We start from the raw sequence: 72,089 nt of genomic DNA, 5'->3' as shown, positions 1-72,089 counted from the left end.
CCTACCTTCATCTGTGTCCCTAATGAAAAAATCTCCTGATCTTCTGGGTTTGTTTTTATTATTATTGTTAGATTTTTTCATAAACATCCACATCCTCAGGTAATGAGGCTATATTACAATTAATTAAACACTTACATAATGTCCAGCATCATTATTCTGAACTCTGATATCCCATTGCTGTGTAAATAAATTACTTAAACAAAATGCTTTCAGTAGAGTTTTTATATTGAATGTTGAGTCATTGTGGCAGCGAGCCACTGGTCTTATAATCACAGTTTCCATATTCGAAAGCAGAAGCTTAGATTATTGAAAATAAGTAGATGAAACATACTAAAAGATCAGTGAACTATAGAAGTATATTATTTTAAAATCGTTCCGAAAGGCCCTTTTTTTTATATTTTAAAATGTACTTGTCAGCAAAGTAAGATATCTGTAGTTTAACGCATGGACACATTCATTGTGACTTTGTCAGCCAGGGTATCAATTTGTATGTAAATGTAATTCTTAGAACCTCACGCCAGTGTGGAACTTGATTGAAAAACTGACTATCACATTTATCAAGTGCAATGTGTGCAGCTGACATTTGAGAGGCTTCAATTAACATTTAGGAAGTTCAGAAACTCTACCCCACACTGCGAGTCATGCGTTTTATATCAGTGGCAGATTCTTTATAGAGATTAATTCAGAGTACTTCACAACGTCTTATAAAAACCAGTGCAATGCATAGTGCAAAACCATGCACAGATGATTATGCATTTTATCAACATCAATTCTGGAAGATGTTTAAAGGAATTCAAAGGAAGTTGTGTAATTGTTGTTCTTTTTATATTATAAATAACCCTATAGCCATTGTGAGTCCAAATGCCAAAATGTTGCAAATCCTTAGTGTATATCATGTTCTGATTCGGCTGTACATAACATTCTCTATTTATGTAATGCTGAAGGAGATGATATATACTGTACAGCACAATAGAAAGGTGTTTTTTTTATAATTTCCCGCAATTCTTAATGAATATCTATGCAGTCTAGTTTATCTGCTACAAAACTAATATTTCTATCCCATTGTATTGTAGATGCTCAATGTTAATTGTGTCTGTTTTGTGAAAATAAACACTAAGGAACCTACATATGCAAAATGCTGCAACACGTACATAGGAATGTGTAACGGTACTATGCATGATGAACAGTGGTCTAAAACTTAGAACTTTCTTAGAAGGGCAACTTACAGTTTTCACAAGAAACATTTACAAAGTACAACATGCAGTAAACATAATCAGAGAACCATTTAGCTAAATTATTGGAAATGTTACTTTTAAACCACCAAAATGTTTTGGTTCAAGATCATTACAGTTTTGATTGCAGCAGCCAGCTTCAACATAACTAGAGTCGTCCCTTAAATGTAGTCTAAACATTCAATCCAGTTGTGCTTTGATTGTCCTTTTTGGGAGCACCACACCTAATCTAAATGTTTCTGAAGTTGTGGGTACATGCTGTTGCTTGAGATATGGATTGATATGGTATCGGTACTGCCGTAAAACCAAAACACAGTGGAACAAATATAAAAGCTAAAATGCAGTGCAGAACTATGCAAATTGTATATTAAGAAGGTTTGATACAGGTTGTCATACATTAACATTATTTAAAAAGAAAAGCTAAATACGAGGACCATATGAAATGTTGTGCCATAAAAATATGCTATTTGTATTCTGTTGAACCACGACTGAATCTTATATGGATAATGGAGAGTAGAGAGATAGGTTATCACTTTTAGTTTGTTGATGCAAACACAGTGATGGATATGGCAAGCCAAATTATCATTTAGAGATATCTCTAAATGCATTTAAAGATATCTTTAAATCATTTATAGATATCTGCAAATCATTTAGAGATATCTTAATAAGGTGCTTTTTAAAGATATCTCTAAATGATTTGCAGATATCTCTAAATGTTAATTTGGCATCCAAATCTGCCAAACTGTCATTAACATTAACATATATTTGACTTAAAATTACACGTAAATCATTTAGAGATATCTGCAAATAATTTAGAGATATATTCAAATGATTTAAATATATCTCTAAATGTACTTTTAAATTAGATATCTTGAAATGATTTAAAGATATCTCTAAATTATTTGCAGATATCTTTAAATGATTTAGAGATATCTCTAAATATTTGAAGATATCTTTAAATTAATTACAGATATCTCTAAATGATAATTTGGCTTGCCATAGATCGAGTGCAGTGAGTCACTCCATGGGATCAATATTAAAAATGCGATCCAATTGCCCACATATGTGGCTTGAAGATTATATTGAAAAAAGGAGAAAATATTTCTTGTCATATCTATGTCTCAGAGTGGTTTATATTGTATACCAAACTATTAATATTAAATTAACATCACCCAGAAGCTACAGAGAAATCGATTTTTGCAGGTATTATGATCATTGTCATTGAAATGACTACAACAAATATTCTATTTCCATCAAATGCACGTGTAAGTATGTAGTGCTTTTAAACTTTTTACACAGCTAAAAAACTGTATTGAGATGGATTTTGTTTTAAGAATATCATGTAAATCATTCTTTAGTTTAAAGATTTACAAGTTTCAAAAATGTTTGACAGACAGACGTCAAAATTGAAAAATAATTATCAAGAAGACTTAAAAAACGTTTCTGGAAACTTACGTCCTGCTTGATCCATAACAGACAAAGATTTACAAGCAAGAGAATAAACAGATAGATACAAAAAATAGATACAAAATAAACATTGAAACTATTCTTTGCTTTATGCCTATGACATGTATCTTTCTATTTGACTTATGTATTGGTAATTATAGCCCTTAATTAATAACTGTGGCATATGAGGTTAATGTAATATAAAATGCTACACTATTGACAAATGATGATGTCCCAGGCAGATACGTAATGTATCAACGTAATGCATATCTGTCATTAACTAATAGAATGTTGGCTCTATCTAATTATCCGATCAGGGAACACATAAGCCTAGTCTGATCTTGACTTAGTGCTCTATTCACAAAGGTAAGAATGCAAAGTCCCTTCCCACAATGTTCATAATATATGGAAAGTGATATAATAGGAAATATAGCTGTCCAAACAAAACCCTTGGCCAAATATGTAAGGGCCAAAAGGGTTATGCACAGTCTGGTACACAGTCTCTTGAATGAGTCAAGGATAAGAAAATTGATCTAATTCAAACAAAATGTTTTGTTTTTTCAAATGTGCCAGCCATTATATAAGTATGCCTTTCAGGTTTTGGAATTCAATTTCAGATTTCAGAAAGCTGTGCAAATGGATTAGGTTACAATTTTTCAGGAGAGCAACAGAGAGTTTTTCATTATTATAGAGATAAACAATAGACGAGTTCCTTAAAACTGGGAAATGCAGCACAATGTTCTTTTAACTCTCTACAATTAAATAATTTTTACCCAGCAAAGAAACTCCCCAATCGAATTAAAAAGGGAATGCCCAATTTGGCACAGAAGAGCAATTTATTACACTTGTCTGACAGCATTATTTAAATTACTACAAATAACCCATTTCAGCTTCACAGTATGCTAACTTAATGAAATATACCTAACTGTCCGAGTCATGTGTCCTTGTACTAGAATATCAATTTGGGTCAAAGAATTAAGAGAGAGAAAGGGAGAGAATATATACTGACACACAAACATAAATTAAAAAGGTAGAAATCAGTGAGGATATGAATTAATAGGAATATATGCAACAAAGTGAATATAGCTCAAACATAAATAATTTTGGGAAAAGCTTTAAATACATTAAAAATGTTATGTAAATAGTATAGTATAAAATGTGCATTGCTTAATTGATATAATAATTCATTTATGTTGGTGTGGAAACATCAGTGATAAGATGGAAACTGCAATCAAACCACACAGATACACAGAAAGCTATCTGTTCCACTATATAAATAGTTACATTTGTATTCATGTGAGGGTGTTTATGAAAGCCAGCTAGACTTCAGTCTACCCCTGTGAAGCATTATTTGTCACATTCAGATCATATATAATCTCTCTGGCTTTATGAAACTATTCGTTGGTGTGATATCCCAGTTTTGCATAAATATTGCATTTCTGAGTAGAGTTCATTGTTTAATGCTACTAATGCATTAAGGTAGTCTCACAGAAGGAGGAATGTGGATTTCCCCATTGCTATGGTTAGTACAGAGTCAGTACATTTCAATAAAATAGCATAAATTCAACTGAAATTGAAAAATCGCAAACACAATCTCAAAACCTTATATGGAGTCCAGCTGCCCCTGTGTCCAAGCAACAGAATGGATCCCCGTCCAATAGAAGTTCAGAACTGCTGCTTATGTCACAGATGGAATGTACTGATATACCAGAGAGTCAGGGAGTATAAAATATATTTTCATAGATATAAATACAAGAAAAGGTTGTCCATGAGCTGTTTTCTTTATTTTTAAAACACAAAAGAAAAGTAAATGTTTAAAAAAACAACAGACTAACATGAAAAGTAACTGTGATAAATTGTCTTAACTGCATGATAAATGGGGTTAGTAAACTAAAGATACTAAATCACAACATTAACAGCTTATGGCAATGCTAAGAAGTTTTTCTTGAAATTTACCTGCTTCCTATGAGATTTAATATATGTGTGGTTTCACTGTAACCCCGAGTTGTAATAAATCACTGCTGTGACTGTGCTTGTGTTTGTTTTTAAATAGTAATATATACAACATATAAATTGGATCATGGAAGAAATTAAAAACACAAAAAAAGCCAGAGAAAAAACATGGCTATTGACCTAGGTTCCTTTAAAGTGGTACATAACAAATATGACTTCATGTATCAACATAACTAAATAAAATGAAGAGCACTCGAAATAAATGAAGAATGTTGAAGTGATTTTTCCAGTGGTATTACTAATTTCCCATCATTACACAAATAAATAAGTTTAAAAGACAAGTGGTCTTGTAACTAGAACGCTTCCACCACACAAGGCACTCTGAGGTGCTCTCCAATGGTTTTGCAAACAAATTCAGACATGGAGCAGGAATCACAAGTATGTGTTATGCAACAAGATGCAAACAGACTCAGTATCAGGTCTTGCCTACAGCATAGTCCACTGTCAAAACATTTAAAAGCTTATATACATTTAAAATACATTCCCAAACAAATTACAAAAAGAAAAAGGAAGTTAAAGATGCCTCTCAGCAATGTAATGTAATATAGATGTGTTAGATTTCATTTAATTCTTACATCCTTGAATTCCCCTTTGCTTCGTAAACACACTTCAATCTTTAAATAACTGCAACACAATGACTGGGGATGGATTTCAAAACGATTTTAAAATCTAAACAGCTATTCGTTGCTAGTCTCTGATTATAGGTATGTGTTCCTTCTGCTTTTCATTACATGTGCTCTAAAATGAGTACTTTGTGATATTTACCCGGTCCAGGAAAGAAAAACAAAAAGAAAAACTGTCTCTCAACTCGAAGGAAATGTGGCAAGAGTTCAAATCAAGGCTGCATCTCAAGTCTATCAATGCGGTTTGTGAAATATTGTGCTACATCAGCTTCCGCATTGACATCCTTGTCCACTTCAAAAGTGCTTTCTGCGGTTCACAAAGGTTAATAACAGGAGAAGGGAAAGAAGAGAAAGAAAGCATTATGGGAACGATCCCTTTGCAAGACATAAGTCCTTCTTGCATGGCAGTGCCTACATCTCACAGAAGCCAAAGAAATGTGATTAATGCATCCAACTTGCCAATGACATTTTTAGTCCTAATAAAAGAATAGTTGCTTTCAAAAAGACATCCCACTGCATGTATTTTTATAAAGATATATGGCCAGTATCAGCTGAGTAGACCATATTAAAGTCAGTTTTTATTTTTTAAGAAATAGAAAATATCTATGAGCAAGTAGATCTAGTCAGTATCGTTTTAAATGATATAAAGAACGGGGCCTTAAGGGCATCTTTTAAGTTATCAAGGAATAAAACCTCATATAATGAGGTATAATACAGTGTCAGGGAGGTCTGTGACTTTGACTAGGCCATCACAAGAAATGGAGTGTGTTTGGTGTTATGGCAGCACTTATTGAAAATGATTCTAGTTATATAACCTCACTTTTATTGTCAATGCTGATTCCATCTTTATGTAACAGCTGTGATTTTGTCTTTGAAAGCAGTGAACTGGTTTCAGGCTGTGTTTATTCCATGTCTCTTTCAAGGCAGCCAAAATTAAAATCCTTATCAATAGATCAACAACAAATATCTCTTACTGCCTTTGCATTTATTTTTTTAGCAAACTGTAAGTGTTTCAATGTAGCATGTATGTGACTGACTTGGGGACAATTACTTCTCCGGTTTAAGAAAATTAAGTCCTAGAGAAGGTAAATAAATTTTAACAGGTGTCAAAGATCTAATATAGATAAATGTAATGAACTGCATTCATGTTTTTGTCCCAGCTGATGAAGCAAATATTCTTGCACCATGCATATGTATAATTTATTTGTTCAATAGTCATGTGCATTAATCATAGTTAATTAAATTACAATCATACATATTTAATTGATTTGCTTTCCAAATTAATCAAAATTATATTAATCATATTACTAATTAGGATGATGATTGGTAGAGAGAAGTTTAGCCTTCAACATTGCTTTGCGCATCATATAAGATTGAAAATCTAGTGAAAAAAACTATTTAAATGTTCTCTGTGTAATCAGGTGCTTATATTTCATTTGGAAATGTCTCCTTACCAGTCTCTAGTTGATGTGAAAAACTGTATACAACAATAACTAACTAACTGATCTCTATCTCTGCAGAACAAACGCTTACAATCTATATTGACTTGCTGAACATGAACAGCATTGTCCGTGTTATTAGCAGGTACATTGAAACAGAATTGTCTTCTGTTGGCTGAAAAATAAATAAATAAATACACTGAACAAGAAAACAACAACAACAAAAAATGTAGTATGTTATTGGCCCCATTTCTCCTCTGCTAAGAAAATCCATTCACCTGACAGATGTGATTAAACAGCATGATCATTACACAGGTGCACCTTGTGCTGAGGGAGCATGCGATTGGCTGCTGACTGCAGGAATGTCCACCAGAGCTGTTGCCAGAGAATTGAATGTTAATTTCTCTACCATAAGCCGATTCAATGTTGTTTTAGAGAATTTGGCAGTACGTCCCACCGGTCTCATAACTGTGGACCACGTGCACCACACCAACCCAGGATCTCCACACCCGGCTTCTTCACCTGCGGGATCACCTCAGACGGACCACTCGGACAGCTGATGAAACTGAAGAGTTTCCATCGCCCTCACCAGGGTCTTGACCAGACCACAGCCCTGGTGGACATCCCTACAGTCAGCAGCTTCCTCAAAACTTGAAGCTGGAAATGCATAGATCAAGGCCTAGTGAATGTATTTAAATTAACGGAATTCCTTATGAACTGTAACTCAGTAAAATCTTTCAAAGTATTGAATGTTGTGTTTATATTTTTGTTCAGTATATACATATTGCCTGAAATTAATGGTTTTCATTATATTGTGTATAAATACACTGTATATTGCTTTAAACATTTGACTTATAGGTCTGGTGAGCGATCATGTAGGGATTCAGGGGTGTATGCTGACTTTTTCTGACAACCTTCGTAATAGAAAAAATAATAACTTTTAAGAAGAGCTCCAGAAACTCGGCCACAGTGCAGATTGAAACTCCGATCCACAGCCCTACAAGCCCCCCAACACTGGACAGAAGATCAATCACCTACAGAAGGTTGGAGAGGAGAATAAGAGGTTCACAGCAAAGACAAAATCTACAGAATTTTCGACCAAAACTGCAAAATAAATCACAAGCATCACTTCAGGCATATTTATATTTGTATATATATTTTTTTTCTAGTCTGTTGATACTGGACTAAATAACCCTATTATTATTATTATTTATTTATTAGCAGACACCCTTATCCATGGCGACTTACAAAATATAAGAGCATTACAAAAGTGCAATAATACAGTATCAAATTACAGATCAAAACATAACACAATTACCCTCGAAATCTATTACAGAAAAGATGGAAAGAAGAACAGACAGCCTCTTTGAATTGAATATGTCCATCTGTTTTTGACACATTATCATGAAAATGTCAGAGAAAGTAATACTTATTATTAAGCAGACACCCCTACCCAGGGCAACCAAGTTTCCCTCCCCAAAAAAGCATTTGCGAAGTCACATTCTTCTACAGTTTCATTCTTGCACTAGTACTATTTTAATATATTCTATTTATACATTTTTTTAAATGGGCTGAAACTATTTAAAGACAATATTTGTCCAGAACTGAAGTTGATATAAATGTTATTCTGGAACAAATAAAATATATGTTTAGTTTTATATATAGTTGGCTTAATTCAAACAAAAAACTTTCCCTCTTCCACTTAGTGCTGTCACTGTACAATTTACATTTCAAATCTTGTAAAATATTTTGTCTCATTTAGCTTTTTTTTTTTTTATCTCAAAAGGACTGCTATTATCTGTCAAGGGTTTCAAGCTTTGATCTGTCCCTGTATTATTGCTTTTACTGAAAATACACTTCAGCTTGGAACGTTCTCTATTAATTAGAAAAGAGAAAGCCTTCTTTCAATACAGATTAACAGCTGTAATTAAAAAATGTGCCGTACTGTCTGCACGTCGACGCATTCTTTTTGAATCATAAAAAACAACTGACATGAAATGATAAAATCTGTGGGGGGAAAAACTTTGTAATTTCATTTTAAAGTATTATTCTTGATGTTAGTTAGGTTTCCTCATGTCTATGACAGCTATGGATTAAATTCTGCTCGCACTACGGAATGACTGCCTCTGATTTTTCATACTGGCCAGGTTTCATGACAGCTTGAGATAAGGCAGAGTCAGTCCTTAATATGGACTGTAAAAAGCATTGCTGGTTCAGATGGCCTATTTTGGATCATTTATATGCTTATAAGGTCAAGCAAAGCAGATGTTAAAAAGGCAAATCAATACAATAAATCTGACTTATTAATCCTTTAGAAGGGGTGCATGCAGACATGTCATATTTTTCAGAAAGTTACATTCTCTGGGATGTGTACCTGAAAAGATGGAATCTCTTCAATAAGCTCATAGTTGAGTTGCTGGTAGTTAATAACAACTTTAATAAGATTATCTCTGTGGGGGAAGACAAAAACACACAATTAAAATAGTGAAGTAATTTATTACAGAGGGGGCATTTTATTTCTCCCCTTACAAGAATCTGACTTCAATTACTAGAAAGCAGGCAAAGTTTTACTTTGTGGTTTGACTTACCGTATTTTGTCAGCTACTTTAGCCAGCTTTCCACCTGATCTCCTCAGCTTTCTGGCAAATTCATCCTGCAGCAGGAAAGGCAGACCTTCATTTAGAAAATCCCTGGCCTTGGGCTTGTTTACAATGATCCTACACAGTCATATGATTGTCAAAACTTGCCATTCCAAGTTCATTCGCAGCTAGGCTTTGAAGTTAAAAGTACATGTTGGTACAAAATATTACCTAGGAAGGTATATGGTATTTTACTTAGGAAAATGGGTAGATGTGGTGTCCCAAATATTAAAAAGTGGAAGTGATCTTTGGAAATATTGTGAGTAGCACCATGTCCGAGGGTGTATAGAAAAGCACCACTACGGCCATAACATGTTTTTTTTTTTTTTTTCATTATTATTTTAAAGGCTTTGTAAATAGGAAAATGATTTATCCTATTCAATTTCATGAATATTTAATACATTTCTTCTAAGATATCATCCTATTCATATTGCATATTTTAAACCTTAAAAAAAAATATTAATTATGTATATATGATAAAACTAATTAAAGTGGGGTTTCTCCAAAGATGTTATCATACTTACAATACACACAGCACTGGGCCACTGGGAGGAAGATAAAGTCAGATCAAAGATCTCTTCCCTGTCAAAATAATAAATCAAATATATAAAAAAATAAAGGAAGAAAGCAGCTTTTGATTTATACTGTCAAAATGACGGTGAAGAAATGTCAACGGAGCTTATGCTATAGCCCGTGAAAGAAAGAAAAAATCATATTTTCCATAGAAATGTAACATGTCAGTTGTACCTGACAAATAAAAATGAGAAAACCTCTCTCTTTAATGGTTTTCAGATTCCTTTCAAATCAATTGAGAACATACACATTGTAATGCATTTTATATAGGGCTTGGTGAGAGAGTACTGTATATGACATGTATGGTTTGAACACGCTCCGTTTGAAAATGTATGTACTTACAGTCGCTCGTGGAAATGAAAAATATTTTACTCACTCGCATTGTAAAGGGCAGTTACATTCCAACTCATCATGAGCAAACTTGTCTTCATAAAGTTGCACACATCTGTCTAAGGTTTGGCAAAAGTTAAAAATAAATGATGTTTAGCTCATTTGAAAGACAAGGTATACTTATTTTATGTGGACAAAATTACAGCTTTACCCACACCTACTTCAAATCACATGTCCAATACCGAATGGAAGTTTTTTTGTTTGACAAAGGTTCCTCTTTCAACCTAATGCAAGTCAGTCAGTCAGCACTGTGTAAAGCCCAAATCCAGTATGAAACCCTCTCCCTAACCCTAACCTTGTTATACATGGTATTAACAGCAGAACACAGATTAATTGCATAAGATATACATGGGTTATTCCTGTGGTACATACATCACTTCATTAAGTGTAAAGTGTGACAACATTTTTTAAAAGCATAACAGCATTTGTAATTACGGTTGTAACTTAACATACAGCAACAATGCTTCTTTAGAGTTTATTGTCATAGTAACAAATACATTGTGCTGAACAGCATTGAACAAAGAAAGGTCACAATAATGCTCAATATGGCTCATTTTGATTTTCACTAATATTTTTTCCCTATAACCCTTTCAGAACAATGAATCACCGATTACATAAATAGGCCAATGCCATCTATTCAATATTGCAGTAGCCTACTTGTTTTCCTTCAGCAGCCATTTACAGTGGTAGAAATAATGCAAGCAGCCAACAGAGGTCATCCCCCCAGAATGCATTGCGAGCCATTATAATTGCAAGCCATTATAACTTTTAATGTGGTCCGACTTGTGAAATTAAAATATTGCTGCTGTCAAGGCAATGTCAAAATGAATTCAATCTGAGCCTCAAGTTGATGTTTTATCTTTTAAAAATGTAATTTTAAAAACATAAATCCAGATAGAAGCAGAAAACAAGAGTAATCCACTAGGATGTGATAGACCGTAAAAAAAAATACATTTACTTAGAAAATAAATAGGTTCAGCCCTTAGTAGAATAGTCTTTCTGACTATTAAGACAACTTAGTAACAGACTAAAGATCTGTAGATTTCCATAAATTTACTAAATGGTAAATTATATTTTAATATTATATTTTATTGCCATTATACTGTGCCATTCTGGCAGGTGAATAGCTTGGTTTTATACTTACTTATGTATTTGTTAGTAATGTTGCAGAAAGGGACATTGATGCCCTTTGGAACAGGGAATTCCCACATCCCACAGCCACAGTTCTTAATGATATACATCTGTCCACATGTCTTCTTGCAGGCCTGTGTGAAAAGAAATACCGTGCGATCGCAGTTTACTGATCACCTAAGGGACACAGGCACCGATTCAGGGAGCATATACTAGACTTTAAACTTTAAATGACATTTAAAAGTACATATATATGCTCACATTATTAAATTGTATCCATCATTTCATTATAAAATACTTGTCTTGTTTCAGTTTCTATACATGTCTATCTGTTTAATATAATTTTTACCTTATTTTAATTGTTGAGAGCATCTGAGGAATATAGCTTGAATTAATCACATCATAAGGCCAATAGATTGTGTTCTCAGTATATCATTTACCTCTCTGGTGTATCCAACTTTAAAAACATCTCGATAATAGTTGTGAATGTTGTCTCCATCGGTACACTTGCTATGATACGGATCTTTGAGTCGATGCACGTGAACCTGTTTGAAATGGTGAGATAATTACACTTCTCAGTGTAAATGAATAAAGTTCTGCATTTTTTCTTCATGAACACATTTCTGATTAGGTTTGTTTCCAGAAATGAGAGCAAAGCTTGTAATGATCAAGATTTAGGGTGTTTGTCTCCTATCGCTAATTTAATGCAAGTTTACAGGTTTTGGAAATTGTGTGTAGAGAAGCATTCTACTCAGGTTCCAATCCAATCCAATCCAAAGCCTTAACCCTACAGAGGAATCTGAACAGAACTGTGAACATCAAAGCTAACCTTGATAATGGCAAGATCCGATTCCTGGCCTGGAGAAATGTTAACCCCATCATCTTCAGGGAACGGCATGTCCTTCTGATCGTGGATGATGAGACGGATGCCTGCTGCCTGGCTGATGTGCTCTATGTATTCATCCTGTTCAATAGACAACTCCATGGTGAGACCTGCAGAATCCACAATCACAAAGATACCCATGTTTGAAATGCACTCAGATATTGTGAAACCAACTGAGATATACTGATTTTTAAAGCAATTATTTCTGATGATGCCTGGAATAGGATTTTCTAGCTTTACAACATTAATTTAGTGTATTTTTGTTCAGCACTAAAACATTAGACCAGGGGTTCCCAACCCTGTTCCTGGAGGAAAATATGGCCAAGCCCAATATATGGCCATGCTAGAAAAAGCCCTGCTTTAAAACTGCCTGCCGAAATACACAATATATACTATATGTGTACACACTTCCATAGGTCCATGTTTATGATCTAGATCCAGGCTTCCCAACCCTGGTCCTGGAGCAGCCCCTACCCTGCTGGTTTTTGTTCCAACTGAGCTCTCAATTACTTAATTTAATCGTAATTGAAGTAACAATCTTGTGTAATAAAAGAGTTGGTTCCTAACTTCTTTATACAATTATTTACTTAACCCCTATTGTTTAAAATTGGCTCTGATTTTGGAAATTATTAGTTCAATTAAGGATTCAATTATGTAAATGAGAGCTCAGATGGAACAAAAACCATCAGGGTAGGGGGTCCTCCAAGACCGGAGTTGGGAACTACTGTGTTAGACAATACAGACTACAGGATTTCAATTGTTTGGCATGTAAGTATATATGCTAAACTTGTTTCAGTTTAATTTGTGATCATTATAGTTATCAGTTATGCATTTCTTTCCCATAATTCAGTTTACTGATTTTAGCTAGATGAAGTGCTCACAAAACTGAAAGCAATTCTAGAACTCACCATAGCTAAATCCAGCTTTTGTAGCATTCAGAACATCCCTCCTCATCAGTCTTCCACGCTTCTCCATTTTCGTTAGGCTATTGAATGTGTAACAGTTTCCAAACTTGTGGTTCAAGAAAGCATTGAAGAAGCTGGAAATCCAAAGCAGTTAATTTAGTAGGTGTTACTACAAATAATTGTATAATAAGACGGGAGTAAAAGACCATTTTTATTGATAGCAGAACTCAGAATACCACATAAAGGCCAGTCACACAGTCGCCATCAGTGACAAATGTCTAAACCTCAAACGATGGAAAACTGTGACTTATCTTCCAGCTAAACGTGCAGAGTTGGCTAATTACATAAATAAATCATAAGAGAGGTTATGAATGATAAAGCAAGATCAGCCCCATTCAAGTTCTTTGTGTTTTGTAAGTCGCCCTGGACAAGGACGTCTGCTAAGAAATAAATAATAATAATAATAATAATAATAATAATAATAATAAGCAATATATTGTAATTTGTTTAAACAATAATAGGAAAAGATTAATGATCTGATGGGTTAAGGAGATACCAGAAACTAAAATTGTTTTCATACATACCAGGGACCTATCCTATCTTGTACATCTGTTTTTCTTGAAAGTGAAAGCTCCCAGCTGTCAAGAAAATCCATGTACTTTTTGTTTATCCCTCTTAGTGTTCCCACAGACTATATACAGTGATTCTCTAACTCAGCGTGAAAGCTTTATTTCCACAACAATGTTGCCCAATAAATTTAAAGGTACCTAACATTTGTACATTCACTCTTTAACATTACATTTATGTGACATGCAGCTGCTTAATATGTGATACAATAAGGCTATTCTGTCTTTTTATAAAGGTGTGCATAACTGTTTTAATATAATCATCATATGCTCAAACATGTTCCATAATCAGTTATAATGCCTGTAATGGACAGGGCAAATGAGGGCAAATTGGTATAATGGTCCAGCAAAAAATATATATAAATCACTATGAGGCATATATTAAAGAGAGATGGTTGACTTCAGTAATCACTTATAGTAACTGTAGAAAATTACTTTTAAAATAAAGATTTTAAATCACTATCTTATATTCTGGTATAATTTAGAAAGTTCCAAGTTTTTTCAAGGGAATAAAGATACAAACCTTATCAACAGTTAATTTGTGGTATGCAGTATTAACCAAAGGAGACTTAGGAAATATTACAATTCACTTCACTTCTACATGTGTATATGAGGAAATATACACCTCTGAATCATTAGAGAAAGGATCGATGTCATGCATAAACAGGCAGACCAAATGAAATGTGCACGGTGTCTAACCTCTTGTCACATTTCTCCCCGTGGAAGTGACAGGAGATGAGCATGTCCCCCAGTTGATGCCCTGCTTCCGCTTGCTCCTCAAGGTTGAGCCTAGACAATGCGAAACCCAGACGGTTGCTGTCCTGTATGTAAGCCTCCTGGCTTTGGGTCAAGTTGGCACCATCATAGTCATCGTTGAGAAACTGCAGTTCCTCCTTCAGGAAGCGCAGTTTGGACTGCATGAAGGACTTGCGGACACGGTTGAGATTGCAGAAGGTCACAGCTGGAAACTTCAGCCGCGCGCTGTTGACCAGAGTGACTTTCTCCTGGGAAGGGTAGTGAAAGAAGGTGCTGATGAGCTCACTGCATTGCCACAACATGCAAATCACCACCACCACCACAAAGACAATCCAGCAGTTCTTCTGAGGCTTGGATGTGGAGCGCAAAATACTGGAGACACCGTGGGCTGAAGTGTGAGTCAGTGTCTCTTGGCATATAGTCCGAAGGGACACAGTCTTAGATCGCACCATCATGACTGGAGTGCACTACACTACTACCACATCTAGAGGTTACTTTGTTGTTTTAAGCAGGACCTTCCTTAGGGGCAAAGCCCTTTCACGTTTGGTTCAGTAATTATCACTAACTAGATTCCCATGGAACAAAGTCGTAATATTGATATTACATGTGTAGGGTCCTTATTTGGAGCCAGACAATATTCAAAGTAAGAATTCTTTATAATCTGCATGCCTATATAATAAACTCTCCTTTGCACATTGTTCAGTGTCTGTATGCATGGTGAGAAAGTGAAGTCATTGCATTCTATTGATTTCCTGTTTTGTTATTTTAATCTTATAGATTCAGTAAGTCTAAGCAGTAGTAATTAGATCCCATGAGACTTGCATTGCATTTCCGTTCCTCATAATATTGAAAATGAAGATTGATTAAATAACGCCTGTTAAATCACCTTAATAAGCATGTACCAAAGCATCTACGTGGCAATTCTCTGTACAATCATGGCCTCCCTTTGGCTAACATTACGGCACAGTTAATGTTTTGCAGATAAGTAAACCACATAGGTGTACAATATACAAAGGTTGCTGTTTTTGTTCTTGTTTTTCTACAACAATTCTACATACAAATACTGCACAAAATTATGAAGTGCTGCAGAATGTAGAGTTCCTGTCCTTGATAGATTTTGGATTTGGCTTCTGCAACAGCTCTCAAAAAGTATTCCAAGTACAGTAAAATATTTAGTCCAAAAGCCAATTTATCAAACCAGTACAAAGATCAACCAATACAATCTCTACAGTTTAATCTATTGAGGCAAAGTATAACTTCAAAAACTCCAAAACAATCAAAACCAGTCAAACATAATGTATCAAGTTCTTTGCCATATTTAAGTTCAAATATCAAGTTCTTTACCAATATTTGGAAGGATTGCTAAAAATTGCCACAAAATGTCATCTTACAGTTTCACTCCCACTCATTTGCCTTGTGTTTAGGTGATGAATTGTCTGGATTTTGAAAGTGCCACCTGCCACTGGCTTTCACTGTTTTACATTTTGTTTGGCATCAGATGGCCATTTTGGCTCCCAAAGTATATGTTAGAGCCAAGATGGATGCAGACTATGCAAGCCTATTAGGGTTGAAAAGGGTACACCATTCATTTTGGGTTGTTACAAATGCTTTCACATAATGTATCCATACAACTGATGAATGTGTCATAGATAACATGTCCAAACCTATTTTAATTGCAATAGTTATTTAGTGAATCGGCTTGATCTCATTAATGTGTAAATACAATTCATGCATTCCCCTTTGCCAAAGCACATAAAGCAGATTACAGCTACAAAAGTGATTATTACCATAAAATCCACAAACTTGTTCCTTTCCAGGGGTTTATCACAGTAACAACCCCCCCCCCACCACCACCACTATTTTTGCCCTTTTAATCTTCTAAGATTAAGTACAAAAAATAAAAAAGTGAAACTGCTCTAATCTTGAAATGCAAAGCCGGTGGGGAATTGATGCAACACAGGGAGTGCCAGTCAGGAGGAAGGTACAAGAAAAAGATAATCTCTGTAGTTAATTATGTATAAGAGGATTCAATTTTGGTACAGCTTATTCATACCTTTGAGAATTAGATCATTATAAAGGTACAAGTGCAGAAAACTGTCTCCCTTAATTTGACTGTAGACAAGAGTAAACATATTTATCTGTTAATTTCTTTCAGTTCATGCTTGACGCTCTAGATATACCTGTTGTATCTGAGTTGGAAAAGAATACATTCAAAAATAAAGATGCAACAATCATGGAAAAGGTGTTAACATAAAAGCAGTCTTTATTGCTGGTTACAGTTTGTAGTAGAAATTAAAGCAGTTTCAAAATATGTATTGAAATTTCTTTATAGAATGAAAGATTATATGCAATTCAAAATAAAATCATAGAAATAAAGGGTCTATTATACTGTTAAATATAGCACCATTCCTTTAAAGTCTACAATGTTAAGAGACAAAGATATATTTTTCTCCAGTTGTATTTTTCTTCAATTTCAGATGTCTTTCATAGTTATTATGCATATTAAAGCCAACATGTAACTGAAAAGACATTTAGATCAAGAAGCTTGTTATAGTTATCTGTGATAGAAAAACAATCTCAAAAGTTAAAAAATGATATGGAATTCTCCTTTCTAACTGACCGACTTAATGTGCTTTCCTATTTGGAGAAATATATGTTTTTAAATCCTTATTCTTAAAAGCAGGTCAGGCATTGTACGTTTGTTGTACTTTGAAGCTTTTGGATAATCCATAAAATACATATTAACTAAAGTTGAATTGGCTCTGACCCAACTGTTAATTACATGGCTGCTTCGGACTTGGGTTGTGCCCTGAAATTTTCCATCAAAAAGACACAGGTCATGTTTTTTGACTGAATTTTAACTGCCTCTTCGGTCACATTAAGGGTGTTATTTATCATTGTAGTTATACATCAGTTATATATTATACATGCAATCCCCTAAAGGAAGAAAGGCTTGTGAAGGCTCACAGAATAGGAGTACATAAAAAGATATCTCTCTATATATGAAAGCAAAAAGGTCTTTCAGGGCTTAGCTTCATTCAGTCAACTGACTTTTTTTTTCAGATTTAAGTCCAAAAGACCATTACAAGCCTCACCAAGACCTGTATAAAGTCATTCTTAGGTATGTGAAAAATGTCATTTTTTGTATATATATAAAGAAGATTCACATGACTAGAAAGTCTTCCAAACCTCGATTTTCCCTTTTTGGAACAAAATTTCAATTTCTTCCGTTTCTGCAGTTTTTTTTTTTTCTCAAATACTACAATGGTGTGCTGCTAGATCTTTCCAGGCCACGCAGTTTTATTACAGGTGTGCCAAATGTGGTTTCATCCACATATGAGATGGCGGGATTCTCATAGGCCATCTTCGCTTTCTTCTGAGCTGCTGTGTCTGGGAAAGGGGGCAGATCCTGAGCATCACTGGTCTGGGAGCGGCTGCAGTGGTCCGTACAGCAGAGTGTGGCATTTGTGATGAGGGCATCCATGGGCTTCAAGGAGTGCATCCAGCCTGGAAGAAAGTCCCAACTCTGGAGCTTCTTGGGCAAACGGCTGGGACTCCTGGACTGAAGAAAGTTGATGACGCAGATGAAGAGCAAGATCCCAACAAAGGGGGCTCCCACTCCCACCATCACCTGCCAGCCAGCCATGGAGAGCCCAAAGACCAGGGAGGGCAGGAGGAGGAAGCAAATGATGAGGTAGAGAACCGCGAACCAGCGGTACTTGGCCGTGCGCTCCCCCAGAGTCTTGGCCATTCGGATAGGTAGGCGCATGAAGGGGATGGGATACCACAGTATTATACCAAGGATGTTGAAGAAGAAGTGGCAGAGAGCAATCTGTAGTAAAATCAAACATTCTACAGGTAAGGCCAAGACATTTTTATACAATTTAAGAGTTCTGTACTAATTTAGAGACATTTTTTATATATATTCCAAGCTTCTGTTGATCTTTATCAGTGGGTGTTCAGATACATATAAACAATAAAAGTTATAGAAAATGAATGTACGCAGTCTTCATTTGTAACTCGTGGTTGATTTACTATTCAAACCATATGGGAAATAATTTGAGTTCTGTGTGGGGAAGTGTTGCTTTTACATTTAGGTGAGTAGGGACTTCATTGATAATGATAAGGTGCAAGTCATGAACAGATAAGACTTTTTGGTTATCATTAGAAACCATTAGTAACCAATCAATTAAAAAGCAAGCAAAAACATTTGTACCTGAAATGCAGCTGCTAGCTTGTCTCCTGGGCTGGCCAGGGCTGCAAGAATTGCAGTCGTCGTTGTGCCAATGTTGGATCCCAGCGTGAGAGGATAGGCACGTTCAATGCTGATTACTCCAATACCTTAGAGCAAAAAATTATAATCTATATGAACTGAGCTGAGAACTTTCATGATCTTAACTCACTATAAATAAATGAATGTAAATCTGCTTAAAAGTAAAGGCATTCAAGACAGAAAACAGGAGACACTTCTTCACACAGAGAGTAATCACAATCTGGAACAAACTCCCCAGCGATGTGAAGCGACAATTTGGGAACATTTTAAAATAGAGAGGATAGGATCCTTGGATCACTTAGTTATTAATGGACACCAAACGAGCACAATGGGTTGAATGGCCTCCTCTCGTTTGTAAACTTTCTTATGTTCTTATGCTCTAGGACAGAATAATCTAATTTATTATGGAGAATTGGGAGATATGAAGTTTATGAGGTACTCACTATATTTGGTTTAATTTATGTGCCTTTTTGGCATAGTTTATAATTTTGTCTACATTCTAAAGTTGTTCACTGTAACCATTTAAGTAAAAAAATGAAAAGTTAAACACGATAGCAGAATTAACTATGCCTTCTGAAGCCTAGAAAACATTATAAGAATATTGAAGTTAATGTCTTTCTATAGCATCCAATTAGAGATTCAGAACAACTGAATAAAATGGCAGGAAGTGAAAGACTGAATACAGATTATAGAGCAGAACTACAATGAGCTCTTTAGCAGTTTTCTGATTTGCATTTTGTTAACTATTCATGGACCCAGATGAGCCACAATAATGATCTAGCATTGACTCTTTCCCCATGAGCTCATGGGGGATTCCAGGAAGCGATGATTATGATGAGACTTAAGACCTTATAGTTAATTATTTGTCACTGAAGATTGCTCAAGAATTACTAATTGAGACCTTAGGGTATAGGATCACAGAGAGCAAAGATGTCTGAATCATGATAGATTAGTAAGTTATTTCACGAGTTCGCTCTCAGACAGGATGTCATTTTACATTTAAAACTTTCCACGTTTCACCTCACTTTCTCACTGCTTTTACTGACCATATGTAAATGCCGAAACATGTAGGTGTATTGGACTTGGACTTTATTGTTAACAAATAAACATGCCATGGATAATAATTAAAACCTTAAGTGTAACCTTGTGGTGACTCACCAATCAAGGGGGTAATTGCAGAGGTGAATACAGAACTGCTCTGAACCACGAAGGTCATCCCAGCCCCGACAACCATTGCCAGGTATCCCGTCAGCCACCCAAATGGATAAGGGAAATCTGTGGGGAAACAGCCATGTGTAAAGAGAAGCTGAAAATGCATCTCCGTAGGAAAAATCTGAAAAGAGTATACCAATATCTAAAAGAAAGTCAATTGTAAACAAGCTAACAGCTCGAACAAATTATACATGTAACATAAAGAATGACAGAAAGATTAATGGGAAGATGCTCACCAGTGTTAATTATCTTCTGAATAACTTTAGCTACTTGGCCCTTCAGGACAGAGTTGAGTAATTTGACAACCAGCACCAGACACGTACACAGGACCACCAGAGAGGCTGCCAGTAAGATGAGCCCAACCACCAGGTCTGGCATTGAGGAGTTGACGAAGAGGTGATTACCTGAAGAGGTTAGCAAACAATTGCTTCATTTAGCAAGTTCAACTAGTCATATTCATTTACTCTATTGATCAAAATCTGAATCACATACATAGATCAGGGAGCACTGTGTAGACACAATAACTAGGCTGACACAGGAAGAGAAATGAAGGATTTAATCTGTGCCTAATACTGATCATTTGGTTACAAGCACTTGCTTATAGACATGATATAAGAAAACTATTTTTAGGAAATGTGGTCTATGTGGGGACTTGATTCAAGTCTTCAAAATCATGAATGGCATCGACCACATCAAACCAGAGGAGCTTTTCCAGATCAGCAGGGACACACGCACCCGGGGACACAAATGGAAATTGGGCTTCAAGGCATTCAAGACAGAAAACAGGACACACTTCTTCACACAGAAAGGCGTCACAATCTGAACAAACTCCCCAGTGATGTGGTAGAAGCCGACAATTTGGGAACATTTAAAAATAGACTGGATAGGATCCTTGGATCACTTAGTTATTAATGGACCCAAAGGAGCGCAATGGGTCGAATGGCCTCCTCTCGTTTGTAAACTGTTTTATGTTCTTACGTTCTTAATGAAAAAAATGTAAACACATATAGCACTAAATTGAAATTTAGCTTGTCTGAAATCTGTTGGTGCACTTTGGTGATTTACAGAAAAACTGGCCAGGCAAAAAGAAAGAACTAATATTAAATACACCTACATTTATGTGTATGGACCTCTATCGTCTGGTTCACAGTGGTCCAGGTCATGTTTCCTTCCTGCCAGCAATTTGTGGAAGTGCAGTTGAGGAGACTGTTCACAGACTTATTCACAGAGGACTGAAGAATAAATAATGCTTTCCATCAGCATTTCAAATACAAAAACACATTCAGCATTGAAAAAACAAACAAATAAATTGTCTCAATGTTTGTTACCATGGAGAGACTTGACTTGCACCACAGCTTCACCAGACTCTTGTTTCGGAGGCTGTCATCTCCCATTGCGATGCCTGTGATCACAGATTTATCGAGCTGGAATTACATTAAAAAACAAAAAGTTCAAGTTTAAACAATGCACTTTTTCTTCTCACCATAATGTTGAAAAAGACACTAAAAGTGGAATTGGGAATATGGAGCTCTAGTGTAGATCCAAAGACCTGAAAATGCATGCACTGTACCCAGTGCTTAATTTGTAAATCAGAAGGTGCCGGAACACAAAGCGTATATGAGAGTGGAGGGGTGACGAGGCAGGTGCTGGTCCCGGAACAGAACAGTGCAGAATGTGAGAGCATGGGGGGGTGACAGTCAAAACCTGTGAGAGCGGGGGAGGTCTGGGGGGGCGGGGGCCACAGTCAAAAAAATGTGAGAGTTGAGGGGGGGCGACGGTCAAAGAACTGTGAGAGCGGGCGGGGGGGGTTGTTCAATAACAGTGAGAGCGGGCGGGGGGGTTTCACGGTCAAATACTTTGAGAGCAGGGGTAACGGAACATAGACATTCAAAACCAGAGAGGTCAAGGATCCTGCCAGAACAGGCACCTGTACCTGTATAATGAGTTTGGTGAATGGCTCAGTGATGATTTTCAGGAGCTCTGGAGCATCTTCCCCACTCTGGATTTGAAAACTATCCACGACCACCTTGCTGAGGCGGTTCAGAAGGCCACTGGCCATCTCCAGGGGCAGCAGCACCAGAACAGACAGCCAGTTAAAGCAGTCGTGAACTGTGGCACCAGCAAAGGCCCTGCAAATTAACAAGAGAGAAAGACGACATTCATTTGTTTACTTTGAGAGTTTTCTTGTATTAAGCACACACCAAAACAATCTGTCAACTGCCTAAATGTTACATCCCTGACTTGGTTTCTGTTATTTCAATTATTTCAATTTAGGTAGGTCACTAGTGCAACAAATGTATGTCTGTCTTTTTTAGACACATAGAAAGTCTATGGAACTTAGATTAGTAATTATAGTTTCCTGCACACACACACATATATATATATATATATATATATAAAGCAACTTTGAATATGTGATCATAAAGACAAATGCATTATACAATATAATATCTTAATAAAGTTTAACGGATAAACAGTAGGTTGTGTTTCGTAGAATCTTTTCGGCTTCACTTTATAAAGTAGATATATGTCTTCAAATATTGAGAATAATCAAGCAAGAATTGTTTGTCTCAACAGGGCTGCGTACCGCTTGAATTCATTCCTCTCCCCGGCCTGCATTAATGCAACAATAGTGTTAGTGACTGAAGTCCCGATATTTGACCCCATGATAATAGGAATGGTGGACCTCACTTCCAACACTGCAAGGAAAAGGGAAAATGAACTGACATAAATGATTATATCTTAAACATCACAAAAACAACTACATAAAGCAGTTTTAATGCACAGGCCACACTGCACAGAAATCCGGGCTTTTAAAATTTTTCTTGGATACTGTTGAAAACAACTCAGCGCTACTAAATTCCTTGCATATGCTTTTCATAAGAGACATGTATCGGAAACTATTATACAGATACATGTGTAAGTCGATTAACATGCCAGTCATTTACTGCTGAAAAAGCGACATTAATGGCATATTAATACGGCATGTGGTTGAAGGGAAATTCTTTAATAGAACTTTAATACACATCAGGACTCAAGGGAAGTGATTATGAAGGGGTGTGATGATTTATTCATGTCTTTTGAATTGTTAATGCACTACGTGTGGTCAGACTCCATTTGGCATCGAACTGGCATATCAAGCACACCTCAAATCACCTGCGCCCAAATAAGCAACAGCTCTGATATGCTGAAGTGGGGAAGTCTGAAAGCTCTACCAAGTCTAAAAGAGTGTCCCCGATGGGCCCTCTTATACCCCGTTTTCAAAAATGTATCTGTGATCCAACCATGACAGATTCTTAATCGTTCTAACAAAGTGTGCTTTAACTTCCTCACATATCTTGATGGGACTCGACAAAAAAACAATACTATTGAAGGTAAAACAAACTTACAACCAGACGACACCATGCTGACAATGATAGAGGTGGAAGTACTGGAGCTCTGAACAAGTACTGTCACAAGAATGCCCACCACCAACCCTGCCACTGGGTTAGACAGAATGACATTGTCCTTGAAGATCTCTCCTGCCACTTTACCTGTAAAAGAGAAAGGGAACATGTTAACCTATTGGAGTTCGTGTGGAAAGTTATTACCTCAGTATTGCAAGACTGACAGATGACCTTGAAAAAGGCCACAGATGAATATGTCTGAATTTCTTCTTCCGACACAGAAATGGAAAGCAAATTTCACAGTAATACGGCAGGTCAAGGATTGTTTGTGGTATATGAATGTACATGAGAATGTACATATCACACAACATAAATGAAGTTCATGTTAAACAATGTTTCCCTTTCAAGAAGAAAGTCAAACAAACATCTCAGTTGGATTGAACCACCAGCTGTGGCTTATTCCCCTACGGTCAAGCTGTGGGAGGACAGCAGTGTGATATTTACCCCCTGCCAGCTGGAAGGCTGAGCTCAGAACATCCAGAGAGCAGACGAACATGTAGAGAAACAGGAACAGCAGTGGGATCTTCATGACAGATATGAACTGAGACTTCACTCCACCAGTCTCCTCCTGTTTTGGCTCTGAAACAATAATAATAATCCCAGAGAGTAACACATTACTTTTGCTTAAATACATGCTGTTAAGATCATCCCCAACTGTCACCTAATTAATCAGATTGGGCTCCTGGATCTATTTGTGTCGTAGTCATTCCACAGTCCTCTCACCTTGAACCCTGGGCAGCCGCTGGGTTTCCCATGGTTTGGCAGAGTGAGGTTCCACTTCATAACAGTCAGAGTTGCTGACCAGATCCACAGTGGACCCCGTGCAGAGATAGTCTTGATCAATGTTATCAATCCCTGGGAGATGGAAGGGTTTGGTGCAATGATCTGAAAGCATAACCAGTTAGTCATTAGTTTGTCCGTTATACAAAATTAAATCCTGTCACTTACTCACTTACACTTATGGTATGATTCATTTTAAACAATATATCACCTTAAAACATAGAACAAGGAAAACTACAATGTTTCCTGCTATAATCATAAGAAGACATATTCCACTTATCATTAAATGTGAAATAACTGAACAAAACACAAATAACAAACAACAAATGTTTATATATATATATATATATATATATATATATATATATATATATATATATATATATATATATATATATATATATACTGAATTAAATATGATTTGGTTATTATAACTTTAGTAACTGGAACTGAATAAAAACAAAACAAAAAATGACATGAAAGTATGTTTACAGGAAAGATCAATGTATTTGTCACCTTTACGAAAGGCCAGGGTGTCCGGTTGTGAATGGGATGTTCCTAAAGGAGAGGAGGCCATGACCCACTGAGCTGGAGAAAGAGGAACAACATGTTATCACTCAGGGTGAGCTGTGCTTTAAGTCATTGCCTCCCAACTCGCGTGCCTTCAGGCATGAGCAGGTTGAGCTACACCCAAATAATCATCTAAATATTTCATCTGATCTGTGATACTGCACTGCAAGTGCAAAATGCAGTGACTTGCTGACTTACAACTTTTCTTTATTAAATACAGATTTGGTAAACTGTTTAACACACAAATAATATTGAGAATCTTTTTTCTGAACTGTGATACTGTATTGCAGTGTCAATAGGATGGCCCTTACCCTATACGCCAGTATTGTATTCCATCAGTAGGTTACCTGTTGCATTTTAAGCCCTAACAGCAGTCTGAACCCCAACCCTAGCCAAAACTAATATTTTAAGTACAAATCTACAAACTGATTTGATTTTAGTGCATAATTGATATAATCACTCACAATAATACATTATGATCAACCTAAATGTATCAATTAGATCACTCCTATGTTTATTTTTGTATCCCTAAATAAAACTTTGTAAAGTTCATGAATCTTCTTTTTTAATCTTAATTTTTGGCAAACATCCAAATCTTCAGTTATTATAGATATGGTAATGATGTGCCTAAAATCTAAATAATATTCAAAAACTGTATTCTGAACTGTGATACTGCAATAATATGTAGAATTATTTTTCACATTTTAATACATTTTCCAATTATTTTTTACAGACTTGTACATTTTTCAAAATGTTGAAAAACACCATTTATCAGACTAAAGAATTAGCCATCCTCTTTTGCTGACCTGATTTGTTCAGATGCTAACTTTTTAATGTTTTTTTCATCTAATATATAATAGAAACTTATTATTTAATTCTGATAAGTGTATACAACAGCCATAACATGTACGTATTAACTAAACACATCATCTTTTAAAGCTTGTGATGTTTTGTATGCCAGTAATATTATTATCTAAATGTCAAAAGCTTTTGTTAAAAGTTATTAGTGTTAATAATGAATACATAAGATAATATATTATCTATCTATAGGAAACTCCTTAAATGTATTAGATTTCAAAATAGGAGGATGTTGTCTTCTCAGAAGAGACCTCTAATGTGTGATCTGTTTGTGTAGTGCAGATCCTTAATTTACCATGTAAACCACTACTGTGTCATTGCTCACATGAAAATGCCCATTGATAATAACCATAAATCAGTTATATTAACCAACTGGGATTAAATTGGCACAAGTACATTGCCAAACTATCAAATGACACTTTGTTGATAATGTTTCTTATTATGCACTTCAAACAAGGTGCAATTTGTTTTTTTCAATTTTTTGGGAGAACGGCCATCACTGAATTTAAGAAACACAAAACAGTTTAAGAAAATACATTTGTGTTTCATTGAACAAAGTAACAGAAATTAAAACTAAAATGTAATAATACCCTCCCAAATAACAAAAAATACATAATACTGTTAAGATGATTAAATCTTACTTTTAAAGACAATTGTAAAGATCAACTGATTTCTCAAAATACCTAAGGGTATTAAATACATATAAATACCAACATAGAAGGATTACTTAATTACTTAATTTAAGTATTTAAATAATAAAAAAACAATTCACAGTTATATGTAATTAAACTCATTCTATTTTACTTTATTCAAAATCAAATTTCATAATTTAAGAAAATCTTAAACATTCATGCTATCAGCACCTAAAATATAAAAATGTTATGGAATAATAAATGCCTTAGAAGATGCATGTAAATAAAAAAAGGAAAGTGACTAAATGTAACTCTAACTAAACAAACTTACCACATTCAACTTTTATATTGTAGTTTTCACTCTTTCACCTTACACACATGTTCCCCTTTCCCTGTGCCATGCTGTGTGAATAATTTATACTCCCAGAGCCCTGGTCTAAAGTCTAAATGTGTGTGCCTCACTAATTAACTAGGTCTCTTCATCAAATTCCAGAAGTTAATTTGTAATCAATTAAAGTGTAGGAGCCATAAAAGGCCTGTTCTAAATATACAACAATTTGTCCTCTGTCACCCCAGGAAAACCAACAAAAAACATTCCCTGTCAGTGATAATTTCCATATATTGTATTATCTGAAGGTAACATTTTACAATCATGGGCACCAATTCTTAATGAATGAATGTTTGCATTCCATAGGAATAATGTATGAGTGCCTCATGTACTTCCACTGATTTCTGATGACATGAATAAGCCCAAACCTATTCTGTAAGCCTATCCCTAACCCTGACCCCAAAGGAGAACGCTGCCCAAAGGGGGAGTGGTTAAACCAGTTTCCATGGTATCTCATACTAAACATTTTACTATCAAAGCTACATACAATCAGCACTTCTTGTTTCCTGCATGGACTTCTACTTGCTCTTTTCCAGGAGTTTGAACACTGGAAGTGTTCTCTTTTCCAGATAACCTCGGCTGCATTCACAACCCATCATAATCCTTCAATTCGAGAACACTGCCCAAAGGGGGAGGGGCTACTATATAACCAAACTGTCACAGGGGAGGAGAGCAAACTGGTAAGGAAGAGCCTGCCCCGAAGCAACGCCTGCTAAGGGGGACTCAACTTCAACCAGAACCTTACAGAATACATCGGATAGGGTCCCTTAGGCCCACAGCCGGGACATCCAGGAGCAAAGACAACAGTAATAATAATTAATGACTGTGGCAGAGTACAGCTCCTGCACACTACAGTCAGCCACAACCAGAAGAAGGACACCTGTCCCTTCTGTTAGTAGGAAACTTAAAAACAATAAGAGCTGGATGGCAGGGCAACAGTCCCAGACAACATCCGCTTCCGTAAGCCTGCTCTACTGGCTCTTGGCCAGGAGCAACATTAAATTAAACATTAGGAGCAGGATCGCACCTGCTCAACTAGCCAAGACCAGGAGCGGTGCAAGCAAGCTAAGTCATAAACATACTATATACAATGTGGGGCAACAGGGCAATGACACCTGAGTGCAGGTACTTGACAACAAGAGCAGGTACCAGCCTGCTCTACTCCTCGCCAGGACCTGGAGCAGCACAACAATGTGCTCTGCTGTGTCCAATGCACATTAATGTTGTTCAAAATTTCTACATACAAAGCGGGGTGGACCGGATGACAGCTCCTGTGCTCATTTGCTTTACACAGGAGAAGACACAACCTACTCAACTAGAACTGTGTTCTCAATTAGAAGTGTAAACAAGCGATATACAGTGCTGTGCAAATGTTTTAGGCAGGTGTGGAAAAATGCTGTAAAGTGAGAATGTTTTCAAAAATAGACATGTTAATAGATTATATTTAACAATTAACTAAATGCAAAGTGAATGAACAGAAGAAAAATCTACATCAAATCCATATTTGGTGTGACCACCCTTTGCCTTCAAAACAGCATCAGTTCTTCTAGGTACACTTGCACACAGTCAGGGATTTTGTAGGCATATAGTCAGGTGTATGATTAAACAATTATACCAAACAGGTACTAATGATCATGAATTCAATATGTAGTTGAAACACAATCATTAACTGAAACAGAAACAGCTGTGTAGGAGGAATAAAACTGGGTGAGGAACAGCCAAACTCAGCTAACAAGGTGAGGTTGCTGAAGAAAAGTCATACACCATGGCAAGACTGAGCACAGCAACAAGACACAAGGTAGTTATACTGCATCAGCAAGGTCTCGCCCAGGCACAAATTTCAGGGCAGACAGGGGTTTCCAGATGTGCTGTCCAAGCTCTTTTGAAGAAGCACAAAGAAACAGGCAACGTTGAGGACCGTAGACACAGTGGTCGGCCAAGGAAACTTACTGCAACAGATGAAAGACACGTCATGCTTACTTCCCTTCGCAATCGGAAGATGTCCAGCAGTACCATCAGCTCAGAATTGGCAGAAAATAGTGGGACCCTGGTACACCCATCTACTGTCCAGAGAAGTTTGGTCAGAAGTGGCCTTCATACCTCCGACGTGGAAACAAGGCTAAGCGACTCAACTATACACAAAAACACAGGAACTGGGGTGCAGAAAAATGGCAGCAGGTGCTCTGGACTGATGAGTAAAAATCTGAATTATTTGTCTGTAGCAGAAGGCAGTTTGTTCGCCGAAAGGCTGGAGAGTGGTACACAAATGAGATTCTGCAGGCAAAGGTGAAGCAGGGTGGAGGTTCCTTGCAAGTTTGGGGCTGCATTTCTGCAAATCTTAGGGATTTGGTCAGAATGAATGGTCTCCTCAATGCTGAGAAGTACAGGCAGATACTTATCCATCATGCAATACCATCAGGGAGGCATCTGATTGGCCCCACATTTATTCTGCAGCATGACAACGACCCCAAACTTACAGCGAATGTCATTAAGAACTATCTTCAGCATAAAGAAGAAGTCCTGGAAGTGATGGTATGGCCCCCACAGAGCCCTGATCTCAACATCATCGAGTCTGTCTGGGATTACATGAAGAGAGAGAAGCAACTGAGGCTGCCTAAATCCACAGAAGAACTGTGGTTAGTTCTCCAAGATGTTTGGGCCAACCTACCTGCTGAGTTCCTTCAAAAACTGTGTGCAAGTGTACCTAGAAGAATTGATGCTGAAGGCAAAAGGTGGTTACACCAAATATTGATTTGATGCAGATTTTTCTTCTGTTCGCTCACTTTGCATTTAGTTAATTGATAAATATAATCTATTAACATGTCTATTTTTGAAAGCATTCTTACTTTACAGCATTTTTTCACACCTGCCTAACCCTTTTGCACAGTACTGTACACAGTGGGGTGACAGGGCAGCCACACCCACATACCCACAAACATATGATGTACATATAGTATGCTACACAGGGTACAGCACAGCACAGGACACAAACAAACTATGTACAGAGCAGCATAATCAAGGCTACAGTACCTGCATAGCCACATGAACAAGCCCTGGAGCCAATTCAGCTCTGCAGTATTTCCAGAACCAGGAGCAGCAGTTTGGTCAGGAAAGAAGCAGTTCATACAAGCACCATCCTAGGCTACATCTACCAGGGCCTAGGAGGGCAGACAGGTAGCATGTTACACAATGGTCAAGAGCCTGTGCCTCAGAAGGCTGCTGAGGCTCAACTGAAGCCAAAGCCTCAATAGAGGGAGCCGGTACTGTCACATCGAACATATTGAACCGAATACATGTGTACAATTAAGCCCAGCTCGCAGCCACACAGATGTCAGACAAAGGGCTCAGGATGAACCCATGCCTCTAGTCAAGTGGGCTACCTGGTGCTCAGGCACCAGCCGACTCATAGGTCATGGCAATAGTGTCCACAACCCAGTGTAAGAGGTGCTGTTTACACATTCTATAGGATACAAACAATTGGTCCGAGCACCTACTCTCCCTAGTGTGGTCCATGTAGCACAGGCCACAACAGGTGCAGCCTGAAGAAGGCTAGAGGATGGCCAGCCATCAACTCCATTAGCCTGTAAATAGGGAAGGGAAATATCACCTTCAGTGGGAAGGCAGGGTTAGGCCTGAGTGTAACCCTGTAGTCATCTCCCACAAAATGTGCACATGAAAGGTGTACGGACAGGGCATGTAGTTCGTTCACACGTTTGGTGGATGTTCACCAGGAGAAATGCGGCCTTCAGGGATACCAGCTTTTAGTTATATGGCGACTTGGAAAGCAATTCCAGCACTACATCAAGGTACCAAGCAGGCAAGGAAAAGGGGAGAGGAAGCCAAAGGCTGCACGCTCCTTTCAGAATCTACAAAGCTAGGAAATGGGACCCAGGTGACTCACCATCAATCCAGAAGTGACATGCAGAGATGGCCACCAGGTACACCTTGAGCGTGGACAGGGACTTCAGTGCATTAATTGATGGGACAAAATCAAGACCAATCAAACCACTGGAATTGTGCAGTTTCGTCTCCCATAAACCGTCTGTTTGGTGATTTTGAACGCATTTCATTGTTTCTCGGCATTCACACTGTACTTGTACTTATGGTCAATCGCTGCTTCGACAGTGTTTCCAAATTCCAGTATAACTTACTCATGGCTCTTTCTTTAAAATAATTCTAACCTGTCAAGGTACTCTGGAGTGTCACTCTGTTTAGTCCTGCCTTCAAAAGGATGTAAATGACTCAATCAGTGAAGCAAGGTTTTGGAAACCAACTCATTTAGGACAGAACTGCTCCAGGGGGCAGAACATATATGATGGGTTTGATTGGTTACTTGCCTTCATAAGGCAGGACATACATGACACAGTTTAGGCACCACCCTTCATGTCTTGCCATCCTCTGTGGTTGCACACACTTGCTCAATGGGCAAGCCAGCCCTCAGTCCAGAAGAAATGCCTTCAGGTTCTGCATCCGGTCCGTGGTCCACCAGTTAAGAACCCTTGGCATAAGGTATTCTTTGTGGGCTATTCCTGTGGTATTGATACATCATTTCATTATTGTCAAGTGTATACCTAAACCTTAAGTATTATATATATGATAGCATGGTGGTGCTTTGAATGCACTACCCAACTGTGGGCCCTTACAGAGACAGGTGTATTTCATCTGAAATCATGTGAAACACTTTTATTGCGCACTCCATTCAATGTATTGGGTGCATTCTGAAGCCAACTGGTTGCACCTGAGCTTAATTAGGAGTTTCATAGCAAAGGGGGTGAATAATTATCTATTGAAGACTTTTCAGGTTTTTATTTTTAAATGCATCAAAATGTCAGGTTGTAACAACAACATTTGAAAAGGTCCAAAGGGGACTTATAGCTATGGCCACTGTATATATATATATATATATATACACACTCACCTAAAGGATTATTAGGAACACCTGTTCAATTTCTCATTAATGCAATTATCTAACCAACCAATCACATGGCAGTTGCTTCAATGCATTTAGGGGTGTGGTCCTGGTCAAGACAATCTCCTGAACTCCAAACTGAATGTCTGAATGGGAAAGAAAGGTGATTTAAGCAATTTTGAGCGTGGCATGGTTGTTGGTGCCAGACGGGCCGGTCTGAGTATTTCACAATCTGCTCAGTTACTGGGATTTTCACGCACAACCATTTCTAGGGTTTACAAAGAATGGTGTGAAAAGGGAAAAACATCCAGTATGCGGCAGTCCTGTGGGCGAAAATGCCTTGTTGATGCTAGAGGTCAGAGGAGAATGGGCCGACTGATTCAAGCTGATAGAAGAGCAACTTTGACTGAAATAACCACTCGTTACAACCGAGGTATGCAGCAAAGCATTTGTGAAGCCACAACACGTACAACCTTGAGGCGGATGGGCTACAACAGCAGAAGACCCCACCGGGTACCACTCATCTCCACTACAAATAGGAAAAAGAGGCTACAATTTGCACAAGCTCACCAAAATTGGACAGTTGAAGACTGGAAAAATGTTGCCTGGTCTGATGAGTCTCGATTTCTGTTGACACATTCAGATGGTAGAGTCAGAATTTGGCGTAAACAGAATGAGAACATGGATCCATCATGCCTTGTTACCACTGTGCAGGCTGGTGGTGGTGATGTAATGGTATGGGGGATGATTTCTTGGCACACTTTAGGCCCCTTAGTGCCAATTGGGCATCGTTTAAATGCCACGGCCTACCTGAGCATTGTTTCTGACCATGTCCATCCCTTTATGACCACCATGTACCCATCCTCTGATGGCTACTTCCAGCAGGATAATGCACCATGTCACAAAGGTCCAATCATTTCAAATTGGTTTCTTGAACATGACAATGAGTTCACTGTACTAAACTGGCCCCCACAGTCACCAGATCTCAAGCCAATAGAGCATCTTTGGGATGTGGTGGAACGGGAGCTTCGTGCCCTGGATGTGCATCCCACAAATCTCCATCAACTGCAAGATGCTATCCTATCAATATGGGCCAACATTTCTAAAGAATGCTTTCAGCACCTTGTTGAATCAATGCCATGTAGAATTAAGGCAGTTCTGAAGGCGAAAGGGGGTCAAACACAGTATTAGTATGGTGTTCCTAATAATCCTTTAGGTGAGTGTATATATATTGGTATATATAATAATATATATAATGGACAAGGGAAGCTCTAGATGAAAGCACGTGAAAATGCATTTGGGAGACCTTCATCTAGAAGTGGATCAATATAGACTGAAGATGATGATTTTGATGATGATATAATCTGGTCATGTAATTGTATATGCACCTGAAAGCTGCATTCTGCTTCAATGGCAAGTAAAAAGCGACAAACCAGTGTTAGAATTGTACCATTTGTGTTAATCTTAGTAGGACACAAATAAATATATAAATAAATAAATATATATATATATATATATATATATATATATATATATATATATGCTATGTATATGCTATTCAATACATGGGTATTGTCTGAAACAAGGAAATGATGACACCAAGTGGTGAATCAAGTGAAATGATTTGGTGATCTTTGTTCATAGATAACATCAACTAATAATCTATTGTAATTGATCAAGCTTCGGATATATAGCAGTTAATGTGATTAAGCCGAGTCTTCTTAACAGCTTTGTGTACTTACAGGGTAATTTATACTGAAGCATATAGAGTAAAACAATTTTAAAATAGTTGTTTTTACAAGACACTGATCTCATAATACAAAAGCCTTTTCATCCGTTTTTTACGAGATAAGTATTTAATAAAAATGGAAGCCTTTACAAAAATACTGCAGTTTTGTCAGTGTCAGAGACACCTCCAACAGCACGTGTGATATCTTGTGATATAGTGGATTTGAAGTTAGAAGAAACAAATACTGCATATTATTAATTTCAAATGCAGATTTTTTTTTTTCATTTTTAAAAGCAGGTTTACGTAAAAATAACACCAAATTAATGTAGACACACTCTTCAAAGAAGAGTCTAATAATAATTGCTTTCTACTTTTTCTTGGACTCTGGTCATGGCTGACACTTGCGTTTCACAAATTGGGTGGGTTCTTAAGTACAGAAGAACGTCTGGTACATCAGTATGTCTAGTACATCTTGCCCTTTTCCTGTACCATTTTAGTGTCTGAATGTTCACAATAATCCAAACGTGCTAAACACTCCTAAACGTCCTTATGACTCAGACTAAATGATCCATGTGTGATGTTCCTCTGTTCAGCTGACCCAGTGCTCACACAATGGCAGTATTTTTGTAAAGGCTTCCATTATAATGAGCTACTTATATCGTAAAAACTGAAGCATTTAGTTTGTTTTTACGAGATACATGAAAACAAGCCTTTCTTTTTACTCTATGTGACACCAATACACTTCCGTAAAAAGAAAAAGAAAAAAGAAATGTGTTTGATAAGACAAAAGGAGGTACAGCACATCACAAATGCAAAGGATGTTCAGGTTCAGAAATCAATAATCTTTTGCTCAATTGCTTTTCTAATTATAATGTATTCATTAATATATATATTCACACACAAACACATAGGCCTATTAACCTTTCAACAGTGATAAATAAGCCAAGGTGAGTCATGTGAATCAACTTACTGCCTCATCTGAATCTAATTATTTCAGTTTGTGGACAGGTTTTAATAATAGACTTGCATTTGTTTTAGACTCCAGGGTGACATTTGTCATGCCCCCATTATTAGGCCAATGGTGAGGTTAGATTCTCTGGTTTCTCCATTTTCCTAAATTGAGTTTGAGTCTAGAGCATGCACAGGTAGGAGACTCACTCAGAAAGAGGCAATTTGATTCACAGAATGAATCATTAAAAGAACAAGGCGTTCACGAACAACCAAGTTTTCTTTCAGAGAACGAATCGTCCGTGAACATGTTGCTCGGCTCTGAGTCGTTCAGGACGAACAACTTGCTAGTTTGATTCCACTCTGATTCTGAATTCACATTAAAGGTTCTATTATGTATATTTGCAACCAAATATTTGTTAAAAAAATAATAGGATTATCTCTCTTTCATATTATTGTATTATTTATTTTGAGCAGGCTGTCATTCTACACACCTGTGGCCAATGCCTTGTCTTATAATAAAAGAGCCATTCAATGCAATCCTGAAAACAATATAAAAATTATGAAACTGGAAACATAATGCCAGTTTAATGAATAACTATATCCTGGGAGAATGGATCAAATTGTTACAAAGCATGTTGTTTCAGAACTTCGGAAGGTTATGTTAACATCTTGGCCCTAATATACATTGTGTCCTAAATGTTCATTGTAATACATAAATACAAATAAAGAGCCCAGGATTGATGATGAGAAAAGATTTTACATTGAGACCACAGAGATTAATCATAGTATCTACAGGTGAAGCTTGAAAAAGTATTTTGAGGATCATTAAATCTAGGGTTTTATATACACATTTTGGTTTTGTATTTTTAATAATTTAATATATATCAATATATTAATGTATATATAATACAATACAACTGTTAACAGGGAATACATATTTGAGTGCCTGGAATAATAGATGATTCATCACAATCTCTGTCCTTGATGGCAAGTCTGAAGCTCAGTTAGTCGAAAGTAAATATAAAAATTCTACCTCTGTCTCCTACATTTTGGCTTCATTTCAAAGCTGTTAATGTGGACTTTAAAAGGTAAACTTAAGGCAATATTCATAATTAACCCTGTGTGTTGTCTGGGTGCTGAACTTTTCATTTTTACAAGTTACTGAAATAATAATAAAAAAAGAACTGTGCCGTGAGTTCATCGTAATCAAAACAATGTGTCCTTTTGGGGATTATTTTCTTCACATTCATTTTACTATATCTCCTTATGAAGGATGCCTTACAAACATGCTTTGTACAACTTAATTCCAAGGTTGTTGTGGTCAATAAATGTACAGTATCATATGTGCATACCAAATCAGTCAATGCTTCTTCCATTAGTTTTTTCACTTTTCATATTATATAAATAAAAAGATTGCAATACAGACATACATAAAAAAATTATAATTGGAAATTGCTTTATTCATTGGGATGGAAAATTACAATACTTACCACTCAAACAGGAAGCCAGTAGAGGTGAAGGTTTTTTTGGGAAAGGTCAGTCGTCTGCAGTCACAATTGTATATAGCAAGCACACATGTCCACTATGACAAAGAGGCAAATCATACGTCATACACTGATCAGCCTTAACATTATGACCACTGACAGGTGAAGTGAATAACACTGATAATCTCGTTATCATGGCACCTGTCAGTGTGTGGGATATATTAGGCAGCAAGTGAACATTTTGTCCTCAAAGTTGATGTGTTAGAAGCAGGAGAAATGGGCAAGCGTAAGGATCTGAGCGACTTTGACAAGGGCCAAATTGTGATGGCTAGACGACTGGGTCAGAGCATCTCCAAAACTGCAGCTCTTGTGGGGTGTTCCCGGTCTGCAGTGGTCAGTACCTATCAAAAGTGGTCCAAGGAAGGAAAAGCGGTGAACCGGCGACAGGGTCATGGGCGGCCAAGGCTCATTGAAGCACGTGGGGAGCAAAGGCTGGCCCCACCTTGCAACTTACAGGACTTAAAGGATCTGCTGCTAACGTCTTGGTGCCAGATACCACAGCACACCTTCAGAGGTCTAGTGAAGTCCATGCCTCGATGGGTCAGGGCTGTTTTTGCAGCAAAAGGGGGACCTACACAATATTAGGCAGGTGGTCAAAATGTTCAGTGTATGTCAGTTTTGATTAAATGCTTATTTTTATGGATTACAGGTGTTTTTACCTTTTGTTTTTTTAAACATTTAAAACTCTGATGTACAGTGTTTTACAGGCTTCCCAATATAAGTCGATTCAAAGTAACTGCCTTTTTATGGAAGTCTCCATAGGGTTATAATGGTGTTGTATATATTAGAAGTTCACCTTCTGAAATGGACAGTTATCCATCACTGGTATTTATTAATTTCTGTCTACATAAATGGGCATTATGTGTAGAACTGTTAAAGTTGTCTTTATTCGATTTTTAGCATATCTGATGTATTTACACCATAGCATAAGAAATGTACATTACATAATGGATGGCCAATGCATATTAATGCATTTCTGAAAGTTTTATCTTCAGAAGTGAGTCAATAATTACTTAAGCACCTGCTCCCAATGTCAGCATTTTTGAAAACCATTTTTAAAATCCCTTTGCTACACTTTTGTGCCAACCTCGAAGCAGCTGTTTACATCAGGTTTAATGTTTTTCTCTAGTTATCTAGTAGATTCAGAAACTAATGACCCTTTCAGTTGATGATGAACTGTTTAGTTGGCACCATTACAGAGAATGCTGCCAACTTCAACCACAAATCAAACTTCAAAGATTGAGTGTGTGTGTGTGTGTGTGTGTGTGTGTGTGTGTGTGTGTGTGTGTGTGCGTGTGCGTAATGTATTTATTGGGAGGGGTTAACCAAGTTACAGTTCCATTGCTATAGTTAGGTGGTATGTGTAATAAACGGATCTGGGGGAGACAGGTGAGGAAGACATGCAAATGATGAGGTGTTGGGATGAGAGGGAATCATTCTGTGAGGGAATGATTGCAGGAAGGTAGCCCCCATGAACTGTAGGGATGAATAATATAACACAAAACATAAAAACTAGTGTTATCTCAAGATTTGTTTAGGATGATAACAATGGTAAATAAATACATAATTTGGATGTATACAGTTTATCTTCTAGATTCTTTGAGATGCAGTGTTGTTACCTAAGGCTTTATTGATCAGAAATGGAAAAGAAAAAAGATCTAGACAGAATGCATAGACCGAATATGGTTTCAAACTCAGAACAGAATCTGAGGCACATCCACCGACATCAACTGACATACTTTCACAGCAATAATATCAGTAAAACATTTGAAAGTTTACATCTGGCTGCTTCAATATGATGTCAGGAACTGTGATTGCATACATTTGCAAAAGATCTGTCCTGGGTTTTGCTATAACCTATACCTACCTATCTATAACTACCTTAATGTTTGCCCTCACACTCATGTAATGTAACATTTTGTAATGTACTTTAATGACAATACATTTGTTGTTCGGCACAAGCTCTTGAACTGACTAGTGATCCAGTTTTACTTAACTAAGGACATCCCTGGTGATCCTCATAAATTACACTGGAAATAGGTTCTGGATTCCTCCCAACATAAGCCATGATTACACTACTTGGCAATGCCAGCTGTGAACTGGCAGAGAAACCAAGCTGTTTGGTTGCTAATAAACCATGGATGAGTCTATAATCGGTTTGCATGTGCAATGAGCTTTGAAATGCCCACTGTATATCAATGGTAGCTTGTATTAACATAGAAACATATAGTGTAACAAGCCTGGATAAAGTCAAATGCTAAGAAATAAAACAATAATAGTTGTCAATCAATATATATATAATGCCTAAATTCACATCTTATTTTTCCGTTGTTCAACCTACCTTAATCCTTCTTTTGAACCATTAATACACAGAGCATACATTATTCTTAATATAATTCATACAACCTTTGATTACATGTCACAATGTGCTGATTATGTGGGTCATTTTCCATGCAAAATCTACCTGCAATGCTGAATAAGACCAGTGAAAAGGTTAATAGTGTGCATCCATTTCTCAGTGCTCTGCTGGTGCAATGCCTACTTTTTATGCACACAGTTAACAATGCATGTTGAGTGATGAGCTGGGGATGATCCCACAGTTGTTATGCACATTGATTGATTCTGACATTCCCAAAAGTGAATTCTAATTTATGACAGGAGGGGATTACAGCAGGCTGCTCTGAGAAACCTGTAGCAGGAAAGACTTAATAGGGAACATCAAGGGCTATGAGAGAACCAGGCTGAGCAAACTGAACATAGTGCATGAGGAAGCCTAGAAGAGGAACACTGGTCCAGCAGACTGCATCATTATAAAGCCAATCTCCATCTTCCACTTCATGGAAAAGTAAATGAACTATGAAGAATGGATTGAACTATCCCCCAAGCACCATAGAGGGATCATGAGGGGCATAACAACAAGACCTGCTGCTGCATGCACAGCACACATGGAATAGCTCCCATTTAAAGTTCTTAGAACACAGCCCATATAAACCAAGCATAATGATTAACTAGCTTAATGTTTAATACACTCTTAAGTCACCTTTTCAGAAGTTAGTTGATCCAATGAGGTCAATAAGGTGTCCCAGGGTTTTATGCTAGGAGGAGACTCAAAATAAAGCAAAACAAGCTTAATCTCCTCCTCCCCTCCCCTCCCCTCCCCTCCCCTCCCTCACTATGGCATGATATATTCAAACGTCACGTAATTCCCTCCTAAAATGTGTGCCTCGCAAAAAAAATGCCATTGAGCACAAAAAGAGAGATAATCAAACATGACACAAAGTCTTTGTATAAAAATTTGAATATAGCAATGTTCCTGTGCCTCGTCAAACTGCCTGTGCACTCCACAGTGCACTGTTATTCCCACTGTTTAAGACAGCAGTGGGGAGTTATTGGATCATTACGCCCACAAAGATTGTGCAAATATTGGTATATTCAGTAGAATTAGGGCTTTCACGCCAATTCAAATTCACCACACTTTGTACGGACCTCCAGTAATCCTACAGCCATGGACGACACACAACAAAGCAGCAGTATGAGGTACAAGTGAGCAGTGAGCAGTATGTTGCCCATGATTACATCCTGAGCAGCCATGGTGTGGAGGGTGGCATGGAATCAGGCAGTCAAGACCCTAGGTGTGAACACATACATTGTGGACATTCTCTATTACATATAATATCCTCTCATTATGTTTGATTCTGTGCATGCGTATAATCCTGCAGTGTATGCAGTACATACAGAAAGTGCTCATTTGTATACAAAGGCATGGACTAATGCATACTGATCCATATAGTCCTAACGTTACAATGACTGCTGAGGTAAGGAAATTAAGATAGCCTACATACATACAGACAGTTATGGCTATTGGGTAATATGTATTATTACCATGTCCACAATATTTTGTTTGTACTGTAAATAAGACGAATATGAGCCTTGTTGTTTGCCCTCTCTGTATCATTAGCCATGGTCTCAAGGGTTTTCTGTATGGAAGGAGCGCTACCGTGAGTATCTGTTGTGTGTGTTCAGGACAATGGCATAGAGGTGTATGCTACTTACCGAGGATGTATGCATTCGGGGTGCATCTAGACTCGAATGCACTGCATTTCGTTACCAACTTACCTGAATTAAAAACTAGAAAGTTATATACATACATGTATTCATGATAAACAAAACATTCCATATGAACTTAAAAATATACTTAAAGAACAATACAAACACAGTGGCTGCTTTATTTAGAGATTCGTCTTTCTTCCACTTAGAAATATAACCACAATCACTTTCATATCTGTAGTTAACTATTAGGGGGTTGGTAGATGTTTTTATTTACGTCTGTGTACTAGTCTCTCTAAATACAGCCAGAAGTGGCAATGCAATATTCAGAGATGTGACCCTCCAGCAACTTTTCAGGTTAGCAGCATGCAAACATGTTTTATGTAATCGGGCCCAAAGTCTGTGCATTGCAGAGTTAATTTTGGACCCAGTGTAATGATTCCACTTTTTTTTTTTTTTTTTTTTTAAGAGGTCCTAAGAAACTTGTTTCGCTTTGCTGATTACACCATTTAACTGTGTATAACATTGTTGATTTTAGTCAGTTATTTAATACATAATTGACTTACAATGGCTGACTAGAGACATGAGTGGAACACGTTTCAGTGGGATCCTATTCTTTTCCTTATTTAAAAAAAAGTCTGAGGTCACAGCTGGTTAGTTAAGACTTATCATTTGTTATTAATCATTTCACTTCTGTGTTATGAGTTGAAGAACTGTCTCACTGTGCTATGGTACTGTGCTATAGTTCAACCCTGATACCTAGAAGAACAGGTATTTGGGCTTGATAAATCGTACAACCCCAACTTTTCATGGGTCCAGAAGTAATAAAGAAAAAGTACTACATGTAATGTATATATAACACACACACACACACACACACTCACACACATCATCAGCCTATATCGGATCCATGGCTGGGTGAAGGCCTCCCCAAAATGCTTCTCTTTTCCAATATATATTGTGAAGAAGTAGAAGTAAAACACTGATGAAACATGAAAAATGTTTGGTTTTACTGTTCAGAACACATACTCAACATATTAAATGTGCACAGTTTAATTCATATTCTAAGGCATTAAAGCATGTTCAGGTGCATGGCAGATTAAGTCAATCAATGGTATTATATATTATAAAACTATTAGAGACCTTCAAAAGTTACACATTCCAGCATAAACAAAAATAATACTATATAAATGTATGATTTTAATTCCATTAAAATAAATTAATGAATCACTGGCACTATGTCTGACGTAGATCATATTTTTCTCAATAGTGAAATAACCTAAACATTCAAACCCTGGAGAATATAATATGAGAGCATTCTTCTATTCTGCCAGTTTCTTTACATTTCAATTTAACCAACATAACTGTTTGTTTGTTTGTTTATTATTATTATTATTACAAACTGAAAAACAATCAAATTTAATTACACAAATAGTATATTGTGCATCATCCTCCAGTTATGGTTTTCTGAATTATGTAAACTCCTGCACTTAATAATTTCAAGTCCTTCGTTTCTTCAAGACATCAAATAATTATCTACATAATAATGAAACAAAAAATAATAATAATGAAATAATATTGTTAAGCAAAACAACAATATTAAAAACTAATTGTCCTGTGATAAAGTACAGGTTAGGTTAGTCATTTTGATTCTTCTCTCTCTGTACATGTTTAATGAAATCTCATGGAACCAAACTGTTTAACAGGTGCCCCCAGAGCTATACCATACGGTATTAAGATTTACCCTGACTATCAAGGCAGAAGGAAGGATAAAACCAAACTTGCTCATTACGATTTATTTCAGTAGCCTCATCCAAAAACAAAACAAAAAAAACTACAATGTTGCTTTATTGTAAATGCACATTTACTTCTTATGTACAGTGGACTGACATTACATTAACTTTACACCAGTGTTGTGTTTAACAAGGTGACGACAATGGGGAGTTCAAGGCCAAACTATTCCAATTTATATGACACCCTTGTGCTGTGTGTTTCGAGTGGATTACGAGAGAAATGCTTCCAGTGATGATTCATTAGCTGCTACAAATCTCTTGAACCCAACCAGTCATTCGGTTTCCATCTCCCACTCATTTGAACTCCTCAGATGATGATGACGTCTCAGAGGATTCAGAGGTCTCCTGAAATGGGAAATAAATGATCCTAACATGAGTCAGAGAGAGCAATCATCAAACATAATTACCATTCAAGATATTGACCTTACCTTATTAGGATGCTGCTGCTGCCCATATGAAGAGAAGTCAGTAAATGCAATTATTTACCTTCAGTTTTTCCAGTTCCGTCTTCCCTGGCAGGGATTTCTGGGGCGTGTGAAAGGCCTGTGAAATAAACGAATTAGGTTAGTACAAATGATGTCACTGCCACCCACCAGGGCTAACTCAACACTGAGGTAGAGGGAAAAAAATGAACTACGAACTTGTGCTGTTGTGTATGGTTTTACCTTTTTAGCTTGCTGAATCTCCTCGGTGGATTTAGATCTGTTTTTCACAGTCTGTTTCTGAGGAGAAGAAGATTGGCACTAGGATAGGGAGACAGGGACATGTTGTTGATACATAAACACATTTCAGGGCAATCAGCTTTTGTTTGTTTAAAGTCTGGTGCTGAACATGTTGGAGAGCTCCAGATCAATGTGCCAATAATCATCATCATCATCATCGTCAGATATGAGGCCGAGACTCTTGTGAGTGCTTCTGCAGTGCCAGTATAGAGGCCTCTAGAGGGCGTCAGTGTGCAGAAAGCACCTTCCCAATTACACATTGTTGTGAAACACAGTTAAGGGGAATTAGATGCAGGCTGATAAAAATGCCTAGAAAGTGAGTGGGGGCCTAAAGGAGAGGAACATGAAGTTTGAAAGCTTACCAAATTGTGTCTCCTACTGTCTCAGAAAGGAGACTTAAGTTTGTCTTGTGTTACACCACAATTTACAGTTTGATTTTGATAGATGGTCCAAGTAACTGTTATATCCGTCATTTGGAACTGTGTGGGGATTGGAGACCACAATCGATAAATATAATCTTACAATGAAAGATAATTTACTTAATAATGTATTGAGATAATGAAAGATAATGTATACTTAATTAACTGGAATAGAAGTACATTTTATATTGAAGTAAAGTGATTTGGTATTGCTTTCTAAATCTCTTTTCACAGTTCAATTTCAAAATTATCATCAATATAATTGCCTATTCTTAGTAAAAAATGACAGAAACTAAGCATATGTGTGATAATTTGTGCTCATGGTTTTCTAAATTGTGGTCGTGAATTTTATAATAATGTATATGATAGCAAAAATAAATGGTGCACACATGTTCTTTATTTATATGTAATCCCAGAAACTTCATACGCTTAAGAGGTTAAGAGGTGCTTCCAGATCTGTACTATACTGTCTTAAGATTTACCCTGACTGTCAAGCGAGAAGGAAGGAGAAAACCAAGCTAGCACGTTCAGATTCATTTTTTCATGTTTTTGATATGCACATATACAGTGAGAAGGGTTTTGATGCTCTGCCATTACCACATCCTGCTACCACATCCTCCAATGGTAACAAAGCACCAATAAAGCATTAATGCTTCACATCCATCTTGACACAGAATAAAAGGATGTGGTAATAGCATGTGGTTGTTCATACTACAAGATCTCCACATACCTGTAATGATTAATCATTTTGTCTACCAATAAGAACATTTGGTACCTTGTGAGAAGCTGCAAAATAATAATAATAATAAAATAAAATAAGTAAAAGGGTTTAGTTTTTTCACCTTTGGGTCCATCGTTGGTTTTTTTCTGTTCGAATAACTTGATTGAAGATAGTTTTGACTATTAACCTGCTTTCTTTGCCTGTTAGCCTGGTAATTATCTGTGGAATGGAAAGAAGAAGAAAAAAAATTGCAACAAGCCAATCACTTTTCAATTTAGGAAGCTGGACATTGTGAAAGCCATACATGTGCATGTATTTAGCCTTTAAATAACATACAGAACCTTGGGCATGATGCTGGTCCCTCCCACATACTCATAAACCCATGAGATCAGTGTGGTGATATATATATATATATATATATATATATATATATATATATATATATATATATATATATATATATAATGTGTGTGTGTGTGTATCTGTGTGATTATGTTTGTTTTACAAGCGAATTAATTTTAGAATGATATAGATATCAACTTGAAAGTGTGAAGCAGTTGAAGCTGGTGCCATGTCTGATTCACACTCATTTGTGTTGTGCTTTACCAAAGTGTGATGACTTTAAAGCTGTAAGATCATTCCAATGTGCATTCACTGCATGTGCACAATCTGCGTCAATAGTGCGTAACATATAATGGACGCACAACAAGAGCATAGCAATCAGGGGGATTGAATGGGCATGGAAAATGCCACCAATGCGTAAAGCCAAAGCAGTAAGATTCCCACCCACTAGAGGGATAGTTTCACTTTAATAAAATAGGTTAATCTCAGAACATAGCTCAGTATTATTAAGCATTACACTGCAAAATCATTTTTGCAGCACCCTGCACAAGAAGTGGGGATTTTTATAAACCGAGATAATGGTGAGTGATAGATACTCTGTTAGGTGCCTGACCTAAATAAATAAATAGATTATGAAAGTCTTTTAATTTCTCAGAGGGAATTGTGCATTCGTGAATTTTAATCTTTACCAGTTTAATTTGATTTCGATTAGGTGCTTCACAAAACAACCACGTTCACAGACATGCCCCCTACCCTTATTTACCAACTCTACAAATTCTTAGACACCAAGAATTCACCCATTATGAACATATATTATTGCTTAGAAGTGAATAATATCAATGTAATAGTCTGCAGTGAACAGTGTATCATAATGCATATTTACTTCAGTGACAACTTCACCAAATCAAAATACGGAGCATCTGAATAATTATCCTCTTGTAAAATAGAAGAAATAAGTTGGAGACACATTTAAAAAGCATTCCTTTACCCTGTGCATCTCTGCTGGGTTAACAATAATGTATCATCTTTATGTCCATGTCAAAACTAAGACAGCTTCCACTTTTTACAAATTCTCCATAATGAAAATATCAACAGCAAATTCCATTGCCAACTGCAGAAGAGAAAAGAACCTGCTATAACAGAGCAATACACACATATTAAGTATTATCAAAAACATTTACTTTTCATTTCATACCCTCACATATTACCCCAACAATAAAGCAATACATGTCTGTAGAGGCTGATGACTTGCATATCATACTGGTATCCTCTTCAACAGTTAAGTTAGATGGAGCTTTGTTTCAAGATATCCCCAGTGTCTTTGAGCAACACAGATTTACAGATTTATAATTCAACCAAAACTGAGTTTCAAAATGAGATCAAATCTTCTACAGCGTCTAATACTAAGTGCATTAATGGTCACATGTACAATTTTCTTTAATAGTGACCTTCAGAATACAATTTATTCAAAAAAATGAAGAACAGTCGAACAAGAAAAATACTCTGCTGGTGAAATTGCCATTCCATACCATTTCATTCATTCATTAATTCATTCATTTATACCACAGAGCTAAACTTGATTATAGAATTATACTCACAGATCCCTTTCAGTTCTGTACAAATAGGACTTCATATTTGAGCAATTTTAACAATATTGTAAATCTTGTTAAACAAAAAGTATAATCTGTATGTAAATTGCATCTCTCAGTTGACTTTGGTTCAGTTCATGATAATAAGCCTGAGCACTAGGATTTGACAGGCATCCAAGATAAGCCTTCATGTTTCAATTTTATCCCCAGGATGGCTTACTGTGATATAAGACCACCCACTAGGATAATTCACAGAACTCTGAGCACAGCTTGACTGTGATCGCAAGATACCAAGACTGCATTTACAGGGTGATTCCCCTAGGTTTTGGGTTCAGAGCAACAGTTGTTCCATATTGTCTAAAAGTACTCAAGTCAGGGTTAAGGTCATTGCTTGCATGGTGCTAATGTAGAAAAAGTGACACTAAGAGAAAAACGGGGCCGCAAACCAAATTGACCAGTTGTGTTTCGGCTGCAGGGTTGCACATCTCATTTGTTGCCAAAGATACTGGAAAAGACAGATTTTCCGCCCTGCTGGGTAAAGAAGCCTCTCTCCTAGGAATGAAAGAGGTCGTCACAGAGGGGTACGGAAAGAACCAGCAGGAGTGACGGATGCCATGGTTGAAAGTTACCCTCCTCAACCTGTATCCTTCCTTTGCTCATGAATAATGGATGGAGAGAAATGGCAATATCGTCTCACCGACCTTCAATGGGGATGCTGCAAATGGTGGCAAAAAGTAAACGACGAGGATTAGACTGGGGTTAGCCGAATTAACTATGTACGGGCCTGGGAAGACCATAACGTATCATTCATGTAGCACATTTGGCGGATGTCCGCAGTGGGGTGGGCGTGTGGTTAACTTTGCAAAGTACAAAGATAAGACATTGGTTGTGCACCCCTTTGAAAGAGTGTGAATGGGTTTCACAGTTGCTTGTTGACAATATACATAAGCAAGAAGCCACACATACACTCGGATTCTCATTCATGCTGTAATGGCCCCAATGGTTGTTTGTGTCCTGTTTAGTGGGCAGTTGAAAATCCATTAAACGAGATGAAAGTGATGTATACTTTTAGCGGAGATTTCTCTTCTTCTTTACACGTTGCAGAAACACTTCTCACTTGCTGTCCAACATCAACAGAAAACCGTACCAATACAACTATAATTCTGGGGCAAAACATCCCAAAAAAAAACCTGTCTACATTGACAGCTCATACATTTGGTCAACTAAAATGTATCATTTAGCTCTCTGTCATGTGTAATACCTTGGAAATGTGTTGCTTATTATAACTCATACACCTTGATAACACATTATGATAAATGGCAATTTGTGGATCAAAGACAAATAAATGATGAGTCAGATTGGTAGGAAATGAATTAGTGTTGCAAAATGTCTTTGAAAGAAGCACTGCATCTAGACCTCTGTTCCCCTGATAGATATGTTATGCGTAAGCATCCAGAAAATGATGAATTGCCCTTCAGTCCCCTAAATGCCAGTATGCCACTGTAGTCTGTATACAGTCACTACTATTTGCATTACATGCTTTATCCCTTGGTAGCTCCAGAGTTTCTGCAGTGCTGTCATAGCCAATGCATGCATGACCAAGACAACAGGTGATGTGTTTTAGAGTGAAGGTCAGGGTAAGAGCCTGTTTGAACTGTCATATTAATTCTGAAATGTCATGTCTCTAGATAAATCATTGTTCTCAAATTCTATGTAACAAGGCTCCAATACTAGTATGTTTTGAGTTTGTCAGACAGATAAACTGGACATAGCAATATAAGATTTGTATTTATTATCCGAACATATTATAGAAGGACTGAAACTTGTTTTATAGCGATCTCAGATGTAACCATTACTTGCTTTTATCGATCGTTTTTCACAATACGATGTTTAGGAATTTCATGATTCTAATCTTAATTGTGCTATTGTCTTGTCTTGCATATATAATCATTAAAGTATGCTTTTATTTTTGTCTGTGAAGCACCTTGAGATGTTCATGATTAAAGAGGTTTTAGAAATGTAATTTGCATTATACTGGATACTAATTGATTATAATGGTGGGCTCATCTGTGACTCATATTTTTCAGTCCCCGTTGCTCACGCTGTGTATGCACGCAGATGCTGGCGGATTGTTTTGAGTACTGTGTTATTTAGTCTCTGTCCATCACAATTTATAAATGTATTGTTACGTGGGCACTTTCCGGCTCTTTGAGGACTGGAGTAAAAGGACAAGGGAAAATCGAACAAAAACCTGCACCAACTGATCTCTGGAAAGTGCCATGATCAAAACTACTGGATAATACATCATGCATTATCAATAACTTTACATTATAAAGATAAATGAAAGTACAGACTTGATGTTATTCAACTAAATACAAAAATAAATTGCTAAACACATATATAAACAAACTTCCTCACATACAGCACATTATTAAATCTAATTAGGAAGGTTTTTTTGCACTTTATTCGATTCAGGCCCTCTCTTTTCAGCAAATGTTGAACTTGCTGGCAAAATGCATGCTTAAAAACCATCAAATATCCCATCTGCTACTGCAGGCAGTGGCTCACATCCTTCGCTAAGACTGCAAGGAACAAGCATGAAGATGAGATCACCATAGCAACACCACAAGCCTCACTTTGCCTCAAGTGTAAAGAAATGTGACAAGCCCCCCCTCCCCCACTGTTTATGACAGTGCACCCTTAGCCAGACAATGTAAAACAGTGAGATATATTCTTTTAAAAAGGAAACTCAGTCACATGACATGTCTTACACCAAGTCACTTAATGGTTTTGACCACTTAAATCCATTCAGATACCTGTATTTTATTTTCCAGATTAGGTTTATAATAGTATAATTACTGCACTCTATTGTGAAGTTCTTAGTTATACATTTAAAACACTTGGTCATTTAATTTGATGGCACTCCAATATACAACCTAACACTAACACGAACATTTGTGGTCTGCAACTCAGTGCATTCCAGGTGAAACATATCAGAGGCCAAAGTTTAATGGGATGCTTAGCCTTAGTATAACCCCAATTTGAAGCCTATTCTGAACCTGGACTTCATTTTTTTGCAGAAATTAATTTAATATAGACCACACTAACAACCTAAAAACATAGCTCCGATCCTGTCTTTGTCTGTATCCAGTGGTATAGTCGAGGGCATATGCAAGCATGTCATTTAAAGGGAACTTTGCGTATACCCAGGAACATTTTGCGTGATTTTACATATACCCTCCTATAATTCCAATAACAAATTCTGTAATGTATACGCCATTCCCCCGTCAACAAATCACCCCCCACCCTCCCCGTTCGGCTGTAGGGTCTGGGGTAAGGTAACTCTAGATAGTTTGTATGGCTAAGAGTTCAGGTAGCTACAGGACATTTGAAGACATCCATAAACTTGATTGTTTTGGGCTTTCCACGACCAGGCTTGGACATGAAAGACGAATGCCATCCCTTAAATGGTACATCATTTGTAAAAACCTTTCAGGGTTTAAAACCTTATTAGCTATAGTATTATAGCAGTATTGGCCACCATTGAGTTAGTTAAACCTGAATGCCTCTGACTCACTCTTCTGTTCAATTTCTCCACATGAATGCATTAAGTACAGCGAAGATGACACTGGTGTCACACAGTTTCTCATATTTCATAAAAGCACTTTTGTGCTTTTCTGAAATATAGAAATTATTATCTACCAAACAATATCAGTTTAAATAATAAAATTAACAATACAAAAAATTGACTCAAACAGTTTTGATTAGCATTATGTAATTATTTATTTATTAACCTCCTTGGCCCCCTAAACATCCATTTCTATACGTTCAGTGCAGGTTTATGGCAAGCCAAAGTTATCATTTAGACAAATATAAATGTAAAAATATATTCATTTCAAGATATTTCCAATTAATTTCAAGATATCTGAAATACATTTGAAGATATCTTGAAATAACTTCCTGTCAATTTTGAGATATCTACAAATCATTTCAAGATATCTGTAAATGTCTTCCTGTATATAGCCTGAGATTATAATTTCCTGTTTACTCATTCAGTTACACAGAAAATACTGAATGATTGAACAGGAAGTGATAATCTCAGGATACATACAGCATGTCATTTGAAGATATCCTGAAATGATTTACAGGTATCTCAAAATGTATTTCAGGTATCTGTAAATGAATCCCAGATATATTCAAATTATTGCAGATATCTGAAATGAATATAGAGATATTTCTAATTCATTAAATATTTGGATACATCTTAAATACATTTACAGTATCTTTAAATATTTGAAATGCAATTGAAGACATCTCTAAATGATAACTTGGTTTGTCATATAGATAATGCATTATCAATAGATGCATTTAAACCCTATAGCTCCTGAGTGACTTAATGCCAAAGTGCAAGTTGAGGCCTAAAACCTGAAGATTGCAGAACTAATTTCACACTTGACCCATTTTCCATTTAAACGCCTTACCACAATATTAATTTACAACAGAATTGCATTAGCTTGACATGGGCTCTCCTTGGTTGATCTTTCAGGGTCAACCTTAAGGCAACCTAAAACAAAGTATACAGTATTTTGAAGTGAATAGAAAGTATATACAATTAAATCACACAGACCAAACAGATTCAGAACACAGAGATGAAAATGGATCGATCTTATTTCACCACATTAAACAGCTCATCTGTATTGTATGCATCAAATGTATTAATACAAATGAAATCATCTAATAGTTGTGAAAATGATCCAATCCTGAACTGCGCTGAGTTTCCACATACAATAAATACATATACGTGTTGCTCTTATTGCATGAGCCACCATTCTGAATATATGCGAACTTGTGCGAATCCTCAACTTTCTGGGCTACTGCCTAGCAGGTTTTAAGGGTCTTTGAATTATGACCTGCTTCGGATCTATGAAAAGGGCTGAACCTGAAGTGGGGAATTTAGCAGAATTTCCCCCAAAGAGCAGAATTAAAGCACCCTTAGTGTCTGTTTATATGTATCCCATTAACCAGCATCCACTATTCTCCAAATACAGCTTTAATTTGCATTGGATGTCCTTTTTCCTCTCACAACTGTTAGCTCTGAAAAATACTGCAAAAACATAGACACACCCTTCCACACACAGACACACTTATCTTCTGTCCTAACCAGTCTCCTATGAACATCCATCAGTGCTCTTACAAGGTAGAAGAAACATCCCCATTTCCAGATTTTATTTTATTGTATAAATGTATACATTATTTTGTTTTGTTTTTTAAACACATTACCACATATAGAATGTGAATTGTAATTCAATATGATATTTCTTTTCTTTTTCTGGTCCCTCATATTGTATGTAAATAAAGGTATAAACAGAACAAATATACAAATGACTCCAAACTACTGCATACCTTTCATAATAAAAAGAGGAACACTACGCATATTATTAAGATGATTAAAATGCTATTCATGTGTTGCCTGCAGCTGTACTCGCTGTGGGCATTTTAACGGGTGTTGTCATTAGAATTAATCATTGTCATCACCTTCAGACTGTTTCACACAGCATGTCTAAACATTCCTTATAATAGCGTGCAAAACATCTGTAAAGAAGAGATCAAATCATACCATTTAGAAATATGTATTTTTCACTTTAAATGAAATGACAGGAATGGAATCACATACAATTAAATGTACTATACTTATTTTAACCAATTGTTGTGTCTGGTAATTATTATTATTACTACTACTACTGGCACTACTACTGCTACTAAATAAAACAATCAAGCCAATCTTAATGAATATATTGATGCTCTCTACACAATGTGTTACAGCCTGCTTTAATATTTGATATTTTATCACTATGCACTCTCTAATGCAGTTTAATTCATCCTAATAGAAGGAAAATAAACTACAAGTGATCTCAATACTTCTGTGTGCTGCACATTAAGCAACCCACCTTTTTATTATTATTATTATTTTTTTGTTTAGCTAGAAAAGCAGCAACAGCTGAGGCATGAAGGAGAGAAGTCTCTTACCTTGTATTATCTTTCTCCACAACACCGGAGAATATGCAGCTCACAGGTTCCCACTCTTCATTCTGTTAGTGAATCCTTGCCTCTCCCAGAGCACTCCTTGCTGTCCATTCATAATTTCAGCAACATACCAACCAGAATCCCCCTCTAACTCCCCACCCCAGTCGGAGGATGTCAGGTGCCCACCAACCCACCAATCACAGCTGCCCAGACTCTATTTAGGCTTTCCGAGTCTATTAGCAAAAGGACCAGGCAGGCTTCTTATCCACCTACAGGCATGTCTTAAAACCCCCAGGGACCACTTCTTCTTTTGATGGTGCTTTCTGTTCACTACTCATTTATACTGTGTGGGGAGAGGAAATTGAGCTGAATTCAGTTCACAGATCAGGAAGTCATAGTGTAACTGCTGTAATCGTTACCTGTTATACCCAAAGAGCTGGTGTGTGTGTGTGTGTGTGTGTATAAGGGTAGTGGGTCTTTGCAATTGGAATTAATGCAATACACCAATATGTTTTGGGTTATGCAATTGTGCTGATAATCAATATTTTTAACCAATATCTAGATAAAGTTTTAACCAATGTTTAATCTTAAGTTATGATACATTACATTTACATGATTGCGTAAGTACTGAACATCAATTAAGGTTTTCATTTTGGTGAAAATCAATCAGTTTCCTTAATCAATAAGTAATACAATGATCTTTTTGTGCCCATGCGCCCTCAATAAATCTTCCTAGTGACACATTAAATATATATGTATATGATAGCATCATACAAACATTAAATAATTACATTTTCAAGGAAAAGGAAACATTTGTAATTGTTTCCAGAGTATTTAACCAACACAGATAGGCTGCAGTCATGTTTGTATGATGCAGAATCAGGTCAGAAGCAGTTCTGTATTCCTAAGTAACTTATTTGTCATCTTTGGCTAAAATTTCATTGGATTGTATTGTAAAACAAATTGGTAGTTCAAATCATATCCATCCATCATGCCGTTTGAGCAATTACTATGCAAAATACATCACAAAAACCACTCCACCTTTTTTGTTAAACCTACAATGCATCAATACTGCACGTTATTCTCTATCAAAAGGAGCAGCTGTAAAATGCCCAAATTTCCACCTGACATGTTATGTTTAATTCAGTGGCTTAATTAAATCCTGCCAATCACCTACCAATTACCTGAAAGGATCAGTTTTTATCAAATGTGACATGATGAAAATACCAAAAGAAGAACAGCTTCAGGCAGTAGACAAGGGTGTTTTCATCTTTTTATGGAAAAAGATAAATCTTTGATGAAAAACCTACTGCATGACAGCTGCCCCCCTGCCACACTGGCTGCTTTTCACTGGTAATAGGGTGTGCTGACCGTGCGGAATAAATCCCACTGCCCTCAGTAGTTAGAAATTTCAGTGTGCTGTCCTTTCAGAAAGATATGGTGTAGATAATGTTATGTATATACATGAACAAAATCCATAATTTCTGGTGACAACAGGAGAACAATTAATTGGCTATAACTTTAAATACCTTACTGAAAATTTACTTAAGTCCTATATATATTATGCGTGTGTAAAATAACAAAGCATTAATGCCTTTACATATCTGGCATCTGCTGCTGAGGAGGCAATAGGAGACTGCTAAATACCATTCAGGTCATTTGAAAAGATTAGGTGTTGGAGTATTTATGGTCATATAAAACAACCTGAGGAAATGTTCTGCCTACTAATTTAGGAGTCTCTGAATTTCAGATTCAGAATATTATGGATATAATTTGCAAAAGAAGGTACACATTGCCACTCTGATGAGTATCACTGGAATAAGAAGTAAGGTTTCAATGGGTTGACCTAGTTTCATCAAAATTAACTATTTGAGGGGGCATGCAGGGGCAAGCCCCCTGTGAGGTCGAGGTTTACCAATTGCTATGTGAACTGCATTGGAAACAATCTCAGATTCAGAAGTAAACCAACTGCCATCAACTTTTCTATTTATTTTGCAGCTGATTTAGTTCATTGGATGAGGTTAGTAATAAAGCACACAGCAATACTGTATTACTTCTACACAATATATTTTTTTGAAATGCATACTTTTGAAATAAAATTATAGTAGTCCCTTGGATTTTGCCAACTTTCCTCGGCCTCAAAAAAAAACTCAGTCACTTTGTTTCAAGCTTAATGTATTCCAACAGAAAACTGAAAAGGTAAAGAACATTTTAGGGAGGAACAGAGAGAGACTACTTCATACAGGTAAAATTCACACCTATTCACAAAAATCAAATGTTAATAAATAGTTCAACTAAAGCAACAACAAAATACCAAAATAAAAGAAAAAATGTGAAGAAAAAACACTAGATAAATGTATTGATGTTCAGTACTTACACTACTACTACTAACACCACCACCACCACCTTCCACTCAAATGGTTCTTTGCCCTTTCATTAACCACTTGTGTGCAATGTTAGAATAAAAAAATATATATATTTGAAATATAAACCCATGCTCGATTCTAATCACAATATAAACTGTGCAACACTGAGTTAAACATTTTCTGTCTAGCAGAAAAACCCAATGGACAAATTACGTGGCAAGAACAAGAACGATTAGTGAACAGCCAGCTTATCTACAGCATCTAACAGTTCAAGAATAAGTAATGCTATACAATACAATGACTAATGAACAGTGCAAAAGGTGCATGAACAATCATTTTGACAAAAGTGTGCAAATTTAAAAAAAAAAAAAAGATTCAAACTTAAGTTAAAATAGAGTTAAGGTACTGAAGTGTATACATTTCTTCTAAATACATAAAGTATGATACAACCCTTTTTAGACCCTCCAGTTTTGTACCTCTCTTTACATTAATTTAATGTGTATTTATAACATCCTTCCCCCCTCCCCCGACAATCTGAACATTTTTTTAAACAAAATGTCCATCGCTAAAGAATTCAAAAATAAAAACACACCATAAGCTTCTTCCAGATCACACTTCTGAATACATACTGTGTGGTTCCCAACCCTGGCCCTGGAGGAGCCCCTACCCTGCTGCTTTTTGTTCCAACAGAGCTCTCAATTACTTAATTGAACCCTTAATTGAACCAATAATTTCCTGAATCAGAGCCTTTTCATTATTTTAAACAGTAGCAGTTTTAAGTTTAGAATTGTACAAAATAACTTAAAGAACCGACTCTTATTACACAATTTAAAAAGTCAAATCTAAGCAGATTGTTACTTCAATTAAGGTTCAATTAAGTAATTCAGAGCTCAGTTGGAAAAAAAAAAAACAGCAGGGTAGGGGCTCCTCCAGGGCCAGGGTTGGGAACCACCAGTGTAGAGGACAGTGTCACTGATAATAATTAGAAAGAGCAACAGTAAGTTCTCAGTTCTGTACACACACATACTGCTGGGAGCGTCAACTCTCACAGCTTTGAAGACTCTTACTATACAAAATGGGCTCGTCACCTGGGAGGGAGAAATTCATTGGAGCTGCTAGAACCAATCATAATGTTGTTTCACGACCGGAGTGTGTTTTGGTTTGAGCAGAGGGTGCTGGCTTCTCAATTACTGGACTGATTGGGATGGATTCCATATCACTTTGGGCTGAAGCATCAGTTTGTCCTGTAAGAGGCTCCCCAGAGCCCGTTTCATCCTTAGACAGGGGAATCGAGTCCGTGGTGCTTTCAGGAGGCTTCTCAATATCCTCCCTACAGCCCTCTACTTGGGGTGTGGGAACGGTGGCTTCAGAGCCGTGCGTAGTCTCACTCGACGCACTCTCTTCCTCCATCTCCTCGATTTCCTCCTCCTGGAGAGGCAGCTGCAGGAAGTGAGGGATCTCCAGGTTCTCTTTGCTGAGGAGTCCCCGCTGGTCATTTACTCTGGAGCACTGCACTTTGGAGAGAAGATCAATCAGCCCTGATGGGAAAACAAAGACAGCTTTTAATATGTGCACGTGCGTGTCTAAAATGATTCTCACCACAACAAATTATTTGCTCAGACTGGGTTTAGGGTCTTGTTGATTGATAAATAATGACGGCAAATGAACGTGATGATTGTTCGACATGAACCGAAGTGCAGAACATTAGACAAACCATGGCTATCAAATTAAACGCATCATTGCAGAAATTCCTTTATTTTCTACATTCCAAAAAACAAAACAAAAGTCAAAGGAACCAAGGGGATTAATTAATACTGCTGCATGGAGCTCTTGATGCTGAACAAACATATGGCTTAGTGCTCCTTTTAGAGCATTTAAGAGAAATGCGACAAATGTGTGAAATGTGAAAAAAGCACATAAGAACATAAAGTTTACAAACGAGAGGAGGCCATTCGATCCATCGTGCTCGTTTGGTGTCCATTAAGTGATCCAAGAATCCTGGAAGTCCATGGAAGTCCATAACCTACATTGATCCATTGCACCACTTTAGAAACCCCACACCCCTTTTATATAATTTTAATAAGACAGAAATCCATTACCGTCCATGTCGTAGGTTCTCCTTTGCATTGGATTTCTGGGTCTGGAGGCAGGTCTGATTTGGTTTCTTTCAATGCTGGATGTATCGCACTTCTCCGGGACTCTAGAAACCTCCTGTACAGGTTTTTAAAATGTGTGATTATCCACCGTTGAAAATTACAAAACTTAAACTTGAAAATGTACAAAATGAACAAATATTTACTTAGTTGCGTTGTTAATCTTTTTCTGGTCCATTTTCCAAAATATGCTAATTAGTCATGCATGTAATAAAGCAAAGCACAAAACATATAATCACTCAAAACCACTCCCACACTTTAGGCACAATGAGTGTACTTCTGCTTGCCGTTTTAACTAGTTTCTTGGGAAAACCTCTCCACCCACATACATAAACACAAATGTATAAAGATGGGAGAAAAGAAATAGACTTACATTCATCATGACCACTGTAGTAGGGCTTGTGGACTTTGTATGGCTGCTCGGTTCTTTACCTACAAAAAGGTTTTAATAACTTCAGCTATGTGGTTGCGTCCAGAAGTATTGCATTTCTCCTCAAACCACAATATACATTTTTGAAGGCCAGTATATTATGAACACAGGCCAAAGAACCAAGGATTTGCATAGTCTTTTAATATGCTTGTAGCTTAGACTTCACTAATTACAAACATGTAAAGTGTTGGGTGATTGATTTATAACCAAGCATAAATAAAATCAATGCCTATATTGATTTGTAAAGCAATCCATTTCATTTAAAAGACATGGGCTAAAAACACCAAGTCTTGCCACATCACACATACAAGAGATACTGTATACAGTTTAATATTTGATGCAATGTGAAGGGTATTTAGTAAAATGGCTACAACGGAGTCAGACGCCTGCCTAAATAATTTCTAATTTCTTTAATTATCAGTTGGTTTTATTTTTCATGTAACTAAAAGCAAATCAGCTTTCAATGCTAAACTGTTGAGAAGGAACATCCCAATTTTTGTGTACTGCTTTCTATAATTGTAATATTGATTCCTCACTGATGTAATTCATGGTTTATAAAATATATGCATAAATATTAGCAAATCAAATCATACTCACTAAACAATGAAGTGTGCATTTGAATGGATTTGCCATTCCAAAAATAATGCCGTTACCCAAGCAGGACCAGATGTTTGTAAATATGCTTGACGTCTTTCCCACGTGCTGCACACTTATAATACATAAGGTGCTACAAACGTGAGACTTGATTTAGAAGTAAGTGATTGTTTTAAAGCAAGAATGGCATGTGCTAAATCTGTAATAATTATGTAAAAATAAGATATCAACCTTTTACTTTGTCCAGAAGCAAGGTCTTGTTGGATAAGGAAAGCACAGGCATGCTCATGTTTAGCCGCTCCTGTGTCCCACTCTGAAACACAAAACAAGAAATCTGGACCTGCATCTTGAGATGCTTGAGAAAGACACAGAGCAACACCCAATAATAAATGCTGATGCATGCTTGGTCAACAAAAAGCTTCTGCAACAAAGCTTTAAACCCCTCTTTGAATAGTATTTCCAAGGTGATTTACCTTAGTGACCACCACCTCCTCAGCCTTGAGCTCATTCCTGATCAGGACAGACGCAAGGGCTTCGGAAAGGGTTTTGCTGGATTTCGCAGCAATTACCACAGTTTTACTTCGAAACACGAGTTCCAACCTTAAAGGAATGCAAGAGATTTTAATTGAAATTGTAGTGCTTAAAGCAACAATCATGCAATATAGAAAAAATACAGAGAAGAACTAGAAAAGGTAATTTAAATGTAATATTAAATCTGAATGGGAAATTATCCATATCGTGGGACAAATACACATATTTACAATAACGGATAGGACAAAAAACGTTAAATCATCTTTAAAGCACACAGAAGCAATGTAGTCCTTGGGGAGATCAGATTATAGGTAATGTTTAAATCTTCAACAATTATGAAAGTCAAACAGCAGAAACTCACGCAAACTTAATCCATGTCTCCAGAAGGACTTGCTGGTCTGTGAGGACAGAGCTGTCCTGATCAAGAGAAAGCGGCTATTGGAAAGAGAAGAGAGGATTGTGACACTAGTCTTTATTGGGATTGCGGTCATATGCAAGCTTTTAATGCTGAAAAGTGCAATATTCCCATTTCCAATTTAACACCATTGTGTTGCATTCGTCTATAGGCTACTGTGCAGCGAGGCATGACAGGAGACAGCAGAGACACCAACCTTGTCGTCTTTTCCCTGCAGGTAAATTTTTACATCTGTCAAAAGGATGCCCCTCTTCTCACAGATCCCCGCCAGCATGTCTCGGATGGTCAGGCCCGCGCGCGCCGGGGCCAGAGAGGCCGTGCCATCAGGCAGGTACACACAGCAGTACTTCACTGGCCGGCTTTCTTTGTCCTGGTCAGCAGCACGAGGACTCAAGCTCCCGTTCTGTCAAAAACACCGGGTTTCCAACTTGATAAGAACAGACTAGGACTTGGACGTCTCATATGGCTTCATGTAATTTCTTCAGGAAGTCAGCAGTTCTTGAACATACACATGAACCTTAATCAAAATTCAGACATACCTGGGTTTATAGCTCACCTACTGACAATGAGGTTAAGAAGTATATCCAGAATAATAAAAAGGGTATATTTTGCACCTTCTGAGATTGAGTTATTGAATGTGCAGCATTTGTTTTTATGTTTATATAGATAGGCTACAGTTCCCCTAGATGAAATCAGCTAGTTACAGGGCATTCCAAGTCTGTAGCAAAATTACAAAAAGGTGGAATATATGCACCAAGATACTATTACTGCATACCTCTCGATTGCAGAAAGACCCCAGCTCCACACTTGTGGACGAACTGACTGAGCACTGGGACTCGCGACGACTCACTGCTAATGAGCGATGGTCAGACATTTCCGCTGTGGAAATGGGTGTGAAAAGAAAACCGAAAATAAGAATTGCATAGGACATCAAGGCATTTTTCAAGTCTGCGATACTTACCCCCGACAGCTGTGAAATACAGGTTTGGGGAAACAGTCTACATATCAACTCCATGACTATGTTCAGTGCAAAATTTCAGACATGTGATGCATTAATGAAACCATGGTCATACAATGTTGTGTGTTCTTAAAATGTCCAATCTATTCTAATAAGCGATACTCAGTCCCTCTGCCTCAAAATGCAACGTCATGTTTTTTGGTCCTACTACTATCCATACCTCCCCACGATCCTCTTTTGTCACGCCGTTTATCCTTCTTGTCTTTACTGAGCCGACCATCCAATGTAGCTCGCTTTCTCACCATGCTGTCCTCTAAATCAAACGGTAAGGATTTCTCAGGCTTAAGCTTTTTCTTCTGTAAAAACACAAATTCAGAAGAACGTCGGTGTCCCTGTTCAGTAATGGTTTGCATTATCTGTACAAAAGCCACGATTACAAATGTACAATATGAAATCCCCCTTTTCCTTACATCAGGTAGGTTATTAAACAAAGTGGGTCCTAATTAAGCAGATTTTATGAAGGAAACATCTGACTGGTTCTTCTTGACTTAGGTTTGAAGTTTCTTAATTGTGGCCAATGTAATTTCACAGACTATTAGGTGCTCTTGGCACACATCTTGTTAAAAACCAATCTAAGCCAGATGTCACATTTAAATTTTGGAATTCCTGCATTCTTAAAGACAATAGTTTTAGGTTATTGGAATGATTACATGTCTCAGCCCTCAACCTTCCATTTTGTTTTAGATAAAGACTTTCAATCAGGAAGCCCTCGATTCTGCAAGTACAATGTTTTACCTTCTTCGGCTCAGATAAAAAAGGACCATCATTGACCATACTCTTCCTGGAACCTGGGCTTTTCGAACCAGGGCACAGGTCAGGCAGGGGCTGTCCCTCCACATTTGCCACCATGCACTTCTGGTAGAGCTGGGACCGCACAAAGCGGGTATAGCTGTCAAACTTCATCAGCTTAAAAATCTGTAAAAAAAAAAAAAAGAGGGGAAAAGGGAATGCAGAGTTAGTGTTGCCGTCAGTTTTTATTCACACATTTTTGGAAACTCACTTACATGACTAAGACAGATATGACAAGTTCACTGAACATTATGACTCGTATCAATTTTACGATAAAAAACTGACAACCACAGAGAAGTATATGTATATAAAATGGTCTTTCTTTTGTAAATTATATGTTTTACAATGTATTTTCTCTTGGTAGCCCTCAGTGTCCTACCTGCTGTTGTGCTTTCTGGAACATGTCTGGCGTGGGGCTCTGCAGAGCACTCTCCTCCACTCTGGCCGTGTCATCGATGTTTATAGCGTGGGACGCATTGCTCGACAGGTAGGTGTCGTAGATCACCCTGGCCTCCCGTAACAACTGCATGGATAAGGGCATCCCATTCAATACTTTCAAAATATACATCATTACAACACGCTTTTGATTCAAAACTCAAGATAGAATACTATAGGACTGTCATTTACAAATAAATTAGAAAATTTTAATGGTAATGATGAATCACAAACACTATGGCATTGATACGTCTTAGAAAATATTATTGTACCTCCTCTTTCTTTTTGGGGGGAATCTGGCGGAACTTTTCACAAGCCTGATAAAATAGGATATTCTCCGCACTGACTTCTGACTTCAGAAAAGCCTGCAGAAAACAATGGCAAAGAAGAGAAACACAATTGAAACAGCATTTATATCAGCAACATTCTTCGACAGATCATGCAGTGCCATTTCCATTTCAATTTCACATGTTTGCAGGATACGTCATAGGAAGATATGCCTTGAAACTTATGGAATGTAATGTATTGATTTAGTGCAGGTTTTTTTTAATCACCATAAAGTATCTAATATTTTCAAAGAACCTAGATTAAGCTCCACTTAACCCAGGCTTACATAAGGCAATCTTTCATTAAGTATAATCAAGGTCATTTTGTTCGTTTGAATCTGCAGGCTGTAAGAGCAGCTTTCATTAGCACAAATTGATTTCGATATTATTCCATATAAATGTGTGTGACTCATGCATTTACAAGGTGTTGCTTTTCGTGATTTAGCCTCCACTCCAGTAAGTGTCGAAATGGAAAACAATACACAGAGCCACATTTTTTTTTCCAATTATGATTGGAACTAGAAATAACACGAGAAATTAAGTGCTGTGCACATGAATCTGAATACATGTGCCTTGAACACAATAAAGGGCAACAATATACAGAAGATAACATTATTCATATGACACATATGCAGAACCTCAGCTGGTATTCAACAGAGCACAGTACATGTTCTGTGTGAGCCATTTAATCCTTGCATGGGTGAGGTAGAGATATCACACAAACTCAGCTGCTAGAAAAAACTTTCTATAATTCTGATCCTTGCTCTTACTTGAAATGGCTCAAACTTTAATCAGTTAATTAGCCTTTCACTTTCTGTGGTGAAGATGAAAACAAAGCACATTCACTGTGTAATTAAAGAATATCAAGTACTGCCAAAACCCAAATCAGTGTGTGGGCCAGAGTTTGTGCTTACTGTGAAATAGCGAACTCCCATGGGGTCCCCTAGGAGCCGTTCAAATGAAACTGCCCAACTGGCAACTGAGCGCTCAGCACGGTGAGAGCCACTCTGGACACTGGGCAGGCTTGTGTTGCTGTTCAGGCTGTGACTGCTGCCACGCCCATCCCCCTCCGTTATATTCAGCTCTAAACAGAAGACAAAAAGTCCCTAGTTAAGCACAGCAAGACTGAAAATTCACCTTCCATTTAGTCTAATTTTACACACTTGTGGCTAGAAGTATGGTGTCTTCACCTCCCATTTTTAAAACGTGCATGTTCCTGTGTCATATATATAAATAAATAACAGTCTAACACTTAGTCACTAGAACCTCGAGTACACAGAAATAAACACTGGAAAAGGTTACCCTACACTGCAGTGAAATTCGTGGTGACTCATGGTTTGCTCAAGAAGTACAAATGAAGCACCTAAAGCATCCGAACGTCCTGCCTCCATTTCTAAAGCTAATAATTATAGGTTTGTTAGTTGCAAAATAAAGAACCAGTGTGCAACATTAAGAGAACATTTCTCTCCACTGGGAGCTTATAGGGGTGCACAGAGACGGCAATTCAGAGGAACAACTTCCTCCATTTGAAAAGAACCAAATGTGAGGAAGCGTTCAGAAATTTGGGGAGGTCACTGTAAACCAGGGGTATCAGACTCCAGTCCTGGAGAGCCCAAGTGTCTGTTGGGTTTCGCTCCAACCCAGCTCTTGGCTCCTTAATTGGTCTAATTAAACAATTAACTGGATTAATTTAACACTTCAAGAAACTGAGGTGTTTGGGTTCAATGTTTTGAGTAATCAACACATTGTAAGAGAATCGGCTATAAAAATACAATATGCAAGTTTTAGATAAGCCTACCCAAGTAAATAATGATATTAAGTAAGTAATTGGGAGCTCCTGTTGGATCAAAAACCAGCCACCGCGGCCCCCCAGGACTGGATTCTGACACCCTTGCTGTGAACCAATTACCCTGGGGGTAACCTCAACTACAACATATATAAAATGCCTTCATCGTTATGCAATAGAAACAGTGCTGTAGGGCTTACCTCCATCAGAAGCTGCCAATGTCTGCAAAATAAAAAGCAGAAGTCAAATTAATAAAACAAACTTTTTAAAAAGAATGCCAGATCTACTACATTCAAAGCTTTGACTTAAATAAAAAAAATAAAAATAAAAGCATGATATCAGCAAGGGCAATAACTGCAATAAAACACTGAACACGGCTGCATCTCAAGCTGTTCACACTGAACATAAATGTCATTAAAAAATACAACTGACTTGCCCAGGAATATCTAATACACTTCTGAGTTCTGAGGTAGACCACATGTGTAAACCCTCACTTCCAATGATTTAAGCAGGCAAGTGTAGGGTTTGGGATAGCTATACAGAGCAGAATTAATAACTTAATAACCAATATGTAATAACCATTTGTTTTTTTTTTTGGTTTTTTTATTTGGTGACTTTTTCTTCCAGTTTGCAGGTAATATAGTAAACCACAGCATACAAATAAAGGTCATCATCTACAATTCAGTACAATAATACAAATCATTACAAGCAGGCACGTATAACTTCATAATCATCACTGGTCCAAGGGGAAAGAGCCACAAGAGAAAGTGCTTTACTAATGAAGGCTAAATTGCTTCTTCTCTTGCTCCCTGGGATCTATCCGAGGTCAAACCTCAAACCCTGACACTGTATACTTCCTGCTCAACACCAGTGAAGCTCCCACACAGCTAATACAGGCAAAGGACAGTTAAACCAATCGGAGTACTTGGTAAAATACAATTTTGAAAGAAAAGTAGGCCGATGTTAATGTGCTGGCTTCCGAGAATCAAAGTGGCTTCACGTGAAACAAAATGTGCCAGACAGCTCCCAACAGCAATGGTGAGCCTTCAGCCACTAGAGATTTCTTTAAGGAAATACTATATATTTCCACACACAATCAGCACATAAACTGTAATTCACAGTTTGTCTATATGGAGTGTTCGTGGACTGTATCTGACACTGATAAATGAAGCCATTGCTATGATCTATGTATGCTTTCCTAAAATGAAGCAAAAACATTAAAACAGCTGCAGGCACTTATGTGTGTGATGAAAGACCATTTTCTAAAACAGGATATGGGTGTGACAACGGTTTCTGCTTTCTTATTCTCCTCACATCCGATTTGTTTTGTTTTTCTTTAGCAGTTTTAATTTGTCATAAGAAAGATGCATCTAATTTCGCCTCATCCCCACCTCTTCTGGGCACATATATAATTTGACCTGCTGTCACACTGCATTGTAAGATTGGAGATATCTCCCCGCCTTAAACAAATTAGCCACTTTCTGTTCCTGATTTAATTCTCGGCACAATTACACAGGTTTCAGCAAAAGCATAAATACAGTTGCTAATAAGACAAGGTCAGAATGTTTTGTGTATAAACTGGTACAGTTGTCGCTATGTTGTGTACAGCTTAGCAAAAAGATCTCCACTACAGTATAGAAGTATTAAAGGTACATACAGACAAAGTTACCATATTGTAAATTATGTACAATTTAAATTAGCAATAGTTATCAAATTGAAAAAAAATCACTGAATAGAATTGATTTATGTGAAAGGTGTAAATACTTTGTATATGTTGTTTTCCATATCTATCTAAATACTATGATGATGCATGATACACAGGTTTAATTATTGCATTACATTTATCCTGCAGAAAAAAAAAATCTTAAATTTTAGCTACATTGTCAAAACAGGATAGATTAAGAACTTTAATAAAAAATAAATAAATGAACAAAACCACTAAGACTCTGACGTAAGCCCACTGGGGTGGATGTGGTAACATGTGAAAGACAAAAAGGAAATAGCCCCTCAAAAGAGAAAACGCATCGGCCATTTACATTTGTAAACTTGATAATCCTACATAGAAATATCAGAGTATAAACTAACAAGATAATCAAATTACACAACCAAATGCAACCTCAAGTGTTATATATTTTTTAGAACATAAAGTTTACAAAGGAGAGGAGGCCATGTGGCCCATCATGCTTGTTTGGTTCAAGGATCACGTCCAGTCTGTTTTTTTAATGTTCCCAAATTTTCAGCTTCAACCACATCGAAATGTAGACACAGTAGAACCTGAAAGTCTCAACAGGAATGGAGTTTAATTTCTATGCTTATGGTGTTGGATAATGTCAGTTCTCTCTCCAAAAGGACTGCGTGTTGTGTTGGAGGTCTTGCTCAGATAGTCAATATTCAAATGGCACCTGATGCAGAACAGTCAGGATTCTCTGTTGGGAAATACTGCATCATAAACCTTGGTTATCATAACATGATAGCTGATAATGAATGACAAATTTAAACACCCAAAGAAACACTAAATAACAAACAAAAGCAGCTACAAGAAGTTCACTTACGGAGTGCTAGCCAAAATAACACCTAAAGCAACTGGACTATTGCATTGTGGGAAATAAAAAATAAAATGTAAAGCCCTATACTGTTACACAGAACTTCATATTTTGTGGAATGATCATTTTCCAATCTTTTCTAGTAGCTACAAGCCAAGAATCAGCAAGGCTGCGTACAAAAAAGAAATCCCCATTGGCCAATTTCATGCTTCTATTCCATCAATGTCTGCAATTTCACGCCTACAAGAACTTTTGTTTTGCCATTAAAAAAAAAAACAGGATGATACGGGAGTCAAAAAGACGCATCTTTTAAATTGAAATCTTCATCCTCTGCAATAGTTTAACAAACACAGCTTAAGGCTTTAGAGAAATCAAGGTTTTGAAGAGTTAACTATTGTATTTTGCTATACATGACCAAGAAAACAATGTAGACATTATCACTCGTGTGAAAGCACAGTCTCCTAATTGTATGCGAGACAAAATATACAATACAAAAATACAAAATAAACCTTTGACAGATGTATTCTGTTTTTGAACTCCTGTCTTCAAACAAAGCAAAAGACAAATTCCTTCAGGAACTACAAAACACAGCTTTACAAAACAAAAGGCTTAATGTACTCTAAACACACACTCTTTCATATTCAGATGTGTCTCTCTCTCTCTGGAGTGGGGGCAGCGATCAGCCTTTGGTCATCACGGCCACCACTGGGGTCTCTCAAAGCTGTAATAAAAAGTCTGACGTGTAAAGGTCTAAACCAAACCAGAGCCCAATTTTTGCTCTAATCATTAAAAAATGACAAGGCCTATAACATGACACAAGCCTAGCACAAAGCCAAACAAAAAAAAAAAATAGAATATAACCCAAAACTACAGGCAGCAATAAGATCAGAAACATACATATACATATATATACATACATATATATATATACACGTATACATACACACAAATAAAACTAACACAGGCTTTCAGTATTTTCTCGAAGCTGAAAATGTAGCCAAAGCTGATCCTAGACAGGAACAATCTCACAGCCTGGATTATTTTGATCCACCCATCCACAGCAAACATAAACCTTATACTAATTAACATATTGTCGTTGGGTAGATTAAAGAAGTCTCCAGTTAACAAAGCGCGAGGCCGAATAATATGTTAGGATTTTGTGATCTGCAGCAGACCTTCGCATTGCACTTAATATAGGCTTCTGGTTAGAAGTGGAGTGGGTGGCAATCAAGTGCCTGGTTTGCTAGAGGAAGTTTCTAACTTCACTTCACACATTGAACCCTGATTATTACGTACATTCAGATCTGTTGGGAAGATCTGAGTTGTGGTCTACAAAAATGACAAACTAAATTCAGAACCCCACCCAATCGGGTTGCTACAATATGGCCTGGAGGATAAAATACTTCATTCTCTAATTTTAGGAAATATTTCTAAACAGTACTATGTTCTGTGACACCTGGTTCTTCACACATTTGCACAGGAAACTGAACCGTTAAAAACGCTTGTTAGAGTTCTAAACCGGACCACAACCTTAGTATTTTGCTAGTTCGACTAACACTATTAATTTGGGGACTCAATTATGTTCATGAATATAGTTTGATGAACAATAATTATGTATCAATGTATGTACAATGATGTATTTTTAAAAATTGTCAAAAGCTTTGAAGATAGCGGTTGATTGAACTGAAAATAGAAAATAACAAGACCAATGCTATATCTTAATCAGTTGTAAGGTGTAGGTCAAGAGGTTTCTTTTTTGTTTGCTTCTGATACTGGACATAGCTTGACATGGTTTGTACTACAATAACATATCTGGCAATCAGAATCATTTTTAACATTACTCATCAACGTCTTCAACGAACCCAACAGATTACGGACCAGTTTTTCATTGAAACAGTGAACCAAACTAGAAATCTCTACAGAACATCTCCACCGAAAATGAAGAACACACTCATTCATTTTGCTTCAAATTGCTTTATCACATTAGGGTTTCAGTAAAAATCTGCATAAATCAGATGTACATGCCCAATTCACTCTAAAAAGTTGATTTAAGAAAATTGTAACGCAAGTATGTATAGTTTAACAGTTCAACTTTGCACTTGTCCTAGGCCTGAAAGCATTACTCATCCTGCAGACATGAACAGCTTGTCTTTTCAGCTGCTCTTCTGCTTTAACAGAAAAGATGATATAGTAGTCTATATTTAAAGATAGCCAATTCACAAAACTCACCATGTGGCCATTCGGAATTCCAAGGTGTTTATTTTTTTTTGACATGTCCAAAGTTTAAAGCATCAGTTGAATCCGAAAATCCCAAACGGCACGGAGGGGTGTGTTAAGTCAGTGCAGATTGATGCACTATTTTGCTTTTGCTTTTTTTTTTTTTTCTGAAAGATTCTTTTGACATCCTTATTTTGCAGTCACTATCATTTCCTGCTGCAACAGGAAGTCTTACCATAGCAACAGCCCACAAGAAGGAAGTGTGGTTTAAGTGAGCCTTTTTCTTTTTTCTTTAAATAGTTAAAAAATATATATACATCAATACATACTACCAAGACTAAAAGTTCTCAACAGTTTCCTTAGAGTAACAAAAATACATTTGTGCTATCAATGTCCACAGATGTTCAAAACATCTTTGTAAACTTTCAAACCTCACCATTCTTTTTTCATAACAATTTTGCAGTAATTAGACAGCAGGGTCAATGCAAGTTCAGAAAAACCATCATATGTAAAGTATATATCTATCTATGCATCTCTGCATTGTCCCCTCTGGAAGGGAACTGCATCTCAATGTACCATAATTATAATTCTAGCAACAGTAATGTGTTGTTTAGAAGTACAGTTATTTTGAAGCCTAGATATAGATTGGATTGTTGCAGGTGTTTATCTTCCACGTAGAAAATCCTCTCTCCTTATAACAACGGGCTAGAATGCACAAACATCTCTGTAACCTCATGGGATGCATACTCTCTCATTAAAAGGTTTAGAACGTTCTTACCAGCTAAGTGATAGTGTTTGCTACTTAATGCACATCCGCTTTGGCTCTGAACAATGCAACCCATGTAGCTCAATTCAATCAATTTGCTGTAGCATGTTGTTTTCTACAAGTGGAATGAATATCTGTAATACACAAATACTACTGATGTTATCATTTCTCCAACAGTGATCAGCTCAAAAGTACAATGCATATTATAAACCTGAAATGGTCCACTTACTTTGCCGCGATTCAGGGCACGGTTAATAACGAACGTGTTGTATCTCCCAAGCTTGCGTCGCAGAGAAGCTTTGGGGGCAAAGGAGCTGAGGCCCTTGGACAACTCCTGGAATGTGATCATCCTCTGTGGAACAGAACGAGCACAGACAACAGTCAGACACCCAGTATGCAATCTCCAAGAAAACACAAGCTGAATTATTCAACCTTGGCCACTGCTGCAGTAGTCTGGCATATTTAATAGGCATTTCTATGAATGGAAAAATAGTTGACAAGACAAAACTAGTTGAGTTCACAAAGTCATGTAAACTGAAAATTCCCATCCACACGAACCACATACACATTTTCATAAAAATGGCCACCAGGTGAATATATCAATACAAAAGTTTAAAGATGTTTTGCATGCAACCTCCACAAACTATATATAAAAAGAAATCTCAGGTTGTGGTATAAAACATTTCTGAAACACCCCCCCTAAATAACAGAACTACTATAATAATATATCAAACTCTCATAATTCAAAGCTGGAGTAGCTACAAAACAATGTGACAATCGAGGAAAAGAGGAGAGAGAAAACTCAATCACATTGGCCAAATGGTTCTAAAGGAAAAACTAGAAATGGACACTAAACTGTGGGAATACAGATGATTACTTGTGCAGGCTACTTAATCACACAGTTAAGAAATATATAGATTATATATGAAATGTTAGCTGACATCATAGCCGCATAAAAAGGAACAGAGACAAGAACGAGCCCCTGTATATTGAACACGAATCCCGCAGTTTACCTAATAAACTGTATGATGATGATGATGATGATATCAGAAGCAACCAGCAGACAATCTAAATATCCCATCAATAACACTACCACAAACACGTTACCATTCTTCCCAGCGTAAACACAACGTCTCAGCATTGGACTGGAGGGATAATAACTGGAGCTAAAATGTCTGGAGGGACGTCTATAGTTTGATCTTCTTCTTGGTAAACGCGCACAGATGCCCGATAACACCGGCGGCTCAATTATATAATTATATCAATTATACAATGTGTGTGGTCTTATGTTTTCCTTGTTGTTTCTTTGTTGTATTTTAATCAAGAACTATTTTTAAGGGACATGCGTATTTACTCAATGCAGCATTCATTAATTAATTAATTAAGTAAGTAAGTAATTACTGTATGCATCTTGTTAATTCCTTATTCTGCATGTGTCTAGAATGTCCCTTGTCTCTCTAACGAGCTTGGTGCAGTAATGTATTATTGATTAAATGTCTTAATTGCCACAAGTCTGCATGCATTTAAAGGGAAATAACGATTCATGGTGTTATTGATAAAACCAGATACAAAGGAACCAAAGTGTCAACGATAAAATGCGGCAAACGCTGAAACGCAGTGTTTTAAAAACAGTAGGCCAATGCTGCTACAGTGTAAACTATTGTAACTAGACCAATAAAAACATATTTTATAACTGTACGATTATGTTCAATATATCCACAGATAGCCTTGTAAATCTGTCTCCCTTATCATGTTTTAATAAATGCATTTCAGGGCTTCTGTTAAGAGTGACTTCAACCCGCTCAAGTTATCTAGGCTATTGATAAGATAGTTCGTGTTTGTCTTTGCATTGACCATATTGTCCCAATTGAAGACGAAGTTCTTGTTTAATTCGTAATAATGAATTGCATGCAATATAAATATTAATGCTATCAACTTCCCAGTTCTCTGTGCATAGAAATAGGGGTTGTTTGGTTATTATTTATAATAATTATGGTTGTTGTTAACCTGCAACAATAGCTTTGAGCCAGCTCCTCCATATAAAAGATGTGCATCTTTCACAATAAATATGACAATACAATTTTAAAATTACAATATAATAAAGTGTTAAAATATAATCATAAGTATTTAAGCTGTTTCCAGAATTGTTTACACAACTTTGTGTAAGACGTGTAACTGACGTTTCCTTGAGTTGGTTATACTGTAATTATTGGTGTTTCTTTGTACATCAGCCTACAATGGACATTGCCAGGGACAAATCAGATTTTTTTATTTTTGTAGAAGACTGTTCCCTAGGTAACCACTTTTCTCCCACGTCAGTCCATGGGTGATTATGTCTTTGAGTTAATTTCTGTGATGCAGGAAGGGGATTGTTCTTGTATTAATTATTTCCATCAAACAAAGAAATTGCTAAGTCTCCCTATGTAGTATACTTAGTATAATACTATAATTAGTATTTTTCATCTTGTTCTTCTATTAATTATTATTGTTGTTGTTATTTTGTATAGGTTGGTAGCTGGTAGATTTATCAAGTTTAAGGGTATAGTCTGAGCATTTCTCTGTTAATTCTAGCACCTCTAATGCTGAAAGTTGAGATTACAAACTGTTATATAATTAACCTCTGTTAATTATATATATATATATATATATATATATATATATATATATATATATATATATATATATATATATGTGTGTGTGTGTGTGTGTCTGTGTGTATTGAGGGTGTGGGGTGGGTGGGGGTGTGTGATCAGGCCCAGTTTCCAGCAATTAACACTGAATACTTCCCGCTGTGGCAATCTGTGAGACAGACTTATACAAGTACAACTTGATTGTGGTAGTGACTCAAGCCAAGTTAGTGGAATGTGTGCAGAAAGCCATAATTTGTCTAATTAGATTGCCACTTCTTGTAGGAAATCGTAGATGCTTTTGAAAGTACCGACCTAAAAAGCTGAGTCTCATAGGGGAGTGACAGACACGTACCCCCTGTGTCCATGGCTTGTCACAGAATAAGAAGGCCTGGTATTACAGTATTATTTATTGACAGGAGACCTCAGAGGGCAAGGCCACGAGCCAAGAAACAGTCAAATAAAAATGTAAATAAAGATGAAATGTTGTTTATATATATAAAACAAACAACTTATGCCTCATGGAAACTCACCAGCTGTCTACAGCAAAAATAAATGTTTGTTTTTTCTTTTCTTCTTCTTCTTATGCTAATGCGGGAATCACTGTTTCCCTGAATTTTGATTAAGTCACCTGTTTCTACAACTGAGAAGTGCTGCTGTTACCCTTTACCTACAGGTCAGAAACACAAGCCATTGAACCATGAGCTCCATTGCTTCCAAACTACACTGCTCCATTGACACCTAAGCTACCACATAAACAAAACTACTACTACTACTACTACTACTACTAGTAATAATAATAATGTATGGATAATAATATTATGAATAGATAGACCTACTCAAATATTCCTTTAACCTAAGCATCCTAAATCAATCAACTTCCACTTCTGTTTAAGTTATAACCAAATATGCTGTATAACATCTGTTTGATTGTACTTGAACAGTACAGTTAACATGACAATAAAAAGGGCTTTTGTACTGCACAAGGAAAGCTGGTTCCCATGATGTCTCAATAACGCTGTTACAGTTGGGGAATGTAGTCTGGCTTTGAATCTGGTCCTCAATATCACTGATGTTGTGCTTGAGTGAGTCCCTTGTTCTGTGCATCCGACAAACAAGTTGATGAGGCTTTCATTTGCCATAAAATCCTCTATTAAACACATATCACGCCCCTCCTTGGCTCTCTATTTAGTAGTTCCAACTTCCCCAGAAAATATATTTAAAAGATACAATATCTGAAAGCCACAAAGACACCTCACAGTGTTTGATATCAAGAGTCTTCATGTCTGGACACAGGCCTGTATTTGCTCCTCCAAGGCTTTTAAGCTCAATAATACTCTACTGAAAACCCCACACGTTCCTCTGACATCCCTAAGCAATCCATACCAATCAGACCTGACATGCAAACTTAATACAAAAACAAAGGTACCAAAATACCTTCTCCTTGGATTCACAAAGCATCTTTGGAGCTTGGCGATGGAGGAGCTG

At 36.9% G+C, this 72,089-nt stretch overlaps 3 protein-coding genes and 1 long non-coding RNA gene across 4 annotated transcripts; all 4 read right to left on the bottom strand.

Moving 5' to 3' along the window:
* Positions 1-7,592: 7,592 nt before the first annotated feature.
* Positions 7,593-15,108, bottom strand: LOC136762731 (acid-sensing ion channel 1-like). Its single transcript, XM_066716291.1, has 7 exons — positions 14,600-15,108; positions 13,278-13,408; positions 12,316-12,479; positions 11,927-12,031; positions 9,342-9,406; positions 9,128-9,203; positions 7,593-7,787 (listed from the first exon to the last, which is right to left on the bottom strand). The coding sequence occupies exons 1-7, from the start codon at positions 15,106-15,108 to the stop codon at positions 7,593-7,595; spliced, it is 1,245 nt and encodes a 414-aa protein (XP_066572388.1).
* Positions 15,109-17,832: 2,724 nt separating this feature from the next.
* On the bottom strand, positions 17,833-26,832 carry slc34a1b (solute carrier family 34 member 1b). The gene is made up of 13 exons (XM_066716807.1): positions 26,759-26,832; positions 24,884-24,955; positions 24,311-24,472; positions 24,032-24,166; positions 23,531-23,674; positions 22,729-22,840; positions 22,075-22,270; positions 21,470-21,565; positions 21,256-21,373; positions 20,378-20,545; positions 20,088-20,204; positions 18,873-18,997; positions 17,833-18,488 (listed from the first exon to the last, which is right to left on the bottom strand). Exons 2-13 carry the CDS (start codon positions 24,942-24,944, stop codon positions 17,916-17,918), a joined length of 2,007 nt encoding a protein of 668 aa, XP_066572904.1. The 5' UTR covers positions 24,945-24,955; positions 26,759-26,832; the 3' UTR covers positions 17,833-17,915.
* Positions 26,833-41,032: 14,200 nt separating this feature from the next.
* On the bottom strand, positions 41,033-51,907 carry LOC136762782 (uncharacterized). The gene is made up of 5 exons (XR_010820895.1): positions 51,609-51,907; positions 43,772-43,869; positions 42,454-42,531; positions 42,275-42,331; positions 41,033-42,133 (listed from the first exon to the last, which is right to left on the bottom strand). It is a non-coding gene; the product is annotated as an uncharacterized LOC136762782 (long non-coding RNA).
* Positions 51,908-52,221: 314 nt separating this feature from the next.
* On the bottom strand, positions 52,222-67,473 carry rgs14b (regulator of G protein signaling 14b). Its single transcript, XM_066716806.1, has 15 exons — positions 67,221-67,473; positions 62,649-62,670; positions 61,577-61,746; positions 60,609-60,701; positions 60,281-60,424; positions 59,848-60,027; positions 59,273-59,408; positions 58,870-58,973; positions 58,291-58,497; positions 58,041-58,114; positions 57,622-57,748; positions 57,380-57,461; positions 56,498-56,556; positions 56,071-56,182; positions 52,222-55,509 (listed from the first exon to the last, which is right to left on the bottom strand). Exons 1-15 carry the CDS (start codon positions 67,263-67,265, stop codon positions 55,097-55,099), a joined length of 1,968 nt encoding a protein of 655 aa, XP_066572903.1. The 5' UTR covers positions 67,266-67,473; the 3' UTR covers positions 52,222-55,096.
* Positions 67,474-72,089: the final 4,616 nt, after the last annotated feature.

This window comes from Amia ocellicauda, chromosome 11 (assembly GCF_036373705.1).
Source record: "Amia ocellicauda isolate fAmiCal2 chromosome 11, fAmiCal2.hap1, whole genome shotgun sequence".
NCBI classification, from domain to species: Eukaryota; Metazoa; Chordata; class Actinopteri; order Amiiformes; family Amiidae; genus Amia; species Amia ocellicauda.
This window is presented reverse-complemented; position numbering and strand designations above follow the sequence as displayed.

What these genes read in the sequence shown, in the direction of transcription:
- LOC136762731 (XM_066716291.1), bottom strand. Translation starts at nt 15,108, where the DNA reads ATGGTGCGATCTAAGACTGTGTCCCTTCGGACTATATGCCAAGAGACA. An exon ending in AAGTTGGATACACCAGAGAG is followed by an intron (nt 9,407 to 11,926) that starts GTAAATGATATA and finishes TTCCTGCTGCAG; the next exon opens with GATGAATTTGCCAGAAAGCT. An exon ending in AAAGTAGCTGACAAAATACG is followed by an intron (nt 9,204 to 9,341) that starts GTAAGTCAAACC and finishes CTTCCCCCACAG; the next exon opens with AGATAATCTTATTAAAGTTG.
- slc34a1b (XM_066716807.1), bottom strand. Translation starts at nt 24,944, where the DNA reads ATGGCCTCCTCTCCTTTAGGAACATCCCATTCACAACCGGACACCCTG. An exon ending in CACCCTGGCCTTTCGTAAAG is followed by an intron (nt 24,473 to 24,883) that starts GTGACAAATACA and finishes TTATGCTTTCAG; the next exon opens with ATCATTGCACCAAACCCTTC. An exon ending in TCACCAAACTCATTATACAG is followed by an intron (nt 21,566 to 22,074) that starts GTACAGGTGCCT and finishes ATGTAATTCCAG; the next exon opens with CTCGATAAATCTGTGATCAC.
- rgs14b (XM_066716806.1), bottom strand. Translation starts at nt 67,265, where the DNA reads ATGTCAAAAAAAAATAAACACCTTGGAATTCCGAATGGCCACATG. An exon ending in AGGAGGTGGTGGTCACTAAG is followed by an intron (nt 57,462 to 57,621) that starts GTAAATCACCTT and finishes TTTGTGTTTCAG; the next exon opens with AGTGGGACACAGGAGCGGCT. An exon ending in GCTTCTGGACAAAGTAAAAG is followed by an intron (nt 56,557 to 57,379) that starts GTTGATATCTTA and finishes ACCTTTTTGTAG; the next exon opens with GTAAAGAACCGAGCAGCCAT.